Source organism: the organism of the source record quoted next, unplaced genomic scaffold (assembly GCF_019419815.1).
Source record: "Pyrus x bretschneideri cultivar Hongxiangsu unplaced genomic scaffold, Pyrus_bretschneideri_v1 Contig34, whole genome shotgun sequence".
NCBI classification, from domain to species: Eukaryota; Viridiplantae; Streptophyta; class Magnoliopsida; order Rosales; family Rosaceae; genus Pyrus; species Pyrus x bretschneideri.
In genome coordinates this window covers 211,205-278,424 of record NW_025999657.1, presented here as the reverse complement: position 1 = coordinate 278,424, position 67,220 = coordinate 211,205, and the positions used below count along the sequence as shown (strand labels likewise).

The 67,220-nt window shown below is 35.8% G+C and overlaps 4 protein-coding genes and 3 long non-coding RNA genes across 9 annotated transcripts; 4 read left to right on the top strand and 3 right to left on the bottom strand.

The window, feature by feature from the left end:
- The first annotated feature begins 17,872 nt into the window (after positions 1–17,872).
- Positions 17,873–20,486, top strand: LOC125480577 (transcription factor MYC2-like). Its single transcript, XM_048591537.1, has one exon. The coding sequence runs from the start codon at positions 18,019–18,021 to the stop codon at positions 20,074–20,076; it is 2,058 nt and encodes a 685-aa protein (XP_048447494.1). The 5' UTR covers positions 17,873–18,018; the 3' UTR covers positions 20,077–20,486.
- A 6,322-nt stretch (positions 20,487–26,808) lies between these two features.
- LOC103939062 lies at positions 26,809–27,171 on the top strand. The gene has a single exon (XM_048591508.1). It carries the CDS (start codon positions 26,809–26,811, stop codon positions 27,169–27,171), a length of 363 nt encoding a protein of 120 aa, XP_048447465.1.
- Positions 27,172–28,791: 1,620 nt separating this feature from the next.
- On the bottom strand, positions 28,792–31,446 carry LOC125480572. 2 transcript variants are annotated; one of them, XR_007260910.1, is made up of 3 exons: positions 31,170–31,446; positions 30,731–30,918; positions 28,792–29,140 (listed from the first exon to the last, which is right to left on the bottom strand). It is a non-coding gene; the product is annotated as an uncharacterized LOC125480572 (long non-coding RNA). The 2 variants fall into 2 exon arrangements; XR_007260911.1 differs by having other exon boundaries at positions 28,792–29,107; positions 31,170–31,445.
- A 3,169-nt stretch (positions 31,447–34,615) lies between these two features.
- LOC125480571 lies at positions 34,616–37,794 on the bottom strand. Of its 2 annotated transcripts, XR_007260909.1 has the most exons (5): positions 37,503–37,794; positions 37,096–37,272; positions 36,704–36,766; positions 35,539–35,676; positions 34,616–35,433 (listed from the first exon to the last, which is right to left on the bottom strand). It is a non-coding gene; the product is annotated as an uncharacterized LOC125480571 (long non-coding RNA). The 2 variants fall into 2 exon arrangements; XR_007260908.1 differs by lacking the exon at positions 36,704–36,766 and having other exon boundaries at positions 37,503–37,787.
- A 12,531-nt stretch (positions 37,795–50,325) lies between these two features.
- On the top strand, positions 50,326–52,143 carry LOC125480553 (zinc finger MYM-type protein 1-like). The gene is made up of 3 exons (XM_048591507.1): positions 50,326–51,130; positions 51,319–51,608; positions 52,051–52,143. The coding sequence occupies exons 1-3, from the start codon at positions 50,326–50,328 to the stop codon at positions 52,141–52,143; spliced, it is 1,188 nt and encodes a 395-aa protein (XP_048447464.1).
- Positions 52,144–55,752: 3,609 nt separating this feature from the next.
- On the top strand, positions 55,753–57,222 carry LOC125480594. Its single transcript, XR_007260940.1, has 3 exons — positions 55,753–55,988; positions 56,260–56,391; positions 56,593–57,222. It is a non-coding gene; the product is annotated as an uncharacterized LOC125480594 (long non-coding RNA).
- A 2,550-nt stretch (positions 57,223–59,772) lies between these two features.
- LOC125480541 (abscisic acid receptor PYR1-like) lies at positions 59,773–60,877 on the bottom strand. The gene has a single exon (XM_048591483.1). It carries the CDS (start codon positions 60,704–60,706, stop codon positions 60,086–60,088), a length of 621 nt encoding a protein of 206 aa, XP_048447440.1. The 5' UTR covers positions 60,707–60,877; the 3' UTR covers positions 59,773–60,085.
- Positions 60,878–67,220: the final 6,343 nt, after the last annotated feature.

Genomic DNA, 67,220 nt, shown 5'->3' with positions numbered 1-67,220 from the left:
AGGACACCTTAGAAATAGGAAAATTACCACGTGTCAGCTCAGGGTGGTCCAAAGTGGAAAATATCTTTACTTGGAAAATTACCAAAATGCCCTTACGTTTCAAATTCCGTAAAATCTTCGTTTTAGCTCCAAATTTGATTCCGCTTAGGCCCATGTGTTTGTAATGTTGAGTACTACAAGGATACGCCAAGGAAGAGAGTTTTATGTGACACAATATGTCGGTCAACAAAAGTCAACGTTTTTACCTCGAAAGGCTTTTTCATAAATTCACGTTTTAAAATTATGAAAACCCGAAATATTTGTGGATGGGTCGTTACAATCTACCCCCTTTAAGAAAATTTTATCCCCAAAATTTGAAATAACTTGTTATATGTAAAATACTCGAAATATGCGTGTATGTATATGTGTGTGTGTGTGTGTGTGTGTGTGTGTATGTATACACAAGGAAGAAATCAAGTTAGAACAGCTGCATAAAAGAGAATGCTATTCCACCATGATCGGATTGCAATGATTCCTCTTTCATGCCTCCAAGTTCATACCTTTTTCCTTCCACGATATAATAATATAGTATAATACTCGTATAAAAATATAAAATATAAAGTTGAAAATACATATATAATTATATAATGACATAAGGTCAAAAATATATATACGTATAATAAGACGACGACAAAAATAGATATATAATAACGTGGAATTCAAATACTTGTATTGAGCTTAAATCGAAAGTGAAAATAACACACCCAAAATTTGTAATGGCAAAAAAATACGTATATAAATCAAATAATGTAATTTAAAATATTTGTACTGAAAATTAAAACAAAAAATGAAAATGGGTCTCGCTCAACATTTGTAACGTCATGTACTCCGAATAGGCGTGTGTGTCTTGAGTCGAGTCCTAACCATAACTAAGTAACGACTACTGCTGTAGATGGGCCGACCTGCCCACTTGTTTAGCGAACCCAAGAAATAAGCCATGGATATTACAGTTGCAGCCTCCAATGCCGATAACTCATTGTTGTCACGGAAAGCAAGTGAGAAGTTCCCGAGTCCCGAGGGTGCCAAAATACCATTTTGCCTCTTAATTGGGAATGTGCCTAGATTGTCTGATTTACGCCTTGATCGCACTACTGCACTACCACAAAGTGCACCAATTAGAGCTACTAGAAGTGCTTTGACATCCACATACACACGAACAATAAAGTCCTGGAGTGAAATAGTTGAAAGATGAGTAAAGACAGACACTTGTCGTAAAACACTTCTTTCGTGACTAATCACAATCGTTGCTCTCCTAGTTGAGGGGCACGAGATTCAAAGTCTATAATAGATGAGCTATCACTCTGACCATTTCCTTCGAATAATGGTTGCCGCTTCAAACCATTTACAGAAACTGGCCATACAAACACCAAGCTTGGAACCTACAGTTCTATCTTTACCAATTCCTTACTAAAAGACGAGTCAATCCTCAAAATCACTTGGAACTCTTCCTGGTTAGTCTAGTAAACTTGTGAAAAGGTTATGTTACTAATGTTCCTGTTAGAATCGATATGAAATTGGCCACACATTTCAGCCGAGTCAATTCATAGTGAATTCCTTATTAATTTAGCGAGAAACCATGTCGAGAAGGCTAAAAGAACACTCAAGAGTTTAAAGGTAAAAAACGTGTCCATTAAATCTAGAGTACAAAATATCTGGATTGAATATACAATTCTACTGCTTGAATGCATGTACATACCTAACTTGATTAGGTAGTAACTACTTGAAATGGTCAAACTTGAAAATTGGCTAACTCAGTTTCCTGATGATCGAGAGTCATGTCGCAAAAGTATTCGAAAGTTCCGCATAACGTGGAAATATAACTGATTGAATAGTGTTCGGGTATCGACGTGTCTTTCTACTGAGGTCGTCAATAACTACAATTGCACAATCGGGGTGGTTCGTGATGGTGCAATCATAGATATTGATATACTCTATCAATCACCGCCACCAGAGACTTAGCTCGTTTCGAGTAAAGATATAACTAAGAAGTTTACAAGGTTGAACGATAGTCTAATGAAGACTGACGAACAGAAATTTAGATTTTTCCACGACCCAAAATTTACAAATTTTTTTTACTATGGTAGCTCCAGGAATATTAAATCACTAGTGGTGACGATTCGCTTGATAGGGTGCTGATTGGGGGATTGAAGGATTGACAATCTCAACTAAAAACTTTGACGTCTAAGTGGTCCTCCTAGACAGTCTATCTACTTTAGAAATGATACAAAGAGTAGCAGGGTAACCCAAGATTGACTGAGATATCTTTTAATACCAGGAGGTGAAACTGAGATTACGAATAGAGTCGATGTGGACCAAAATGTCAAAAAGTCTGAAAGATTTAAGAATGAGGAATTCAGCTAAATGGTTTAAGGTATAGTCCTCATAGACTGATAGATAGCACGCTGAGTGAGTTGATCGACAAACATCGAATCATCACGGCTGCCTCCACGAAGGTGTGTTATTAGGTTTTCAAGCTAGGATGGCAGCCGTTGACTTTAGGTTGTAGATATGACGGTTCATTTCATGCTGTTCCAGCATCAAAATGCCTAAGCGTTACTCAATTATGTTGCATCAGTGCACGACAAATCCTTCAACAAACATCACCGTTAGATTCAAAATTTATTGGTGTCATTGAAGAGTGTAAGAACAATGGTAAGGTGAGACAACATCTCAAACAAAACTAACTTATTTCTTGGCCGAAGATGAAGGTTTAGATTATGGTAAAAGAATTGTTGGTAATTGTCGATAGGATTCGACGAACCAATGATATTTCGTAATTCATGACACTCGAGAGGATTTTTTATTTCCAATTGTCACAACGTTGGATTTGGTAAGAATATCTTCTGCTATGCTCATGTTTCCCAAGAAAGGTATAGAATCTAAGCAAAGTCGACTTTGGAAGAACTTGGTATAATGTTGGCTATTGATATTTACTAAGATGACCTTATGGTTGGAGTAAACAAGGACATTATCGGTAAACAATCATTGAGAAATTTCCTGAGGGTCCACATGAATTCCCTTAGGGAAAATAGTATGCCTAAGGAAACTGATTCGATCTACCCCACAAATACTTGCTAACTTTGGCTGTAATTGGTGCTTTCTTAATTTCCTCCAGCACAAACTTTAGATGTTTTGAGCAGTCTCCTAATAGGTATGCCTATGTCTGCCATTCCTAAGGAACGCAAGTTGCAGATGACCATCATCGCTTCCGATCTTCATCTAGTCCCAATTAGACTTAATCCTACTAAGATTTCCTTTATTTCACGTCACTTTTATGTAAATCGGACTCTGCCCACTATTCCTAAGGAATGCATGACTCAGAGAATTGGCTCATTATTGAAAGTCATCCATCAAACAATTACGTCTAACTTGAGGCACAATCCCGACACAAATTTCGTATGCTTATAATAGGATGTGACTATTTAGGCAGAACAACGATTACACAACCGTGCCAAAGGACATCAATAAACATATGTTGTAACATCCAAATGATATTAAGGCCGACACACTACTAGAGTAGGAGAAGATCCTAAGTATGCTCTCAACAACCATGCTTTGATACCAAACTAACACGCCCCGACCCCGATATCTCCAAATATCATGGTAGGCACGTGCTAGCTGACACCCGAGGGTGGCGAAGCTATTTTAAACATGCATACAAATAAAATATGTAATTAGAAAGAACTATGTCAAAACGGAAACTTATTCAGAGCATACAACTAATTAAGAATAATGTGAAAGGATTATTATGAAATAAAAGAGATTACAAAGAAAGTGGGTTTGATACCGAGAAGGGAGCTCAAAGCTACAGATACGTGAATGCCTTGATGCTAGGAACGTGTGCCTCGAATCTAAATCCTGAAGGGGGCACAAAACCAAAAAGGTGAGTGGACCAAAGTTTATAATACTAATACCAATAATAAGAAAACCATTTTATTTATGAACATACTAACCCCCTGTTTTGAAAACGTATATGTGTGTGTGTGTGTGTGTATATTACTACATAGTAGATTTTCTGAAAACTCTAGCATGACATGAAAATCATTCGTAAAACATGTACGTGTAAAACAATACTCAATAATGGTAATATCGCCGCCTGAAGACAAATCTGTAGATCTCATCAATGATGTACTCAACTAGGGGTATCACAGTGGCCTAAAGGCATAACCATCACCAAAGGTAACGTTGTATGACATTGGGTTACGCCAGTGAAGAAATCATGGTCCATCACCCGAAAGTGAAGTTGTACAATTCTAGGTTACACCAGAGAAGAGATATATATATATATATATATATAATATGTATATTTATATGTATATGTAGTGCGTTCATCAAAGGTGAAGCCGTATGACTTTGGGTTACGCTAGAGAAGAAATATAGGGTTATCACCCAAAGGTGAAGTTGTATGATCTGGGTTACGCTAGAGAAAAGAGAGGGGTATATATATATTGTTGGTCCATCACCTGAAGGTGAAGTTGTACGACTCTGGGTTACGCCAGAGAAGTAACATATACATATAACATCACACACCGACACTGGTTTTGCCAGTGAAGCTAGGGGTATGGTATAAATATCCTCAACTGTGTCCTATGCCCATAGACGTCTACATACCCATGTTGTGTGGATGTGTTGTATGATAACCCACTAGATAAGCACCGAAAACACATCTCAAAATATTATATTAAATCACCGGAGCTCAAAAGCGCAAAGCCTCATCTTATAAATCTATGATAAATCATATTCGTAAATCCAGAAAATAAATCATATTCGTAATCCATAGAATTTCATATACGAAAATCCAATGATTCATAACTTTTAGTAAAACATAAATTTGATAAATCATAAATATTTCGTAAAAGCAATTTAAATAAATCATGAATAATGCATAAAATGTAAAATCATTAAATCATGCTTTTTCGTGAAAGCAATCCTAATATTTTATAAAAACATGCAATTTAAGAAGGGGTCCACTCACAAATATTTCATTGCCCGGGAGCCGCTCAAACTAGCGAGGATGGTGTCACTTCCCACCGATGCACCATTAGTTTCCTCGATCGTGGCTGGATTTTGCCGAAAAAAGGCTTAAAAGTGGCCGGATTCCTCGCCGAAAAATTGGGATATCTGTCCTTGTAGTTTATGCATCCTGAGCTCACCAAAACGAGCATGCTGACTTAGGAATTGAACTAAACTTCAAAAGGAAAAGAGAAGGTGAACCCCAAAGCTTACCTAGCCTGTGAACAATGGAGGTTTCGTTGGAAAAGCTCTATGTTCGTCACAGGGGTCAAGAGTTCTTGAGTTGATTTTCCTACGTGTTATTGTCCTCGATTCAGGGCCTAACTATGATGTAATGGTGGTGATTTGGTAGCGTGAAGACTCGATGAATATGGCGAGTAAGGGTGGCCGGTGATGGTTCAGGGAGAGAATGATGGAGCTAGAGGGAGAGAGTACTAGAGAGAGTGAAGGGGGAGAGAGAAGCTTGCGGGAAGAAGAAGAAAAATCCGAGAAAAAAAAAGAGGGAAAAAAGAGAGAGAGAGAGAGAGAGAGATAGAGAGAGAGTTCTAGAGAGAGAAAATCACAGGAGAGAAAGAGGACATCCCGAAAATGGGAAAATTGCCATGTGTTAGCTCATGGTGGTCCAAAGTGGAAAATATTTCTACTTGGAAAATTACCAAAATGCCCTTATGTTTCATATTCTGTAAAATCTTCGTTTTAGGTCCAAATTCGATTTCACTTGCGCCCACGCGTTCATAATGATGAGTACTACAAGGATACATGAAGGAAGAGAGTCTTACGCTACACGACATGACGGTTAACAAAAGTCAACGTTTTTGCCTCGAATGGCATTTTCGTAAATTCACGTTTTAAAATTATAAAAACTCAAAATATTTGGGGATAGGTCGTTACATTCAGATATATGAAACATGTGGTAGAAAGACATCTTTAGATTGCAGATACGGATTGAGACGGACAAGTGAAAGATGTGCAGATAAACAAATTTTGATGGCAGATGCAGATTCAAATAGGCAGATAGTGTTGGAACCAAGTATGCGCGCTACTGTGGATAGTGGAGGCACATATTTAAGTAACCTGCAAAAACAAGAAACAACTGTGAGTAAGCCCAAGACTGGAGGGGGTGTGCCAGTTAAGGGCCCACCGACGATCAAGTTAATAAACAATTTTAGACTCAAGTAGTTGGTAAGAGAATAAGTATGCAATGAATGTGTTACCTGAGATGAACCATATGTAAGTGTATTTATACTAATTGGGAGAAAGAGCTTTTTATGATAGAATCCTTGTACTAAATTGGAAGAATATATCTAAGACTAGATATTGTGTACTCTTAGGAGTGTAATTACTTGTGGTGCACACCAATTACTATATTGTAGGAATTCCAAGACTTGTTAGGAATCTGATTGTGTCTCTATCCAGATCAGATCTCATGTCTTGCAGAATAAGCATAATCATCTAGCGAAGTTGCTTCAGACTTCACCTATTGCCTTGAAACAAGGTGATGGTGGCCTACTGTTCCGTCTGATGCAGCTCCGTTCAGAGCCACTGAGTCCATGATCGAACTTCTGAGGTAACGTTATTTCGATCAGCTTTACTTCAACCCTGAAAAATCATGGTCCCATAGATAGCATTGGTGGTAGATAAATAAATTCATATGGAAAATATATAAACTCATATTCTTGATAAAAATAAATAATAATAAATAAATAAAATTAAAAAAAAACAATAGTCGAAGTCGTTGAAACAGTCAGCAATGGCGAATGTCGAATGAGTCATTAGACTCATTACAATCAGTGCTTCTTTAGATTAGATTCAGTAGCTACAACTTGAGTTTTGGAAAAAGGTCAATATGTTCTCTGGCTTCTTGAGTTTCCAGGGACTATGGGTTTTCTAATGCCCTTTTTAATTACAGTAAGCACATTAATTTAGGGGTGGAAAAAATGCTCGAAAATCCCGAACTGAATTGAAAAAATTTCGATCCCAAACCAAAAATGTCCTAAATTGAGATTCCCAAAATTTTCGGGATGCTATCCTGAACCGATCTCAAAATTTTGGTACGAGATTCGGGATTGTCTTCTCAATATTTTAGGAATTCCATACCGAACCGAAAATATATATTATTAATTATTATTATTATGATTATGATATATATATATATTTTAATTATAGTTAGAGTTAATTTCAACCATTTGATTGTTTCAAACTGATATGTGCCGTCCATTCATTGTTAGGGTTCTCCAGCCTTCTCTCTCCATCGTTTGTTCATAACTTTCATTTCAATTGAAGCTAACCTCTCTCCCTCAGCCACCGAAACTTCTCCTCTCTGTCTCAAATTTGAAGCTCAACTTCGGTCAGTCACTAGCCCACCACCACACTATACTATTACTACCGTCTCCGACTGTGGAGCCTTCCTTCACCACATAGAGTCACCGCTCTCTCTCTCTCTCTCTGTCTTAGGATTCTCTCTATCAGACACTCAAAGTTTGAGAGTCTTCTTCATCCAGTGCACTGTGCATCGATTCTCCCCCAAATCAGGTAATTTTTGATTTAGGGTTTGAAATTTAATTTAGGGTTCGAATTCTAGATTGGGGTCTGTAAAATTTGTTCATGTTTTGGATTGGATGTTCATGAAATTTAATTTCTATATTTATGTTTACCATTAGGTTAGGGTTTATGAAATTTAATCTCGATTTGTCCCGAAATTCCAAAAATATTTTGGAATTCCCGAAATTTGGGATTCCTGAACATTTGATTTGGGATTGGTCTGCAAATTTTCGTCTCAAAAATTTCGATTTGGGATTCGGGATACTAGTTTTGGTTCGACATCCCATACCGAACCAGCCCTACATTAATCTCGAGCAATAGGTTTGTCAAGTTTTTTACTTTGTGATGACCATCTTGTCATTTTCTCTGGATGTCAATAAAGTATTTTGTATAAATAATTAAATCTATATGACTAAAGAAAGGAGAAAAAATGATTTCTTGGCAAAAGAACCAAAAAAGTGACGAGGGCCAAGGCAGAAAATCAAATGGCAAGAAACAAAAAATGCAATAATACTTGAAAAAATTCTATGACAAGAAAGACAAAGAATTTATAACTAACATTAATACAAATTCCATTGTATTTTGATAAACAAGATATCGTAAATTACTATAAACCATGGCGAAGAGACTCTAACTTCCTTGTTTTACTTGCTTAACTCATGCTTAGCATATAAATTAGGTCGTTTACAATTATACAACTAATTTTCGTGAATAGGTATTGTTATTAACATCACAATAAAAATATGAGAAATGGTAAAGGGTTTTTCTAAAAAATGGGCCTCTTTATGAAGCGGCAGTTCAAGATTCAAATCTTGGATGGCCACAGTGTAAAATGTCAATGTTTTAGATTGTGCAAAAAAAATTTAGTTTATTCACTGAAGCAATTCGTCGAACACTTGATAAGTGATATTGAGAGAATTTTGTCGAGTGTTGTTCACGCAATCTGTTGCGATATACTTAGCAGCTATTACATCAAACACTTAGTAGATGCAAAGGGACTTGTACAAAACATTCAAATGATTTTCGGAAGACCTTCACATGTTTATTTTATGAACTCGAGGGTGGTCCCACCTAGGTTCCAAGTTTCATCGGTCTATGTTTTCATGAACTTTCTATCACCTCACAACTTACGTTAACTTTCGTGTCAATAATATAAATATTATGTTAAAAATATAAAATACCAAAAAATCTATAAAGAGCCGCATTCGAGAAAGTTCATTTACCATTTCTTTCAAAATATGGAACCAAGATGAAGGTGGTAGGTTCATGATTCATGGGGTTTGGCGAAAAAAATATCATGAAACACAAAAAAACAAACGGTAAAATACAAAATAAAATAAAACAAAAAGGTGAAGAGGGTTTTTCACATGGGAAGGAGGAATAATACACGTGCCCAACGAAATAAATCAAATCAACAAAGAAACGTGCTTTTACGACACGCATCAAGCAAAACGTGTTTTTAATAATTTAATAATATCGTAATTTATTGAAGACATTGTGTATAATTATTGTATTGATGATCTGGTTCTGGTGGGGGAATTTTGAAAACTTGAGCATGAAGACGAAAGTGGCGACTCAATCAAGGGCCAGGATTCAATCTCGTGACGCAAACGCGTTCCCACTCATTTGTTTTTGTATTATATTCTGTCATTCAGTCTTTATCTGCTCTGCTATTCATCTTAATTAAGTGGAAACTTGAGCTTCAGACGGATCGGCGATTTTTTGGATGGTGGGCCACGATTTTTTGGATTTTCGCTGCTGCTGATGGAGAAAATTTTCAATTTTCTTAAAATTTAGGACTATAGAAAATTATATTTTTTCAAGTGTTGCTCTAACAGTGATATATATCGGTACATTGAAAAATCTCTCTTACTTATGAACATATTTTGGATTTTCACTGCTGCTGATGAAAAAATTTTCTAGTGTTCTTAGAACACGAGATAATAGAAAACTATATTTTTTCAAGTGTCGTTTGAGTAGTGATATATGGTATATACTACTCGTTATGTTGGCACGTTAAAGACTCATTTGGATGTATTTTTAAAATAACTGAAAACGTTTTTGATGAAAATGTTTTTAGAACAAATCGTTAGGAAAAGTGCAAGTAAATCGTGGAAAAACACTTAAAGTGCTTTTGGAATCCAAAAATACTTTCTTTAAAAACGTTTTCAGTCATTTTAAAAGTATATCTAAACAAGAACTAAAAAATCTCTCTTCTTGACCGCGATCTAGCATATCCGAAGCAGATGATTACGATGGATTTACTGAACATGATCTTCGATTACGTGTGGACCGGATTAAACACCTGAAAAATGAGAGGCATGATTATCGTATTTTCACTTTTGCATTTGTGATTTGGCAATTTAGCCCATGTCACATGCAACATGATTCTCGTTTTTTCACTTTTCATTTAAAATTTGGCAATTGACTACAATGCCGATATATATTTAATATTTAAAGTAATTACACATTTAAATTTATTTTCTTTATTACTTTTTTATCCACATTAGAAAAAGTGGGTCTCTTAAGTCACTACGTCCATATAATGGAACAATTCAATAAATTTTCTAATAATTGTATGATATTGGTACGAAATCTGAGTTGAAATTGAAAAGAAAAAAAACGTTGTATAAATTTACAATTGTATCCAAACTTAAGAGTGCAACATATATTTTATCCTAACAAGATTGGAGTGCATTATCAAAAAATTCCAACTAATTGTTCGTTTAGTTTTTGGGAAGTTATTTTAGTTTGAGTTGGTAGACCTCGAAACTTGAGAGTTTGGTGGCTTGAACTCGATCCTCGAGTGAAGTCAAGAGTTGAGAGGCCATGTCTAAGAAAAAAAATAATCATTAACTCCAGTTATGTGGAGCACTTTGGTGCCTATTTATAAGAATAATGGCATCATACAAAATTGCATGAACTACATAGGTAAGTTATTGATCACACAATGAAACTTTGGGACAGGGTAATTGAGCATAGAATGAGGCAAGAGACATGAGTCTTAGAGAATCACTCGGGAACATGTTAGGACGCTCGACAATGGAGGCAATCCATCTTTTATGAAGATTGATGAAATGATATAAAGATATGACAAAGGATTTGCACATGGTTTGTATAAATTGGAAAAAAACATATGATAGGGTCTCGAAAGAAATTCTTTAGAGGATTCAACAGAAGAAAAGAGTACGACTAGCATATATCCAAGCAATAAGGGATATTATGATGGAGTAATGATTGCAGTAAGAACTCATGAAAGACAAACAGAAAGCTTTTCCATAACTATAGGGTTACACCAAGGCTCAACTTGAAGTCCTTACTTCTTTTTGCATTGGTAATAGACGAGTAACGGCACATATTCAAGATGATATTTCTTGGTGTATGCTTTTCACAAATGATACGGTGCTAATATATGAAACGTAGAAGTGAGTAAATGTGAAGCTTAACCTTTGGCGGGAAGTGTTGGAAGCTAATGATCTTCGCCTAAGTAGGTCAAAGACATAGTGTATTGCTTGCAAGTTCATGGGGATGGGGCGAAAATGAGATATTGTAACGTCCCGAAATTTCTAATTTGGAAGCTAATTACTAAGGTTGGCTCGAAATTTATCATGGTTAATCAATATACTATTAGCCATCATAAATTAAATTCGATCATATTATGGCTGCATCTAACCTCCTCGTTAGATTGCCTACGTATCCTACGAAGGGATCAAGCCATTCGTAGTTCAAAATTCCAATTTCTAACTCATTTTTGAAAATCATTCAAGTGACTAACAATCACTAACTAGGTTCAAACAAGTGAATCACACCAAATACATTTCAAATATGGATTTAGAATATCAAAATTAGTTTTAAAAGGCAGCATCGGCCCTCTGGTCTCGCGCTGCCGCATGTGGCGGTTTCCGACAATCGGAAACCTAGTTGTCTGATGAACTTCAAAAATTACCAAAATTTACAGGGTTGTAGAGATCAATGAGAGGAACAACTTTCATACATGGGCTGAAGTCCAATTCAATCGGGAAACACCTCAAATTGGCCTTGAACTGCCGGAAACCCTAGAAAAAGGTGTTCTCAATCTGACTCCAAAACCATTTCGATGTCCCAACCAATGCTTGGGCTTTGTTCCTGGGCTCAAGCATGGTGGAGTTCGATGGGATTTCATTCAAAAATGGCGGATCGTTGTCAATGAACCCCGACGTCACCAAGGGTTTCATAGTGAAGAGGGGCCAAAATTTGTAAGTTTTTGGGTGTAATTGATGGAGGGATCAATAGGGTTTGAAGAGAGGAGTAATTTGACACCGGCCTCGTCGTCAACGGTGGCCAGAATCGGAGAATTCGATCGAGTCAGGTCGACGGGTCATGGGGATCCGATTCCCTCTTCCCTCATTTTTCCTCTTTGCTCTTCTTTCTAATTGGTCCTTCTCTTCTCCTCTCTCTCCCGATTGGCTGCAACCCCTTCCTTGCTCCAGATTTTCTGGAGCCTTCTAGGTTATGGTCAAATTACCATTTTACCCCAAACTTTGCTCGTTCATAATTTATTCGTTATAATTCCGTTTCACGAACGGTTTGCGCCTACGCGTTTGTGGGATTGAGCTCTATCCAAATATGCCAAGAAATCTGATAAAATATATGAGGATATAAATACGTCCTCATATAATTACATTACCCAACTAGGGCATTTTCGTCATTTCCACTTATCAAAAAAAATTCCACATAATCACATATTTTAAAATTTTCAGGGTATTACATTCGACCCCCATTAAAATAAATCTTGTCCTCGAGATTTCTACCCTCGAATAACGAAAAAGTAATTAGAGCTAATTCCACCATTCCAATTATAGTGAATAAAATCATAACCTCAGTCTACGATTTTATTCAAGCACCTAGAAATAAATACTTCCACGAACTAATAATTTATACTCAGGTCTCCTACCACGCTCATTGGTAGAATAAATATCGAAAATTCTAGCCATACACATTGGCAAAAATAATTCCAATCATCAAGCCACAATCCTCAGGCCTAAACAAACACTAGATTATCAACCACATCTACCATTGGTTAGATAAATACTAGCATCATAATCACAATCATTGGTAAACTACTTACCATCATTACCTTATTCATCATTGGCAAAACAATTATCATAAATTCCTAGCCGTAACCATCGTCGGCCAAAAAATATCAAAATTTCAAGCCATATCTACTATTGGTGAAACCACTTACCATAGACTATCCCGTAGGAGTAGCCTGACCGTATAACACCCTCTAAAGGTTTAGGAGATCGAAACCCATGGGAACCTCACACTCCCTTTCACTCTTAGGTCATCTAAATCATCCATGGAACCTACATCCACAATTCATAGGAACTTGTACTCACAACCACATAGATGAGTAATCCACAATACATATATGTATCTCACATATTCATAGAAATTATGAAATATTGTAGCCACAATGCAAATCATAATTTGCACCAACGGAATTCCATAATCACCATGGAAATTACACCACAATCACAATTCAAATCATATATATATATATATATATCTCACATACATATATCACATGAGTGCCACTTGTTCACAAAGATTATGAAATTATGCAACCACAATGCATATCATAATTCACAAAAATGCCTCATGATGCATAAACTGATGACATATTGCAATATCACTGTAATCATATTTCACATCATCAAAACATGAGAGTATATACGTTCACTCTCCTGCCAGTGCGAGATTCATAATACATGTATATTTCTTATTAATGCCACATTAATCATAGGAATTATGAATAATGCAATATCAATGCAAATCATAATTCATATAGTACTTTGTTCACGAAGGTTATGAAATAATGCATTCACATTGCATAACATATTTCACAACAATAAGAATTAATCAAGAACGTTCCACACACATCAGTGATTCGCAACATATTTGCATTTCACATAAATGCCTCATTACTCATAGGAAACATGACATAATGCAATCTCAATGCTAATCATAATTCACACCAACATGAACTCAAGAATATTGCATATTGTAGAGCAGGATCATTTGCTTTGATACCAATTTGTAACGTCCCGAAATTTCTAATTCGGAAGCTAATTACTAAGGTTGGCCCGAAATTTATCATGGTTAATCAAAATACTATTAGCCACCATAAATTAAATTCAATCATATTATGGCTGCATCTAACCTTCTCGTTAGGCTACCTACGTACCCTATGAAGTGATCAAGCCATTCGTAGCTCAAAATTCCAATTTCTAACTCATTTTCGAAAATCATTCAAGCGACTAACAATCACTAACTAGGTTCAAACAAGTGAATCACACCAAAAAATTTCAAATATGGATTCAGAATATCGAAATTAGTTTAAAAAAGCAGCATCAACCCTCTGGCCTCATGCCGCCGTATGTGGCGGTTACTGGCAATCGAAAATCCATTTTTCCGATGAACTCCAAAAATTACCAAAATTTACAGGGTTGTAGATTTTAATGAGAGGAACAACTTTCATACATGGGCCAAAGTCCAATTTGGCCGGGAAACACCTCAATTCGGCCTGAAAACCCTAGAAAAGGGCGTTCTCGATTCAACTCCAAAACCATTCTGACATCCCAACCAATGCTTGGGCTTTGTTCCTGGGCTCAAGGGGAGTCTTATGGTGGTGGAGTTCGATGGGATTTCATTAAAAAATGGCGGATCGTCGTCAATGAACCTCGGCGGCACCAAGGGTTTCATAGTGAAGATGGGCCAAAATTCGTAAGTTTTTAGGTGTAATTGATGGAGGGATCAATAGGGTTCAAAGAGAGAAGTAATTTGACACCAGCCCCGTCGTCAACGGTGGCTGGAATCAGAGAATCTGGCCGAGTCGGGTCAGCTGGTCATGGAGATCCGGTTCTCTCTCTTCCCTCATTTTTCCTCCTTGATCTTCTTTCTAATTGGTCCTTCTCTTTTCCTCTCTTTCCCGGTTAGCTGCAACCCCTTCATCTTCCTTCCCTTATAGCCATACACGTGGCATCATCTTCTTGCTCCAGATTTTCTAGAGCCTTCTAGGTTATGGTCAAATTACCATTTTACCCCAAACTTTGCTCGTTCATAACTTATTCGTTATAATTCCATTTCACGAACGGTTTGCGCCTACACGTTCGTGGGATTGGGCTCTATCCAAATATGCCAAGAAATCTGATAAAATATGTGAGGATATAAATACGTCCTCATATAATTACATTACCCAACTAGGGCAGTTTCATCATTTCCACTCATAGAAAAAAATTCCACATAATCACATATTTTAAAATTTTCAAGGTATTATAGATATGCGTGAGAATTAGGGATTAGGGAGTACCAATGTGTGAACAATTTCGTTATCTTGGATTATCTTGCAAAATAATAGAGAATTAAATGGAGATCTCAACCATAGAATCCAAGCTGAATGGATGAAGTGGAAGAGTGTATTGGTTGTGTTATGCGATCATCATATGTCACTAAAGCTTTAGAAATTTTTTATAAGACGGTAATAAGGCCAACGATGCTTTGTGCAACGGAGATGAGATTGCTTTGCACAACTTCAAATCTCTCTCGTCATACATTATAGAAAAATGATAAACATGCACACTTTGTGGCCTCTTATACATCCTTGTTTAATCTTGTTTGTTCTTTTCATATGGTTTATTTAATTCAATGATTATAAATCAAGAGGAGTGCGAGAAACTAGAAAACATGTGTGTGACTTCTTAAATTAAAATTTATTATTATTAGGGCAGCTGAAGGGTTCAAAAATATTACTTTAATTTAGAAGAGGGGAAGGTTTTGAACCCCGAACGCATGGATAGAAGTCCACTATTAAAATATTGGATCACATGTCACCTCTGTAAATTATAATAGCTTAGAATATCGAATTAGTCAAAACAAAGAAACATACAAATTGAGCTTACAAAGTTTACCACCTGGCAAGCAACATTCTACTTTTACTTGGAAGGGGGTCCTCTCCGGATCCCTTCCATCAAGTCCTCCTCATCAACTAATCCGGGTTCTTGAAATTTGATCCAACGTCTATAAATAGGAGTTCACTTTAAAAGTTATAATAACTTTAGTCGTTAGATCAAATTTCAAGAGTCCTAATTGTTTGATGGGAAGGACTTGATGGAAAGGATCCGGAGAGAATCCCTTTCCTTTTTACTTGAGGATGCCATATTGGTGCCAAGCAAAATTCCAATACTAAGCTGGTTAATCACTAGAAAATATTGTTTGAATTTTCTAAAAGTTAATCATAATTATATTTAAATAAATACGATTATCACAAGGGTAATTACGTTATTTACCTACTAAATATATGGGGTTTATTTTTATCAACAAGGCAAGTCCTCAAATGCTGATTAATTCTAAGTAATAAACAACTATATAATTAACTACTTAATAATATGGTTTAGTAATATTCTTTGTCACTTATAAATGAAACCTTTTTATACTCAAATATCATAATTGGTGAGTTCATTACCGATTCATTTTTCACTCCTTATTGTATATATTGTTGTATTAAAAAACACAACTACATAATTGGACAACAAAAACAATAACCAAGCTTTATCTCACTAAGTAGAGTCCTATACAAATCCTAGAACGCTATTGCGGTAGGTTTTGTGCCAAATCTTCTGTTAGCTCCAAGACTTTATATCTTCCTCTACCTTTTTTGGCCCGAGCTTCTGTCTTATAGTCGCATATTATAATCGGAGCATCTATAGGTCTTCGGTTCACGTGTCTAAATCATCTTAACCTAGTTTCTCTCATCTTGTCTTCAATTGTGGCCACTTATATTTTACCTTGGATATCTTCGTTCTTGATCCTATTCTTTCTCGTGTGACCACATATCCAATGAAAAAGGACGGACACATTACTTTGACCAACTAGCTGTTAACGCTCAAATATAATAAGGTCAACACAAAACTAGTACGGTCAACTTTGCTGGGTGTGAGAGTGTTTGATATTTGAAGACAAAGAGATTTAAGTGGTTCACCATGAAGAAGTGGGCTACGTCCACTTAAAATGTATGCTATATACATGTTGGGGTACAAGCAGTCGGAAAGTGGTCAAGCAGAGTGATGACCTTCATTGTTCAGTGGTTTTGAGACTAGAGTATAGATCAGCCGAGCGCCTTGATCGTAGTGCTCGATAACTCAAGGGGCAGCGCTTAATAACTCAAGGCGTAACGCTCGACGCTGGGGCCCTTCAAGTTCAACGTCATGAGCCTTGTAACTCAGCCCATTTATTCTTGATCTAGTGATGTTTCTTGTCACAATAATGTTGAAAGAATGTCCCATTTTATAGTTTATCCTCTTCAACGGATATGCCACCTTACCGACAAATTATTTATTAAGTTCAGCTTTGGAACCAAATTGAATTCGATAATTGCATGTTTGGTAAATCACGATATGTATTTGTAATGTTCTTTTTTTTCAATAAATGAAATATCGTACTCTTTAAAAAACAATCTCATTGATAAATTGCAGCATTATTTCCCCAAATAAGAAGTCAACTAAGTATTCTATTTGTAAACATTGTACGTCTGAATTCATCATCTCATGTTTTGAAATCTCTGGATTTTCCATTTGTAACTAAATATGCAACCCCACTTTTACTGATTTGTATTTAGATGCTAATTTTACCAACATTAAGATTGTAATCAATATTTCTAACCCACATTAACACTCAAACAAAGATCTAAACCTTTATTAGTTACCAGAAAACTATATTATCCCATCCCCACAAAATAAAAAATGTTGGACTTATTACGCACAAGTAATTATCCATTCTTGTGTTTTCCTCAACTGTTGAAATTCATGTCTTAATTTTTAATAATATCATTGTATTCTAGGCCAAATTTAAGATTCGAATTGCAGTTTGAGTAGTTAAAATGATTATTTTTGCTCCCCACTTTCGAATGAAGAGATTTGTTTGGGAACACGGGTGCAATGAGTGTTATAATACAAGTAGTTGAGTTTTTTTATCAAAAATTATACCATTTATATTATGACACTTGTACACTAAAGCCATATTCTTCACCCACTAAAAAATTTATTTATTTATTATACAGATGGTAAAATTTATGTGTTTCTACCCTCGTTCACGGTCAACAGTCAAAGAGTTCATGCTGTGCCATACGTGTACGCGGGCTTTTGGAAGCTGCCGATTAATCGGTAAAAGTCACTTCCTAGAAATTTCGAGTCGGCCGCTCACTCTCCTCTTTTTACTTCTCACTTTCCTCCCCAACTGAAACTCAACTCAAATGCACTCCAAATAAATCCCCTTTCCCCATTTGCATACCTCCCCCAACCCAAGTCTCTCTCTCTCCTCCTTCTCTCTCTACTTTCTCTCTCTACAACTCCCAACCAATCCTTTAACCCTTCAAACGGTGCGCATCACATGACGGACTACCGGATACCGCCGACGATGAATCTATGGACGGACGACAACGCGTCCTTAATGGAGGCGTTTATGAGCTCATCCGATATGGCGTCGTTTTGGGCGCCGCCGCCGGCCCAGCCCACACCTCAACCCGCTCACGCTCCGCTCCAGCCGCAATCATCGGCGTCCACCTCAGACTACCCCAGGGCCCCTGTCTCCGCCCAATTCCAGCCGTCCGCCACCCCCTTCAACCAGGAGACCCTCATGCAGCGCCTCCAGGCCCTGATCGAAGGCGCGCGCGAGAGCTGGACCTACGCCATCTTCTGGCAGTCTTCCTACGACTACTCCGGCGCCAGCGCCGGCGCCGTTCTTGGATGGGGCGAAGGATTTTATAAAGACGAGCGGGACAAGGTTAAGGCCAAGGCGAAAACGACGACGTCCGCCGCCGAACAAGAGTACCGCAAGAAAGTCCTCCGAGACCTGAATTCCTTGATTTCCGGCGCCGACACGTCAGCAGACGACGCCGTCGTTGATCAGGAAGTGACCGATACTGAGTGGTTCTTTCTGGTGTCCATGACTCAGTCGTTCGCCAACGGCAGCGGGCTCCCGGGTCAGGCCTTCTTTCACTCCACCCCGGTCTGGGTTGCTGGACCGGACCGGCTGGCGGCCTCGGCGTGCGAGAGGGCGCGTCAGGGTCAGGTGTTTGGGCTGCAGACTATGGTTTGCGTTCCGACGGCGAATGGGGTTGTGGAGTTGGGCTCGACCGAGCTCATCTACCAGACCTCCGATCTGATGAACAGGGTCAGGGTTTTGTTCAATTTCAACAATTTGGAGGTCGGTTCTTGGCCCATGGCTGCCGCCGCCGATCAGGGCGAGAACGACCCTTCGCTCTGGCTCAACGACCCGTCGACCACCACCGTGGAAGTGAAGGACCCGGTGAATGCTTCGGCACCCACCAGCACCAGCAACCAGCCCATTTCAAAGCCGATTCAGTTCGACAACCACCCGAGCTCCAGTAGCTTATCTGAGAACCCAAGCCCGGTTCAAGTACCACAATTACAGCAGCAAGTACAACAACAGCAGACGCAGAGCTTCTTCCCCAGGGAGCTCAATTTCTCCGACTACAACGGATATGACCGGAGCAGCGTGAAGAATTCGAATTCCAATTCGCATTCGTTGAAGCCCGAATCGGGCGAGATTTTGAATTTCGGGGAGAGCAAGAGGAGCTCTTACAGCGCCAACGGGAAATTGTTCTCGGGGCATTCCCAAATCGCCGCCGCTGAGGATAACAACAGCAAAAAGAAGAGGTCCCCGCCGTCGCTGGGTAGCAACGAGGAGGGGATATTGTCCTTTAGTTCGGGAGTGGTTTTGCCGTCCAGCGGTGTGGCGAAATCCAGCGGTGCTGCCGATTCAGACCATTCGGACCTCGAAGCGTCGGTGGTTCGGGAGGCGGATAGTAGCCGAGTTGTTGACCCCGAAAAACGACCCAGAAAACGGGGACGGAAACCGGCGAATGGGAGAGAAGAGCCACTGAATCACGTGGAAGCAGAGCGGCAAAGAAGAGAGAAGCTTAACCAGAGATTCTACGCGCTCCGAGCAGTAGTCCCAAACGTTTCGAAAATGGACAAAGCGTCGCTGCTCGGAGACGCCATATCCTACATCAACGAGCTCAAGTTGAAGCTGCAGATGGTAGAGACGGATAAAGAGGAGTTGCAGAAGCAATTGGAGTCGATGAACAAGGACTTGCCCAGCAAAGATTCGAGGTCTTCGGGTTCGACCATGTCAGAGCACGAAATGAAAGGGTCTAGCAGTCAATTGCTAGACATGGACATTGACGTGAAGATAATCGGAAGGGACGCCATGATTCGAATTCAGTGTTGCAAGAAGAACCACCCGGCCGCGAGGCTAATGGCGGCTCTCAAGGAGCTCGACTTGGAAGTACACCACGCCAGCGTTTCTGTAGTCAACGATTTGATGATCCAACAAGCCACCGTGAAAGTGGGTAGCCGGATTTACACGCAGGAACAGCTCCGGTTAGCTCTACATTCCAAAGTTGGCGATGCCCGCCAGATTTGACAGTCCATCCGGTGACATTATCCAATCCAACCCAATCCGATCCGATCCAATTGGTGGTTTAGAGCGATGGGACATTTTAAGGCTCCCAGAAATGCAGAGAGCTCTGCTCTGTAGCCTGTAATATAGTTATTCTACGACGTTGTACGTCCCTCGGGTGGCTTTTGCTTCATCGGAATTGGTTCTACTAGTATAGAATTGAGGAGTTTAAGGTTGTTTGGATTTGAGGAGCCGAAACCACTCCAACAATTTTTCTGTCTTTTTTTTTTCTTCTTCTTTTCGGGATGTGTATATGTAAATTGGAAGCTCTCAAGCATGTATTATTTGGGAATGTAGCAAGCATTGTGTTTCAGAACCGAGACTCTGCCTCGGGAGTTTTTTGCTTAATCTAATAAGTTGAATTTTCTGCACAAGTTAAGTTGCTACATTTTCAAGTTGTTTTCGTTTTTCTTTCGTTGTTCGAGCGGTTTTCTAATCGAATTTAAATTACCACGAAGGGAGTATGAGACTAGCCAATTTGTCTTTTTTTTTTATAACAAGATTATCTATATTAAAGGAATTGAACTTAAAACTTCTCATTTACAAAAACGTAGAAAAAGAAAAAAAATAGTTTAAATATCATAACTCCACTTTAATTAACATTAAGGTCTTTTGTAAAACTTCATACCTCACGGATTGAACAGCATGGATGTTGGTGGAAGTGGGCCTTCGGCTCTCTCTAAAAACTCTACCAGAACAATATGGATGTTGTTGAAAGTGTGATTTCAACCGTTTCTGTGATAATTCTACAATACTACTTGACCGTATAGTACTAAGTAACGTAGCCAATTTGTTTTTGGCATGTCGTTTTAGTTCAATGAATTGAGCATGTTATATTTGGATGTGAAATGGCTTGTTTTACTCGGAAGATTCACCGATAAGCATGTGAGTCTACTTTTGATGCGGAAAATGCACCGACACTTGCGGACGAAAAAAGGGTCCGCCATGGGGTGAAATTCCTTGCCTTATTTGGTAATTACAATTCAGTGAAGTGCAAATGCAGCAGCAGTTGCCTCACTGGAAATGGCAGTGAACATCGACAAAACACCAAAAAAGGTTCTTTAATAACATGATGTATTTACATGTGGGAGAATGAATCGGTAACAAAATTTAAATCTAAGCATTATTATTTATTAGTAAAGAGGAATATCACTGTAATACTAAGTGACCTAAAAAATTTGATTTTCTTAGTTTGTCCTTTTTTTTTTCCCTCTTTATTTGTTTTGAATACAAAGGTTGTGTATCTGGAGTCATTAATAAATAAATGAGACACTAGTAGGAAATCTACTAATGGTGGTGCAGAGGCGGAGATGATGATAGATGATGGTGGTGGTAGCGGCAATGCGTTGATAATGATGGAAGCGGTGATGAATATTGTGGGTGGCAGTCGTGATGATGAGTGGCGGTGGTGACGCCGGTGATGATGGTGAGTGGAGTTGGAGGCGGTGATGGTGATAATGATGTGGTGGTGTCGGCAACGGTGAATGGGAGTGGTATTGATGTGTTGAATTTTTTTTTGTTTGGTTTTAAACTCTCACTCTTAGAAATTTGAAAATAACAACTATTTACTTGGAATTTAAATGTGGGATCAAAGGTCTCGAATTCCAAGTTTTTGCCACACAAAAATTCTAAATTTATATGTTTATGAATCCAAACAAAGAAATTGATGCATGTTAATTTGCATAAAAAGGGCTTGCATAACATTTATCTTTATGTTTAGCAAGTGCTGTTCAAACACCTATTTTTACCTTCCACACACTTCATATTAATTTTTGTCTTCTCAAGTATGTATTATTTGGGAATGTAGCGAGCATTGTGTTTCAGAATGGAGACTCTGCCTCGAGAGTTTTTTGCTTTATCTAATAAATTGAATTTTCTACACGAGTTAAGTTGCTACTTGTTCAAGTTGTTTTCGTTTTTCTTTGGTTGTTCGAGCGATTTTCTAATCTAAAATTAGACGGAGGGAGTCTGAGACTAGTCAATTTGTCTTTTCTTTTTTTAACAAACGATTATCTATATAAAAGAAATCGAACTTAAAACTTCTCACTTACAATCACAAGTAAAGAGGAATATCTGTTAAATCCTACATTGGCCGTAAAAAAAGAAAAGTAATAGTTTAAATATCATAACTCTACTCTAATTAACACTGAAGACAATATAAATATTGTTGGAAATGAACTTCCGTCTCTCTAATAATTCTACAATATCACTAGACTGTAGAGTGCTAAGTGACGTAGCCAATTTGTTTCTGGCATGTCGTCTTAGTTCAATGAATTGAGCATGTTCTATTTGGATGCGAAATGGTTTGTTTTACTAGGAAGATTCACAGTTAAGCATGTGAGTCTACTTTTGATGCGGAAAATGCACCCACACTTATGGACGAAAAAGGGTCTGTCGTGGGGTGAAATTCATTGCCTTATCTGGTAATTACTATTCTGAAAAGTGTAAATGCAGCAGCAGTTGCATCACTGGAAAAAGCAGTGAACATCAACAGAACACCAAAAAAAGTTTCTTTAATAACATGATGTATTTACATGTGGGAGGATGAATCGGTAACAAAATTCAAATCTAAGCACTGTTACTTACTAATAATGAGGATTATCATTATACCGTAATATTAAGTGGCGTAAAATTTTGGTTTTATAAGTTTGTCCTTTTTTTTTTTTTTTTTTTTTCTCTTTATTTGTTTGACTTGGTATACTAATGTAAACATTTCTTTTACACCATGCTTGAATGAGGAAAATTAAGATTACTAAGGAATTTCAAAATGGTGGAACTTTATCTTTTTCAATTTGAATACAAAAGTTGTTATGTATCTAGAGTCATTAATAATAAACGAGACAGTAGTAGGAAATCTGCTAATGGTGTTGTAGAGGCGGAGATGATGATGGGTGAATCGGTGATGGTGGTGGTAGCAGCAATCCGTTGATAATGATGGAAGCGGCATCGATGATTACAGTGGATGGCAGTCGTGATGATGAGTGGCGGTGGTGGCGCCAGTGATTATGGTGTGTAGAGTTGGGAGTGGTGGCGCTGGTGATGATGGTGAGTGGAGTTGGCGGCAGTGATGGTGATAATGATGTGGTGGTGTCGGCAACGGTGAACGGGAGTGGCATTGGTGTGCTGAATTTTTTTGTTTGTTTTAAACTCTCACTCTTAGAAATTTGAAAATAACAACTATTTACCTGAAATTTTAGCGTGGGATCAGAGGTCCCAAATTCTAAGTTTTTTGCACACAAAAATTCTAAATTTCTAAGTTTATCAATCCAAACAAAGAAATTGATGTATGTTAATTTGCATAAAAGGGGCTTGCAAAACATTTATGTTTCAGTTTAGGTGATGCTATTCACACTCATTTTTACCTTCCACACACTTCCTATTAATTTTTGTCCTCTAATCCTCTCCAATTCATTCAATCAGGCGATGGATAGTGTCACCATTTTGTGGTACAAATGTTCTAGTTTCCGAGTATTGGCAGGACCCTTCCAGGGCTGTTCCCGCCTGGTTTTCCTTTGCTTTTGAATCTTGATGGGCAGTGCGGGTGCAAAAAGGGCCCAGAAAGTAACCCTTGCTGCCTTCCATCCCTCAATTTCAAGCATTTATCTTTATCTATATCAACCAACGTTCAATCTTTTTCTTGTAATAAAAACAGCAAACATGGTTTTGTAGACTCGCAAAACTCACCATTTTGTGTGGTGCCTTTAGCATCATGTAAAACATCAGTCGGGCGGCTTTGGAGTTTGTACCACCTTCCCGATAAGTGGCAGAGAAAATAAATTCATTAAGAGACAAGGAAAAGTATGATGGTTATCGTATTACAAAAGTGTCCTAAAGCAAATAATAAAATGATGTTTTACGAACAATTTCATATGTTAAACTTATTGAGTCTGATCAAGAACAAAGATTATTGTTTACAAATGTCTCACTATTAAGTATACACTTAAATAATAAGTTCAAGAAATATGTAATACAAGGAATGTAACCTAAAAAGGTTAAATTCATGAGAACTTTCTTGGGAGAGGAATTGGTCTTGAGTCACCGACACCAATGCAAGTATGTAGGTACTCAATAGAGAGTGGGTTAACTAAATGTGATCAAAGAGTTCTCTTGCACATCTTACATGAGAACTCCTAGTTGGTATAGTGCAAGTAGTCTTTTGGCTTGAAACACCACAGTTATAGTATGTTTTTTATTCATTTAACAATGCAACAAAGATCATGCTTCGTTGAGAACATTGACCTATCCACAGAGACATGCAAGTGTGCAATAATGGATCTCTAACCTTCAACCATAGAAGGAGAAGACTCTGTAATATGATTCAGGAGTCATTTGTCAAAGCACATGAATGTGATTTAGGAAATATGTTCTAAATCACATTTACAAGAATCACGTGGATAAGAGAATCATATTGGATGGCAGGCAAGAATAATTATCAACAAAACTATTTAATCAAGAGTATTGATTTAGAGAAAAACTATGTTGCACTGCAATTCCAACTAAATAGGTTATCTGCCTCTTCTAGTTAGCTAGGGTAGCTATGACACGCAACTAAGTCTTAATCATAACTTGTAGAAGCTTTGAGGATTAACTATCATTAATCACCCTTATTTGAAAAAAAATAAAATAAAAGAAGGATTTAACTAATAATCAATTAGTAAGAGTTCTAATAACCAACTGCCTTACTAATTAGAACCTTATGGATCGTATACCGCAAGTAAGGTAGAGATTGAAGAAACTTCACAGAAATAATTTCTTGTTTAATATTAGGATTGATTAGTAAGTTAATTAATCAAACAAATAAGTTCAAATTGGATTTTTAAAAAGTTTTGGGTTTCATGACCCAATGGGCTAGTAGTTTTCACTCAATTGCAAGGACTATACAGGAGTTGTAGCCTTCATTAGGGCTTTGTTTTGGTGAAATAGAAGCACCAGTCTAGCTTCCCTCTACGGGGCCATTCACTTAGGGAGGATTTTGCTAGCACCAGATCCTTCCCAAGTCGCCCGTCTACTCTTCACATGTTTTTTGGTGACTTAGAGGTCCCATTCTTTTCGAACTGTGAGATCCAATTCAAATCAAGCAAAGGAAGTAAGGATTGAAGGCCCTCACATACTCACATACTCGTAGATTTGATATCAACAATAAAGAATAAATAGATGTGTTTTTAATATTTTAAGCTCAACCATGGTCACTGCCCTTCTCATTAGAAATTTGAATCCCTTTAGGCCTCGAAATGCACCAGCCCAAATGTGTCAAGAATTTCTCAAAGTTTTTCCATTCATCAAACCATCGAGTTAGTTTATTGGGCCTTGACCAATTGCGTTTGGCCCAAGTCCCATGCAAAATTGGGACATCAGATGATATATCTCCCATTATTTTTCAAATTTTTTGTCTCTCATCTCCAACCCTCTATGGTCTTAATTATTTGGAGTTCGCAAATATTTGGCAATTTGGTAAAACATTATTGCTACTCTCCCTTTTTTTTTTTTTTTTTTTTTTTTTTTTTTTTTTTCTGTTGTTTGAATTGGGTTGTGGTTATATACAGAGAAAATCTTAGTATTTTGCAAGGTTTTAAAAAACACTAGGCGCTAGTCAGGCAGCGAGCTGGGGCCTAGCGCCTAGTTGGCTAGGCAAGGTTTAAGCGGGCACCTAGGCGGATTTAATTAAATCTATTATATTTCGTGTAAATAAGTGTCTATTTATACTTAAAATATATATAATTTCATCATAAACTACAAAATAGAATAACATATATGTTATGAGCTATTGGAACATAATGAAAACATGGGAAACAAGCATATAATATGTGTTCATTTAAGTATTCAACAAGTCTCTTACAATTTATTGGAAAAATAAAATGCAAAATGAAAGTTATCTATTTTCTGTCTAAGTGAGTCGTAACCTAGGTGGGCCTTGGCATGCTAGGCGGGTGTCTCAGTAGGTCTAGGCACCATTTCTTAATTTTCAAACGCCTAGGCATTAATTGGGACGGTGACCAGCCGCCTAGCGTCGAGCGCCTATGCGAGGATTTTTAGAACAGTGGTATTTTGCACCTCATTTTTCGTGTCAATAACAGATAAAACTATTGACCAAAAGAATAAAATATAAGCAAATAAACCTAATTAACTTCTACCATACCATTGTATGTAGTCCAATATCCTAGTGTACAGGGTGTTAAGTTTTTACTCATTGCGTTCCATGTCTGAAACTTCTCTCTAAATTATTGTGAATTGTAATAGTTTTGAACTATCACCCTTCCTTTTAATAATAGTATGTAAAAAGGAAAAAAAGAAAAGAAAAGAAAAAAAAAACTACGCTATATCATGCATGAAAATCAGACCAATTGGATAAGGTTGGCATTGGCAATTTGTTGGCCCGAATTAGAACTGGTTAAGCTGTGTTTCCGGCTGGCAATACCCTAATCCCAATACCAAAGTAACAAAAATAACATTTGGTTGTTATTTTTCCAACCACAATGAGTTTGCCTCCAGAAAAACTAACTCCCAAAAAACATTGTATATCTTAATCTCTTTGTCTCTCGTCTCCCTAATCCATCACTAACATGTTGTGATGGTAGAACCCTTCGTATCTCCATCCCCACCCATTCTGCCTCATATGCAAGCTTAGCCTGAAGGCTGTAGGGTTTCACATATATATATATATATATACATATATACATATATATACACTGTAAAACCATGAGCCTTAATTGCCTATCATGCCAGGTCAGGCAGAGAACAACCTCCTCCGGCGACAGGGATCATGCGAGCAAGGAGAAAGCTTATCGGAAACTCTGTTGCGTAAACATCAATATCGACAGAAGCTGGTCCGGGAACTTAACTTCACCACCTTACGATCAGATTGAAAACTCATCTATCTTCGTGCTGGAGAAGAAGAAGGGGAAGAAGGGGCCCGGTCATCGCCGGCTTATGACTACAGGCGGAGTTGCATATGAAGGGAGCACTGAACCGCGCCTGGTCAGGAGCTCCGGAATGAGAAGGGATTGGAGCTTTGAGAATTTGTCGCTCCTCAGAAATGAGAAGAAAGGGAGAAACTCATAAATTATAATTCGCATTAGTTAAATTTTTAATGTTTTCTTTGTGTTATTTGTTTATTTATTTTCCGAGTTGTGTTTTTATCTTCTAATTCCTCATTCAAATGTACATGTTGGTTATTCCTATATATTCTAATTAAAAAGGAGAAAAGCAAAGTGAGGATCAATTTCTTTCGGGGTAGGGTTCCTAGTATTCAAACATTTCTGTGTGTGTTTGAGACATTGCCCCAAGTGGTCAGAAATGTAAGAAAATGAGCTAGGATTTTGGAAATAGGGTTCTATCCGTACGGACGTAACAAAGAAATAAAAAGAATAACATAATGACAGCACTAGTTAATGAATACGATTCTCTCATCTGTATTTCCTGCTTGTTTTATTCACTGTTGATTTATTAAACCATATGACAAGAAACAAGATGGGGAGTGTAAGGCGATCCAATCGAATCCATATGAATTCACAGTAAGTTATCTAACTTATTCTTATAGACGGTTTACACGTCTTATCATCCCTGCCAATCCAATCATATTCTTAAAGCCCAATCTCATCCAGCTCACCAATCGGACCAATAAAATTTTGTAACCCGTCGCTGTAACCACTAAACCATTATCACCTTTTAAGTTGTTCTAAACTTACAAAATATTTTGGAAAGCTACTACTACTGCATAACACCATTTCTCCGAATCAATGCTGCTTCTGTCAATTGAACCCGTTGCTAGAACCATTTGATTCGAGAGGAATCATGGACGAATGTTGATTTAGATTCGATACAGGATCGACAACAATTCAAATAGATCTTTTCTTTTAGGATTGAAAGCAGACACTCTAGCGACTCCGCCAGCGAACCATCAACATGCACATATGCACAGACGATTCACATGAAACAAATTTAGATGCAATTCAAGATACATGACGTTTTGAAGAAGCGAACATTCATTCAATCCTCACAGATGAAACATTTGGGGGAATTCTGTACGTACTTCATGACCAGTAACCATACATTACGATGAGTTTGACAAGTTTCCTGGTTTTCTAACTAAAAAGGTAACAAGGTTCAAGACTCTTTCTCCGTCATTGCTAGCTTCCGCATATGCAACTCAGTAATCAACTAACTTAGACTCTACGCTTCCTGTTTCCTCGTCCCTTTTATGCCAGTAATCAACTTACCTGAAGATTCAGACATGAAACCCGCTAAGTAACATACCATACAATTGGAATGGTTAGGACTCCTCTGCCATCTGCTTTAGATTTTCTTTTTTCTTGCATCGGCTTTCCAATCTCTTCGACCAAAGTTAGATACATGCATTTCGCGGTTACTCTGGTTCACAGTTATCTCAGACAGGGATTCAAATTCTAATTGTGGCTCTGCCTTAGGTCCAGACAAGAACACACTTTGACCCTCACTGGTTGACGTAAGAGTAGGGGCAGCATAACCGTTACGGGTAATTTCAGGGGCCTTAAAAACATGAGCCCTCCTTGCATCCTTTTTCCAATCTCGTTTACAGTACACACGGGGTGTGTAAATGAACTCATTTCGTTGCACTTCTACTTCTGCTGCAGTTGGTTGCTTTATGATGCTAGACTTCTTCAAATCTGCTTCAAGACGCTTACGGGCTCTATATCTACGTTGTCGTTCTCTGTTCTTCATGCGACGAGTCTGAACATCATTACGATTTCTGGTGCGCTCTCTTTGATCAATAGGCTTCATTATAAAACTATCTTCTGTTTGCACAACATTCATATCTTTGCCTGTCTCACATTCAGACCAAGTCTGGTAATAAAGCATGAACAAACAAAATAGAGGAATGAAAACAACACACACAAACAATGTTTCCCTACTTCACAGTAAACTTACCACTAAAGTTTGCTTGCAGCTAAAAGTTGACAACTCACTTCAATTACGAAACCCCTTGTAATGTTGGATGGGGGAACATGACTTGCTCCATCTATAATCCCAACAATGCATCGGTTTAAGTGGTCTGACAAAAATTTGACAAAAAAAGGTCTAGCAGAAAGAATAATATGGAAAATGAACAATTAATGCACATGCTTAACAATCCAATAGAGAAAGTATGATTAGGTATTCATTTGATCTAAAGTACCAGCCAAGGATACTCTACCAGCCAAGCATACTCTTCCCTTAGACATCACATTTGTGAGACATACATACGCGGTTTTGTATGATTGAGGATCACACAAGTTTCAATTTACATCAAGGGCAAAAAATAAAATCCAAAAAAAAGGCATCTCAAAATTTGCTTTAGACCCTCAAAGAAAAATGCATTTAACAACATGTGTGGTTTCCTATTGTCAAGGACCATGCACGTTGTTAAATCCCCTGTTGTTAAAAGGTATTATCATTCAGCAATGTGCATCACGTTCTGTCTAATAGAGGAGTTTACATGCACTTGTTGTATACCTTTTGGCAAATTCTATGCCATGCTGCCGCGAGTTATCTTTTGTAAAAAAATATCCAAACCAATAATTCTCCCATATTGAAAGACATGGTTCATACACAATTCCAACTTGATAGTAATACCAAGTATTTTTAATCATCGGGTACATTAAGTAATTATAAATTTATAATAATATTAATGCAAAATCCATGAAACAAATTTTAGTTGGTATCTACTGCAAAAAAGAAAATCTTTCTCCCCTACATTGACAGTAAATAACTACACATTGATGCTGACACCAGCAGCATCTGCAATCTTTGGCCAAAGATCATAATACAGCTTCCCAATTGGATCAACAAAAGCAAACAAGATATCTAGAGCCATATCTAGTAAAAAAAAGGATAAATGTTAACAAAAAGCAATATCAAAACCACTTCTCTAGTACATGATTTTGTACTTGCAAACAGTTAGACAAATGACCACAGGTGAGGGGTTTTCTAATAACGTGATGTCCTTCAGTATCCGATTTCTACAAGTTGGTGTCCTTCGCTATCAATTAGTTAGGATCCAAATAAACTGTTTTCTAATAAAGACCAACAAAGTACCACATCAAATTGAATACTTTAACTTGGTGCGATGTAGTTTTACTAAAGCAAATAGAAAAACCAGTAAAATGAACACTTGAGCAGTAAAATGAACTGCTTTTACTACAGAAAGTTTACAGAGCTACTTGGCCACACAAGATACTCCATCTATCTTGTGTTGGAAACCTACAAGAAAATTGTATTTGCAATCAATAACAAAATTCAAAACTTGGTAGTTGCATTTAGTTATCTCATAAAAGCAAATAATCTCGAAAATCGCAAGACTATTAGGTGTTCAACATGAGTTTAAAAAGACCTACAAAGCATACTAGATCAATAACAACGTCCATTTTCAGTATTATGCTAGCCCTCCACAATTATATAACATTACTATACTAAGTTACTATCAACTCCTTGTGTCGGCAAAAACTAATCAACTGAATCGCTAACGATCATCCAAACATTGACATCACATGTCTTTCTCGTAATCAGTTTCCATAAAATCAAACCCTAAAAGTATAGAACTAAACAAAACATCTTATTGTAAAGGCAGACAACATCAAACCCTAATCAGTTCGGGAGTTATTACCTGAGCTATTTTGGCGAGCTTCAGAGAAACAAATCGACTACAGCCTCCTCAATTCGGGCTTCCAACAACCGCTCAGAATAACGAGAAACAGGCAGGAGACAACCAAGGAGGCAGACGAGATGGAAGCAGACAGAGATACAGAGAGAGGAACATATCCCTAATGAAATTCAACTAGCCAAATGGAGTTTCTGAATTCAAATAAACAAACAGGAAGTGAAATTCAAATAACAAATCAAAGCTCTGATAAAAAATAAATAAATAAATAAATAAAAAGCTCAGTAACCAAATTAAAACACACAGAGAAACTTCACAAAATTTAGCAACTGAATTAGGGATTTCCACTGAGATTGGGTAACAATGTGAAGAACCATATGAAAATATGGAGATTTAAACTATAATTTAAAAGCAAAATTCAAATTTGAAACAGTAAATTACTCACCTGAGAGTCGGGAACATCGCTCATGGGGAGAAAGCCCGAAATGAAAACCCTAACCCTATAAAATTACAGCTCGAAAGAACCAGAGGAAAGAATTGGAAACCCTAACCCTTAGCACGATTGTTGTTGAGGGCGAGGCTATAGCGGTTAGAACGAGAGGAGACAAAGACAGTCTGAGAATGGCGAGGAGGGGAGGGCCGACGAGATAAATATTGTAACGTGTCTACCAGCGAGTGTTACGGTTGCATAGGTTCGATTTCCATTACTGTTAAATATTGTACTTCTAATGTTATAATCTCGGGTCTTGTTTACAAGTATTTTTAAAATGATTGAAAATGAGTTTGATGAAATATTTTAAGGTTTTTTTTTTTAAGAAAAAACTTTAACTGATTTTCTATGATTTACTTGCATTTTAATTAAGGAATTGGTTTGAAAAACATTACCATCAAAAGCAACTTCAGTTATTTTAAAAACACTTCCAAACAATCCTTAATTGATATCAAATTGTTTGGAAATGTTTTGAAAATAACTAAAAACATTTCAAATCATTAAAAGTGCTTTTGACAGCGTTTGACAGAAAAATTTAAAAGTACTTCTAGGTTGAAAAAAACACTTGAAATATTTTCTAGAAGAAGCACCTGAAGTACTTTCTAGAAGAAACATTGGAAGTGTTTTCTAGAAGAAGCACCTGATGCACTTCTTCAAGTACTTTTCTATAGGATTTGCATTTTATCTTAAAAATTATGATGTACTCCAAATAGAAGGAATGAGGATACTCTCCGAATTGTCTTTGTACCCGAAGATCATTTAATCATGTATGTTTATCGTATATCATGTGATCAGAAATTATTTAAAATTATTTTATTTAAAATTGAACACAAACACTATCCGATGAAAACTGATCACACAATATACGATGAATGAACACGATTAAAAAAATCTTTAAAATCAACATAAAAAGAATCTGAATAGGATTCTTATTCAAATAGAAGTGCTTTGACATGAAATCGCTTCTGATAAAAAAATGCTTTTAAAAAAAGCATTTCAAAACGGGTATGCCTACACATGTTTTTCAAGAAGCATTTGCAAGCGGGTTATGCTACCCACGTTTTATCATTTCTCATCTACCGGAAAAAAAATAATAATAAAAAAAATTTGAAAACTTTGAGTTTTAATCAAAAGAACAAAAAAGTGTTGCAAGTAAATAATATTATGAGTGATTTTTTAGAATGAAAATGTTCTTAATGATAAAAGGAAACAGTACCAACATTAAGACTCCCATTAAAAAATGGAGAATGCTAAATCTCTCTCGTTTTCCTTTTCATTTTGGGATGCTATCTACACATCTCATTTTACTTCTTACACACTTCTTGTTAATTTCTATCCGTTGATTTTCTTCAATTCATCCGATTCCACAGCTGAAAATTAGAAGGACGTATGAAAAGTAAAACGGGATGTGTGAATATCACACCCCTTCATTTTTTTGTCTTCCCAACTTATCAATTGACATGTAAAATTTTTGGGTTAATCTCAATTTACTACTTTAAAATTTCTTGATTTTCAACATTTCATACATCAAGTTTTTTTCGTTCCAAAGTGGTATCTAAAGTCATAATTGTGAGATAAAATCATAATTCCGTTAAGTTGTTTGTTAAAATAGGTGTTAATCTGTGATATGATGACCACATGAACCGTAACTAGGCGCCACGTAGAAATTAAAAAATTGAATAAAATTTAAAAATTATAAAAAAAAAAATTAAAAATTGAAGTCGTCGTCCCGAGCCTGGCAGTCCTCCCATCTTTCCTATCCTTTCTTCTTCTTCTGTTGTTCATGTTTTTCAAATATTAAACTGCAAAAAAATTGTAGAAAATCAACACACCAATTAATCCAGGAACCTACATCCCATAAATCAAACCATGTTTGATATAAACTCAAATTCGTCATAAAAAAAATCGTGGCCAAATTTGTCGACCAGTCGTCGCCTCCATGTCTCGGCCATCTTCGAAATCAACAATCGGTACCTCAATCGGGCTCCGGCGAAGTTTTCTCCCTCCTCACCCATCAAAACCAACCCTCCCCTGTGTCACAACACTTCCAGCCTCAGCCGCCACCAAATCTTCTCTCTCTCTCTCTCCTATCTCCCTCACACAATCTCAGCCCCTCACTCTAAAACTCAAACCACCATAATGGCAGCGTCCCTCACAATCTCAAGGCTCCTCAGAGCCCCCAAATCCCTTGTTTTCTCCACCATCACAACCGCTGTCGCACCCAAAACAGCTCTCTTATCACCCAAATCCTTCTCCTCCAAAATCTCCCACACTCCCCTCACCCAAAACCCCTCCTCCGCTTCTCCATCGCCCCCTTCAAATCCATCTCTGCCACCATCGCCGTCTGCGACAAGCGACCCTCTCCTACCTCGATGCGAGCTTCGTGATCGGCTACGAGGTGTTGCTGCTGTCCGATGGGAATGGAGATTTCACAAGGGCGATCGACGACTTCACGACGGGGCTGTTGTAGGGTTTCGAAGGAAATCTGGGATTGGGTTTTTTTTGGGCATGGATTCTGCTAAAATATTTTTTAGCTTTTAGGTTTTTAAATTTTAAACTTCTAAATTTTTAAAAAATTTTAATTTCTACGTAGCGTCCAGTCACTATCCACATAATCGCCACGTCACAAGTTAACACCCGTTTTAACAAACAACTTAACAGACGTATGAAATTGTCCCAAAATTATGACTTTAGGTACAAAAAAAAGTTGATATACAAAATGTTGAAAACCAAAAAACTTCAGGGTAGTAAACTAAGATTAACCCAAAATTTTTTTACACATTAAACTCAAAAAATTACAAATTACAAATTACAAAAATTCTGTCTAAATTACAAATTACAAAAACTGTCTTTCTATGTGATAAAATATGACAAGTCCATACCGACAAGAATTTTTTTCATTGCAACCAAAATATTTTGGAAAGTGACTACTACTGATTAACACCATTTCTCCAAATCAATGCTTCTTCCAACGATTGAACCGCTGGAACCACATTTGATTCGAGAGAAATCAAGGCCGAATGTTGATATACATTCGATACAGGATCTACAATAATTCATTCAAACAAATCTTTCTTTTAGGATTGAAAACAGACAATCTAGTGACTGAGGCAGCTAACTGCCAATGCCAATATGCACAACGGATAGCAATACAACAACAAAACCTTATCCCAGGGATCGGCACACAACAGATAGCAACTTAAAAGAAAATTGTCACCACCAGCGACAGAAGCTACCACAACAAAATGCGTTATTGTTACTGAAAGAGCATGTCAATTCACATTTCTTGAAACTTGTTAAGCATACAACGAAGATCAAAGGCATGCCCGTCGTTATGACGTGGTAGCACTGCATAAAAGAAGCGACATTCGTCCAAACCAAGAAAGAAAAACACGCAGACATTGAAATCCCATCAATCCTCACAGATGAAACATCTGGTCAAATTCTCTATATGATTCATTAACAGTTATCATACATTATAATGAGTTTGACCACTTACCTGGTTTTCTAACTCAATAGGTAACAAGGTTCGAGATTGTTTCTGTCATTCCTAGGCTTCCGAATATTTAACCCAATAATCAACTTAGACTCTGCGCTTCCTGTTTCCTCGTCCCTTATACACCAGTAAGAGCATAACTTGAAAATTCAGACATGAAACCCATAAAGTACCATACCATACAAATGGAATAGTTAGGACTCCTCGGCCATCTGCCTTAGATTTTCTTCTTTCTTGCATCAGCTTTCCAATCTCTTCGACCAAAGTTAGATACATGCATTTCGCAGTTATTCTGGTTCACAATCATCTCAGACCGGGATTCACTATCTAATTGTAGCTCTGCCATGGGTCCAGACAAAAACACGCTTTGACCCTCACTGATTGACGTAAGAGTAGGGATGGCATAACCATTATGGGTAAATTCAGGGGCCTTAAAAGCATGAGCACTCCTTGCATCCTTTTTCCAATCTCGTTTACAGTACACACGGGGTGTGTAAATGAACTCATTTCGTTGCACTTCTACTTCTGGTGTAGTTGGTTGCTTTATGATGCTAGATTTCTTCAAATCTGCTTCAAGACGCTTACGGGCCCTATACCTACGCTGTCGTTCTCTGTTCTTCATGCGACTTGTCTGAATATCATTACGGTTTCTGGTGCGCTCTCTTTGATCAATAGGCTTCATTATAAAACTATCTTCTGTTTGCGCAACGTTCATATCTTTGCCTGTCTCACATTCTGACCAAGTTTAGTATAAAGCATGAACCAAAAAAACAGAGGAATGAAAACAACACTCACAAACAATGTTTCCCTACTTTACAGTAAACTTACCACTAAAGTTTGCTTGCAGCTAAAAGTTGACAACTCACTTCAATTACAAAACCCCTTGAAATGTTGGATGGGGGAACATGACTTGCTCGATCTATAATCCCAACAATGCATTGCTTTAAGTGGTCTGACAAAACAGGTCTAGCAGAAAAAAAAAATGGAAAAATAACCAATTAATGCACATGCTTAACAAAACAATAGACATCACATTTGCGAAACATACATACGCTGTTTTGTATGATTGAGGATCATGCAGGTTTCAATTTACATCAAAGGCAAACAAATCAATTCCGAACAAAGGGCATCTCAAAATTTGCTTTAGACCCTCAAGAAAAATGCATTTAACATGTGTGGTTTCCTATGATCGAGGATCATGCACGTTGTTAAATCCCCAGTTGTTAAAAGGTATTATCTTTCAACAATGTGCATCATGTGCTGTCTATGAGAAGTGTTTACACGAACTTGTTGTATAACTTTTGGCAAATTTCTATGTCATGCTGCCACTAGTTATCTTTTGTAAAAAAAATCAAAACCAATAATTCTCCCATATTGAAAGACATGTTTCATACACAATTCAACTTGACAGGTAACACCAAATATTTTTAATTGTTGGGTACATTATGTAATTATAAATTTATTAAAATATAATAAATTAATGCAAAATCCATGAAACCCAAATTTTAGTTCGTATCTGCTGTTAAAAAAAATAAAAAATAAAAAAAATCTTTCTGCCCGACATTGAGATTGACTAACTACACATAGATGATGACACCAGCAACATCTGCAATCTGCAATCTTTGGCCAAAGATCATAATACAGCTTCCCAATTGGATCAACAAAAGCAAACAAGATATCTAGAGCCATATCTAGTAAAAAAAAAAAAGAATAAATATTAACAAAAAGCAGTATCAAAACCACTGCTCTAGTACATGATTTTGTACATGCAAACAGTTAGACAAAAGACCACAGGCGAAGGGTTCCTTCAGTATCTGATTTCTACAAGTTGATGTCCTTCACTATCAATTAGTTAGGATCCAAATAAATTGTTTTCTGATAAAACAAACAAATTACCACATCAAATTGAATACTTTGACTTGGTGCGATATAGTTTTACTAAAGCAAATAGAAAAACCAATAAAGATAAACTAGGAAAATTAACTGCTTTTACCACAGAAAGTTTACAGAGCTACTTGGCCACACAAGAATACTCCATCAATCTTGTGCGGGAAACCTACGAGAAAATTGTATTGAAAATCAATAACAAAGCATACCAGATCAATAACAACTTCCATTTTCAGTGTTTTGCTAGCCCTCCAACATTTTATATAAAATCACTGTATTACTATCCACTCCTTGTGTCAGCAAAAACTAATCAACTGAATCACTAACGATCATCCAAACATTGACATCACATGTCATTCTAATAACAGAATATGACATTATGTGTTTTCTGTTCCATGTTCTGATCAAACCCTATAAGTATAGAACAAAAATGTACAACAAAACACCTTATAGTAAAGGCACACAATATCAAACCCTAATCAGTTCGGGAGCTATTACCTGAGCTGTTTTGGCGAGCTTCAGAGAAACAAATCGACTACAGCCTCCTCGATTCGGGCTTCCAACGGCCGCTCAGAATGGCTAGAAACAGGCATGAGAGAACCAAGGAGAGAGACAAGATGGAAACAGAGAGAGGAACAAATCCCTAATGAAATTCAACTAGCCAAAATGGAGTTTCTGAATACAAATAAAGAAACAGAAAGTGAAATTCAAACAACAAATCAAAGCTCTGATAACAAAACTCAGTAACCAAATTAAAACACACAGAGAAACTTCACCAAAATTTAGCAATTGAATTATGGATTTCCAATGAGATTCGGTAACAATGTGAAGAACGATATAAAAATATAGAGATTTACATTATAATTTAAAAGCAAAATTCAAATTCGAAACAGTGAATTACTCACCTAAGAGTCGGGAAAATCGCTCACGGAGAGAAAGCCCGAAACGAAAACCCTAACCCTATAAAATTACAGAATTGGAAAGAGGCTTGTTGGAAGAATCGGAGTAAAGAACTGGAAACCCTAACCCTTAGCACGATTGTTGTTGTGGGCGACGCTATAGAAGAAGAGAAGGAGATAAAGACAGTCCGAGAAACGCTAAGAGGGAGGGCCGACGAGATGAAGGGGTTTATACAACCCTAATTTTCTCTCTGACAAGTTAATTTACCAAACAATCACTACTACACATTTCACCAGCACAATATAAAAGTGCTTCCGCTAGCTTTTAGCAGAAAATTTCAAAAGCGCTTCTGACAGAAAAATTTAAAAGTGCTTCTAGGTTGAAAGAATTATTTGAAGTGCTTTCTATAATAAACATATAATGGGTTAGGTTGTTGTGTTGTGAAAAAAAAAATGTGGTTTTCAGAAGTAAGGTAGAGCTACTTCTGCTTTCTGTTGTTTTGGACCCATGATTTTGACAAAAACCACTTCTTCTTTTTTTCATGTACCAAACACAATTTTAGTTTTAGCTTTTCTAAAAACTGCTTTCAAAATAGTTTCAGTAATGCCAAACCAACCCTCTTTCATGAAACACTTCAAGTGTTTTCTTCTGAAGCATTTGCATTTTATCTTTCGATGTACTCTAAATAAAAGTACTTTGACATGAAAGCGCTTTTGATAAAAAAATAAAATTTAAGGAAGCATTTCCTAACAGGTATGCCTACACACATGTTTTATCCTTCCACCTACTAAAAATGGAGAATGCTAATCATCTCTTTTTTTATAAGGAGGATTCTCTACCCTCCTAATCTCTTTACCCTTCCATACCCTCTTATTTGAACTAGGGGTGGTTCGGTATGGGATACCATACCGAAACTAGTATCCCGAATCTCAAATCGAAATTTTTCGGGACGGGAATTTGAAGACCAATCCCAAACCAAATTTTCGGGAATCCCAAATTGAAATATGAAATTATGAATTGTTCTTCAAATATATAATTCAAGAACACATTTATGAACTAGGAATTTCATTTCATTCACACTACCATTTAATTGAACATTGGCATGCTTGACTCTTTTTATCATAGTCAAAATTCAAATTAATTAAACTCTTTTTGCAATCTGTTGAGAGACAAAAGAATCAAGCCTTCTGAAATCATCAGCCATGGCAGCAGCAATAATAAAATTCACATGAATATCAAACAGAACATGAAAAATATGCAAGGTGTAGGGCATTCTAGGTTGCTGAGCATGAATTAGAAACTACTAGCATCAATTATAAAAGAATAATATATATATATGTATGTATAAATATATATAATAATTAATATTATATATTTTCGGTTTGGTATGGGATTCCCGAAATATCGAGAAGCCAATCCCGAATCCCATACCGAAATTTTGGGATTGGTTCGGGATAGCATCCCGAAAATTTCGGGAATTTCGGTTTGGGAAATTTTTTATTTGGGATCGGGATTTTCGGGAATTTTTTCCACCCCTAATTTGAACGGTCACGGTTAAGCCACGTTAATATCTTATATTGATTTTTTTATAGAAATAATAAAACAAAAAATAATGTGTAAGAATAAGGGATGGAAAGGAATGGGAATAAGACCCTCTCTTTTTCCTTTCCATTTTTGTCTCATCAATTGACACGTAAAATTGTTTTACACATTAAACTAAAATTTTTGAAATTACAAATTTTATTTTTCTAATTAACACTATTTGCTTATCCTAATAAAATGGTTGCAATAGAAGTCATATTGCAGTTCTATGGAATGAAAGAGTAGCATCTTTTTCTCTTTTTGAAATATGAAAGAGATGCAATATGTCAGCCTTGTTTATCAGATGAATTTCTAAATTTGCACTAGCATTTGTTCGTTAGATATCTCGCAAATATTATGGTGAGAGTCATGGTTAGACAATGAATTCAACATCGATTGGTGATAATAGGATGTGAGTAAGGGATGGACAATGGTTATGACGGACGGGTAATCGCGGTTATTTACTCATAATCGTTTAATATTTTACCTGTATAACCGTTTACCCGTAGGGTAATTGCATAAACTGGTATACTCATACTCATAACCGTTTATAAACAATTAACCATACATATAACTGCGTACCTATTTAACCGTAACTGCATATACTTGTTTACCTGTTTTTTAACCATTCATAATTTTCATTTTTTGACAATTAAACATTACAACGAATCGATGAGATTTTTCTTAGTGGCCCAGCGCCTAAACATCAAACATTAATTTATAACCGTATTAGAATTTGGAAATTAATTAACAACACCATCCATGCACATGATCATGAAACATTGATTTATAACCGTGATTAGCAAGACGAAGAAAACACTATTCAGACACCACTAAACTTGAGACTGTCACTGAAATTAATAGACCAAGAGGCCCAGCATGCTGCATCCCTTCCAACCAACATATGTTTAGCATGCAATGCATGATAAATAAACTCAGAACTCAGAATTAGTAAGATATTTCCGACCTAAAAATGTATTAATTTAGGGTTTTTTTTTATTTTACATATATTAAAATAAACTGTTAAATGGGTACCCGTTTATAACTGCGGGTAATACCTATAACTGTCTATTTAAATTTCACGAGTAAACGGTTATACCCATAACTGTTTATTCATCTAAACGGTTACCAATAACCATAACCGTGAATTCTAAATAGACGGGTAACCGTGGTTACCCATACCCATGGGTATTTTGCCTATCCCTAAGTGTGACCCTAGTTAAATTATGTAAGTGATGGCAAGACTTGTATAAATTAATGAATTTGACTTCAAATATGAACAACGAAAAGAAGTGTAGTTCTTAGTCAAATTCATAATATAGCATTAACTCGGTTACCCATACCTATGGGTATTTTGCCTATCCCTAAATGCGACCCTAGTTAAATTATGCGAGTGATGGCAAGACTTGTATAAATTAATGAATTTGACTTCAAATATGAACAACGAAAAGAAGTGTAGTTCTTAGTCAAATTCATAATATAGCATTAACTCGGTTACCCATACCTATGGGTATTTTGCCTATCCCTAAATGCGACCCTAGTTAAATTATGCGAGTGATGGCAAGACTTGTATAAATTAATGAATTTGACTTCAAATATGAACAACGAAAAGAAGTGTTGTTCTTAGTCAAATTCATAATATAGCATTAACTTATTTCTGATGAGTTACTTTCGTTTAATAATATAACACCGCCCGGAGCTTCTCGTCTAATGCCATGGAGGACGGCCAATTCGTGACAGAGGTGTTTTAGTCATGGAGAATGCGAGTTGGATTTGAGGCCCGATTTGGTGGGAAAGCAGTGCCCCCATGCGGGCTTGACCCCCAATGACAAGCGCCAAGGCAGGGTTTTGATAGTTTTCTTGAACTAAGAGGGTTGGTTCGATGACGTTTATTCTCTCCTCTCGAGAAGACGAAGATGAAAGAGAGAGAGAATTGAAAAGGAAGGTGCGAGAAGAGGAGAGAATATATATATATATATATATATATTTTTTTTTTTTTAAGAAATAATATTATCTATATAAAAAAGAGGATGTGAGCTTACTTTTATATATATATATATATATATATATATATATATATATATATTTGAATATACACTTATCTTTCTCCTACCATTGAAATCTAATGGTGATTAACCAAGCTTTTCCGTGCACCACAGAGAATAGGAGAACAAGACTGTTCAATCAACATTAAATCAAAGAAAAACTAATTAAAATGACATGAAAACTTTGAATTTTAACGAAAATGACAAAATAAAGAGTAAAGTGGATAGTATCAGGATTGACTTTTTAGTGTAAAAATATGGTTTTTCTTTAAAATGAACAGTACCAAGAACTTTTTGTTAAAATTCCTTAAAATCAATTATTTGGTCAACGAAATAAAATTATTTATTATTGTGACTTTTAGACATTACTTATCATATAATAGAATACTAAAAGCATGTAAAAACATGATATGGTTAGCATTATTAATGTTTAATCAACACATAAAATAGGACGTAAACATGTTCACAAATTAGTCTGTCGATATTTTTCATATCCTACGATATTGTACTATACAAAACATACACTTAATATATTCCATTCGTATACTATATTGTATCATACCATCACCTAACTTGTCAATTCATCCAGCATTTCAAATGCGTTCCAATCTCATTTCTCCTCAACTCAACCTCAAATGACATGTAGACGTTGACTTTGCTCTTAAACCGACAGTATTAGTAGCGAGTTCAATGTGAAATGCTCTAACATTATCTCAATGGTACGCAGTGGCGGTGTTTGGAGGGGAGCGAAGTGTTTGGCCGCGTAAGGCGCCAAAATTTAAGGGGCCCTAAAAAAAAGTTGGTATCTAACATATATAGCAGCACTATATCTGAATGTTTTTATACTACATTTCTATACTATCTTAGATGGCATCTAATGTGGATAGCCACATCATTTGAAAAATTTGCAAAACCCAAGAAAATGAAGGAGAAAAACTTCTTGTATACCACAATCATCATTTAATTAACTAGTTTTTCTTAATTATTAGTTTATTAAATATTGAACTAAATTTAAAAATCTGATTAATTCAAATGATGTGGCTGTCCAAATCAAATGCTACCTAAGGTGGTATGAAAATGTGGTACAAAAACATGGTATGAATATCATTACTCTTAAGAAATTAAGGGTAAGAGTACTCATATTCATACCATATTTTTATATGTGGACAGCCACATCATTTGAAAAATTTGCAAGACCTAATGAAATGCATGAGAAAGACTCTTTCTATGCCACGATCATTATTTAATTAATTAGTTTTTCTTAATTATTAGTTTATTAAATAATGAACTAAATTAAAAAATTTGATTAATTCAAGTGAAGTGGTTGTCCATATCAAATATCACCTAAAATGATATGAAAATGTGGTACAAAAACATAATATAAATAATATTACTCTAGTTAAAAAACAAAAAAAATAAAATAAAATGAAACTCAAGTGGGACCTATGATTACCACTATTCAACCTTCTCATTTTTTCAGAAAACAAAAAACAAAACAAATCTTTCCCACTTTTCTGATTTTTCTAACAACTTAATAATACTATTTAATTGATGATCAATAAAGAATGCACGAAAAATCATCTTTAAGTTTGACTTTTTAAGGTTAAATTCATTGTTGATTATTTAGTAATGATTATTTTTGTAGTCTCTTTTACTTATTATGTAATGATATTTGGAAACTGATCATTAGCGTGGGTTTTAAAGTTTGTTTCAATTTTAGTAATTGATTTCTAGTATCAATATATTGTAAAAACAAATTTGAAAGACTATCTTAGGAAGGTCCCTTTTATAAATTTCGCATAAGGTCTCCAAAATTTGAAAGACGATCCTGATGATATGTATACACCCACCATCTACCTACTAAGCTATACCAAATTTATGCAGGCTTTTTAGCCAAAATGGTCCGGAGATTGGCATAACTCATCACACAAGCAGGAGACCTCAGTAGGCTCCCTGACTCTTAAAGGCAGCTAATTTATTATTGTTTATATGCCAAGAGCTCATTCATTCACTGAAAAAGCAGAAGAATAATACCCTTATTTCCATGCCTCGCCACTTATTGTGGCTGTGTCGGCTGTTAGTGAAGTCGAAAAAACTTTAGACCAGTTTGAAATATAAACCAACTTTTTTTTCCATTTGTTCGTATGTTGGTAACATCCAAAATTGTGGATTTCAAGTCGTTATTGCTGTGGTTTACACAAGTACAGTGCATCTTATGGTTCTAGTAGCCGAAAATATATAAACCATACTATCCTAGTTCCCTCTAGAAGGCCCTGTCTATCAATAGTTAGCAATGGTAAAGATTAGTTAGATTCATAGAGGTGGTCTCTGAGTGCAAACTAAATCCTACACAAATATTCAGCATAAATATAAAGAGTGCGCACATATTGTAGGATTTAACGAGGCAAAACCCACCACTGGGAAAATCCTCTGGCTACCAAGCCAGGAAACACTAAGAAAGAAAGAATACATAAAGACTTATAAAAACTCATCAACTAGACACCCATACTAGCTGGCATCTTTGTCTTCACGCTTTGCTACTCGACCTTTCTTCAGCCTTCGAGTTGAAGTGGCATGACACTAACATGGTCATCAATCACCTTTCCCTTGAACTTTGAGAGATACTAACTCGATCATGTGTAATGTATATTTGATGAAGTGTTTGTTGAAAAACAATCAATTACGAAAATCACAAGGCACATTTTCATAATTGACATTCAATTAAAAACTCAAATGAAAGCAGCATGAAAAATAATATTTTCTCTTAAAAAACACATGTTGAAAATACAAGATAGCAGCAATATAAAAATTATTTTTCTTGCCCAAAACACAACGGTGCTACCTTTCAATTCTTTTGTCATAGAAACCGATATTCATGCGTACATTCTCCAATTTTATTTTGAAAGCATGCAATCAGATAAATCCCACCAACAAAAGATGTGTTTTAATAATAAATGTAGAAAGAATAACTCATCTTAAAGAGATAAAACACATGATGAGAAAGAGTCTTATTCCAAATACAATAACATGGGATATCTGATGAATGTAGTTGGATGCGTGCTTGCAAACGTGCTTGAATAAGTATCTTGTTTACGTAGCATCCTTGCGATCAAAAGTGTGTGAGACATCCTTAGACTTAAACAATTACAATTGAAAATATGTCACAAATCTAAGCTATTACAGACACAGGCATTTTGTTAAGAATTGCCAATTTTGCACTAACAACTAGTAAATGCCATCAACTGCCAACATGCAAATCTCCACAATGGCTTTGTGAAATTGTGACCTTGAGTTGGAATCTCATTCCCACTTTTTCTTTGAATGCCCTTTTACTCATGGTCTATGCTAGCATGTGTTGGTGAGGTGTGGGGTTCCTTGGTTTCATCATCCGTGGTCTTCTTTTGTAGACTATGTGGCAGCTCATTGGCGAGGCAAATCCTTTCCCATGGTGGCTAGAAAACTCTCTCTTGCAGTCAACGTCTATTGCATATGGTGTGAAAATGAATAACCTCACCTTTAAAAATTGCAAGAAAGCTTCTACTGCTCCCTTTCAGTCGATCACTAATATAATCTGGTGTCGACAGTGTTCTTTGCATGTCAAGCCCTTCACCATTAACGTGATGGTTCTCCATAACTAGAATGTTGATGCTTCTTAGGCTCTATGCTATCTTGTCACCTTCCTTTACGTGGTGTAGTCTTTGTTTTGGGTTTTTACCTTTTATTTATTGGTGCCTTTCAATTTTCTCACTGCCAGAGGCAAATCTATTAAGGGATTAGGGTGGTCCCGGGACCACCCGGAAGCTTGGATAAATGGTTGTGAAGACCTTTAAAGACCACCCAAGTCTGGGCAGTGGTGAAGAAGAATAGCAGTCATGGCTACTTCATGTTGTGCAAAACAAAATGAGGAAGAAGAAAGCCAATTTTTTTTAAATGACTTGGCCAAAACGACATCGTTTTGAGCCAAGTCATTAAAAAAATTTTACAAACTCACATCAAAGAGCACTCACCATCTTTTATAGAAAAGTCAAACTGTCACTAAGGGTGGACAAACAGGTCCTGGACCCAAAGAGTAGGGGCGGGTACCTATTGTTTGGGGTGGGTACAAGGCGGGTCCAAAATTTCTAAACACAAAATGGGGTGGGGCGGTTCGGGTATACAAAATTAACAGGGCAGGGCATATCTTAAAATGAGAGGGAACGAGCCTCTGGCTCGGTCCGTTTGTAACATACCAAGAGCATATTTAAGCTTCGACATCCACCGTTTCTCTCAATCCCTCCCTTATTTCTACAACTCTTTCCAGTCAAAAAAGGCTCAACTTTACTCCAAGCAAATTTAGTTGCTTCAGTCACTAATAGCTTGAGCTTTTGCCTCAATGATATAACGGTCCATCTTATACCTAGGTGCTTATTATTCCATTTCCAGATTTCTTTTTTGTATGTCTTTCTTCCCCTAAATACCACAGCCTTTGCACCCACGGCCCTCAAATTCCTCTTGGACCCGAGCCCCAAAGGTAAATTTTAGTCTCATCCTTCTTCGATTTTGTTTCTATGTTTAGATTAAGGAAAATTTGAAGGACAATGTCTCTTGCATGTTGTTGTTTATGTAGGGATCCTGCAATCAAAGGGTACAAACCTATATCCCTTTTGTTGATTTTGAAAAGGAACAGGAGACAAAATGGAACCCATTGATTTTGAGTCTAATATTGTAATGGTATAAACCTAGATCCCCTTGTTGATTTTGGATAAATGGTGCCATGATTTTATATGTATGGATCCACGGGTCCAGAAATTTGTTGTCTCAAAAAATTTGTTGAATCAAGTGATGGCTGAATCATTTTGGTCCCCAAAAACTTTGGTCTCACTGAAAAATGCTTCAAAAATGTTGGATTTTTTCTGGGAAGCCTGGTCTTTGATCCTATGCATAACCCATATCATAAATTTTTTAGAAGATCAGAAGGGTTACAGTTGCAAATTAAATTAGCTGGGAGTTAAATAATTTACTTGAATTTATAGAGAGATAGTTGAAGATGAATCCCAGGTTATGGAAATATGTGGTTTGTTGATGGCTGAGATGTGGCAAGCAGACGGTTGCGATGTCTTTACACATCGGTCTTTGCGATGGAAAACTGGGGTCGTGGGCTGGTGGCAGTATGCCTAAAACCGAAAAAAGAAAAAAAAAATTGTAGTTGGACTCGTGGACCCATTTCGGGCCGGGTTAGGTCCGACTCCCAAATTCAAAATACCTCTACTCGGCCCAGCCCATCCCGTTACATTTTAAAGCGAGTAGGGCCAGGTTCCTCCAAATTTGGGCTTGGCCCGTGCCTAGCCCTAACTGTCACGCCCCAATCCTGACATATGTCTCGGATCGACATGTGACATTATCAAGTATCCGTATATATAACATACCCTGCCTCCGGGATATGGACAAGGCACAACTCAAGCTTTGAATTGCGTAGTGATTTTCATGTACTTTATGGATGCATCCAACATCCTTTTTAGACTGCCCACATACCCTAAATACGGATCAAGCCATTCGTAGTTCACTATTTGTTAAATTCTAATTTTTTCATAAAATACTTCTACCAGAAAACATTAAGTACCACACTACACATTAACCATAAGCCAAGCAACAGTTATTATCTTGCCATTCACACATACATATGCTTTCCAACACCATTCCACAATCACATCAATCAATAACACATACAACACCCAAAATGTAGGGCTAGAGCAACGCATTTCGGCCGAAAGCCTACATCTTTGAAAAATGGGATTTCAAACCACTCAACGAAATCCAACAACATCGAGTTTCGAACCATTCAACGAAACCAAAATACCAAGCGGGATTCTGGACCACTCAATGAAATATAAACCAAGATATGATTTTGAAGAAGAAGGGATTATGGACCTCTCAACGGAATCGCAAAGTACAATGGATATTGAACCACTCAATGAAATCCAAGGCATGATACGATTTTGGATCACTCAATGGAATCACAAAGCACGAGGGATTCTGGACCACTCAGCGGAATCCAGACGGAGTAGGGAACCGAACCACTCAACGGAACCCCAGCGGAACCCAGTTCCAAATCACTTAACAAAATCGAGCGGAAGTCTAAGAAACATAACAACGGCTCAAAGAAACAAAACATGAATCAAGCTACTCAATTTATAAAGGCTCAATGAAACAAGAAATGAAACAAAGCACAAGTTACACAATTTGGGATGGTCAATGAAATGAGAAATGAAACAGTGAAATGAAATATGAAACAAGCTTCGAAGCAACAAACCCCATAGCAATGTGTTAACGGTCCACTACTAGCCCTCACATTTCATCACATCATACCAATCATGCAAATCAAACCACATTTCAAATATGCACGTCAAATCACATTTCATAAATGTTTTCAATACACAATTAACTCACATTTAATAAAATCAAGTGATATCCACAAAAGACATTAACTATGAAACCAGGATAATAACCATATCACATTTATTAATGTCACTCACTAACCACTGTAGGCCCACTAGACTTCACTTAATCTCTAGTAGTACTAATTTTAGTATTTAAATCGATTCAAGACATGTTGATCAAAAGTCAACTCTCAGTCAATGGTGGTATCCACAACCCTACGTGATTCGATCCGGAATATTTGTCCACGGAATTTTGATCTGTAACTTCCTAAGAGTGTCATTTATCTTCTATCACAATATCCTAAAATTTCGGAATGATCCAACGGTCGGATCTCCGCCAATTGCTAGAATTCGGTGGTGGTCAACAATTAGTTTTACAACTTAAAAATTCAATTCACAAGATCCGTACATCGGATTTCCGATCTGTCAATTTTTAATGTCCTCAAATATTACATCCTATAACACACTAAAGTTTGGTGACGATCCAACGTTCGAATCGTCGTTTGCTACAAAAGTTAAGTGGCGGACCCTAGTGAAACTAGGTTTAAACAATCAAATCACATCAAACGGATATCAAATTTGAAATTGGAGAACTTAAAAGGCATCGTTGGCCTACTAGCTACGTGCCGTTGCATACGGCGGCCATCCTCTCTGACTCCTGGAAAATTCACCTAACTCCAAAAATTACCAAATTTTATATGAATGTAGAGCACAACAAGAGGAAGAACTTTCATACATGGGCTAAAGTCCAATTCAGCCTGAAAACACTTGAAATCACCCTTGATTTGCCAAAAACCCAAAAATGGGTATTCTCGATTTGTCCTTAAAACGAGCTCCAACGCCTCCATCACTGCTTGGGCCTTGTTCTTGAGGTTTAGTGGAGTCTATTAGTGTTGGTGGCTAATGGAGTTAGCTTCAGGTTTGGTGGATCGCCGCCAAGCATCCGTTGCACCCACTGTTTAGATTTCACAAATTCAAGATCAAATTTCATCAATTTTGGGGTGGAATTGGTAGAGGGAGGGTTTTGGAGTGTTTCTCAAGTGATGAATGGCTTCAACTCACCAAAAACCGCTATGAAAGGCGTCAGAAACCATGGAAGCCATTGAGTCGGGTTACGGGTCAAAAAGGGGGTCCAGATTCCCTCATTTTCTCCTCTCTCCTTTCCCTTCCTTGCTCTCTCTTTTGATTGGTCCGCTCCCCCCTTCTATCCCTCCTTTCTCTCATTTTCTTCCCATCACAGCCACACACCTGGCACCATAAATCATTGCTCTAGCAAATCTGGAGCCTTTTAGATGATGGTCAAATGACCATTTTGCCCTCAACTTCGTTTGTTTATAACTCCAAATTACATTCCGTTTACGCTCATGCGTCCATATCGAGCTGTACTATTCGAATATGTAAAGAAATATGAAAAATCATGAAAGTATCAAATACATCCGTGAAGAATTCTGTTTAATACAATAGGGGCAATTTCATCCTTTTATTTATTGAAAAAAATATACGCCGCAAATATGAAAACGTCGAAACTATGAATATGAATAGGAAATACAAGATACGTAATTTTAAATAGTGAAATATGGGGACGGGATTTCACACAAACCATTTAATATTTAATAAAAGCCCAATGGTTTTTCATTAGTCAGATTACTTTCAATCAAATTCACTTTACCAATTATAATTTATATAATACCTAATTGTGTGCCGCTCTTGTTCCTTACATACCCAAGCCAGCTGAAGGCCATCCAACATCAACTTTATAATTTCTGTAAGTTTTCTAATTTAGTGTTAGTTCGTACTTATTTTTAGTATTGTTTGATACATATTTATTGTTAATTTGTTAGGAATTTTTAGTTTTAGTTTTAGTGTTTTATTTATTTTTATTTCTATTATTATTTTTTTAATCTAAAGAGCACTAATTAAAAACAAAGGGGCTGAATAGTGAATACATATAAGGGTCTTTGATAATGGTCTTTAGTAAGGGTCTTTGATAAAAAGCCGAACAATCACACAGTAATGGGTTTTAAACTAAGTTCAGCCTTATTTATTGTTAATTTCTTAGGATTTTTTCATATCTATTTTAGTGTTAGTTTGTGCATATTTATTGTTGATTCGTTAGGATTTTTTTATATTACTTGGATTGTGTTATAATGTTTTTTTTTCTTTTTTTGTTGAAGATTGTGTTACATTGTTAGTTCATACATATTTTTTAGCTACATCAATTGATATAGATTTTTTTTATTAATTGATGTGTAGAAATTAGAAGTATGGAACGATATTACAAGCGAAAATCATCTTCGATTAGTTCGGACAATCATATTCCAAATAGTTCATCTCCAAACTTGGATGGTTCCAATCCTATTTTAAATAGTTTCCCTCAAATTCCAAATAGTTCTGATCCAATTGCAGGTAATTCCACTTCACAACAAAATGAGTTAAAAGTTAATTTGGATAATATTGAGAAAGGCCCTGGAAAGAGAATTCCAATGAAGGATTATCCTCCAAATATTAGAGATGAGGTCTGAAGAGCATATATATTGATGGAGCCTTTTAGAACCAATGATCATAGTTTTCCATTCAGTTTGCATTTGAATGAAAAGCGACGGTTCGTTGATATTTGGTTGAAAGAATTTCATTGGTTGGAATATAGTATATCTAAAGATACTGCATTTTGCTTTTATTGCTATATATTCAATGTCAAATTTGAACAATCAGGCAATGATGTCTTTACTGAGGTAGGCTTTCAAAATTGGAAGCACGCAACAACATGTTTTGAAAAACATGTAGGAATGGTTGGTAGCTTTCACAATAAAGCTATTGAAGCCACTGGTAATCTAATGAATCAAAAGACACATATTGAAACAAATGTGGTCAAACAGTCAGAAGAAGCTCGTATGGCTTATCGCACTTGCTTGAATGCATCAATTGATTGCACTAAGTTTTTGTTGCGACAAGGTCTTTCATTTCGTGATCATGATGAAAGTGACACTTCAAACAACAGAGGTAACTATTTGGAGCTTTTGCAATTCCTTAAGGATCATGATGAGAAAATAAAGGTTGTTATGTTAGATAAAGCTTTGGGAAATCTCAAGCTAATAGCTCCTTCAATTCAAAAAGATCTTGTTCATTCATGTTCTATTGAAACCATTAAAACTATCATAAGTGATATGAAGAATGCTAGGTTCTTTTCTCTATTGGTTGATGAAGCACATGATGTTTGTATAAAGGAGCAAATGGCGGTGGTTTTGTGTTATGTGGACAAAAATGAGAAAGTCATTGAAAGGTTTGTAGGAGTTCAATATGTTCCCGACACCACTTCAAACACACTAAAGGAGTTTATTGATGCGTTCTTTAATTTCAATGAGTTGAGCTTCTCCAATTTACGAGGACAAGGTTACGATGGTGCTAGTAATATGAAAAGTGAGTTCAATGGCCCCAAGACAAAGATTTTGAATGAACAACTTTGTGCATTCTATATTCATTGTTTTGCTCATCAACTCCAATTAACTCTTGTTGCCATAGCAAAGGATAATGTTGATGTTAACACATTTTTCCTATTGGCTAATAATGTGGTAAATAATATTAGAGCTTCATGTAAATGTCTTGATGCACTTAGAGAGATGCAAAAAAAAAGAACTTATGAAAGCTCTTGAAAATGATTCTCTTATGACAGGACAACGCTTAAATCAAAAAACTAGTCTTCAACGTGCCAGAGCTACAAGATGAAATTCATATTATAGTACTTTGATTAGTATGATTTCTATGTTCTCATCCGTGGTCAGTGCTTGAAATGATTGTTGATGATAACACCAATGATAGTGTGGCTAAAGCAAATAGGTTATTGAGAGACATACAAACTTTTGAGTTTGTGTTTCTCCTATTTTTTATGAAATCTATATTGGGAATCACAAATGATTTATCACAAGCATTACAAAAGAATGACCAAGAGATTGTGAATGCAATGGCTTTAGTCAACACATGTAAAGAACAACTACTCTACATAAGGAATGATGAGGGGTTTGATCTTTTGGTTGACAAAGTATCATCATTTTCTGTCGAACATCATATTGAGGTTATTAACATGGATGAGACATATGTAGCTCAATGGAGTTCACGCCATAATACCCACAAAAAGACCAACGGTCATCGTTACAAAGTGGAGCTCTTTTTTGTTGTCATTGATTCCCAACTCACAGAGTTAAATGATCGCTTCAATGAGACAAGTACCGAATTGCTCATATGTTTGGCTAGTTTGAGTCCAAATGATTATTTTGTAGCTTTTGACAAAGAAAAAAGCTATTTCGCCTTGCTCAATTGTACCCTCAAGATTTTACGAAGCAAGACCTATTAGTACTTGAAGATCAACTCGATATTTATATTCATTTATGCGTTCGAGAAGTGACTTTTCTCAGTTGCAAAGCATTAGTGATCTTGCTAAGAAAATGGTGGGAAAAGGGTTGCATCGAGTATTTCAATATGTGTATTTACTTATTGAATTGGCTTTGGTTTTACAGGTTGCAACTACTTCAGTGGAGAGAGCATTTTCTGCCATGAATATCATTAAGAGTCCACTCCGTAACAGAATGGGGGGATCAATGGTTAAATGATAGCTTAGTTATTTACATTGAGAAAAATGCTTTTTTTATTTATTATATTGACAATTAAAACTATCATGACACATTTCAAAGTATGAAATCCCATCGTGGACAAATGTAGTATTTCGAGCTTGTTTAGCCTAAAGATTATGAATGAAAAGTTGTAGTTTGCCATTTATTTGTTCAATGTTATTTTCATCTTTTTTTTTTTTGGGAGCTTCTATATTGGAACCCTATGTTAAAATCTTGAATCCACCACTGCTTGCTGCCTATTTTCTTTTTTTTTTGTTCTCGGTTCTCTTTGAGCTTTGCCCCGTTAATATTATTCTTTATTTAACAAAAATAAAATAAAATCGCTAGCTCATGGAATAGTTTTCCCATTCAATACACACAAATGTTGACACTCTCGAAATGTAATTCATCTAAGATGATTTTTCAAAATTTTTTTTTTAAAAAAAAAAGTGTTTTTAAGAGGGTTTGATAAATGATAAAGGAAAACTAATGAAAAGGACTTCAAATCTTTACATTTTAATAAAAAAACCATCCACTAACTTTATTTAATAATAAGGACAAAAGACTAATAACAAAAAAAAAAAAAAAAAAAAACTTAACAAACCCAACTTGCGTTGGGGCGTTATCCCCCCGCCCCACCCACTTCAAACACTCCACTTTTTTCTCGCACCTTTTTGTCCCATCGTCACCTACATTAATATATATATATATATATATATATATATATATATATTTTGGCTTAGAATAAGAAAAATACTTTGAATTGAATTACATTCTTTTGTTTTATTTTTGTGGTGTTGTTTTCTAATAGTAGTCATGATGACAAGAAACTTTTCATTGTGTCCAGAACACGAGGGTGGTACACTCTATACAAGTTGTGAGATTTTTATGGTAAAAAATTAATGACATAAAAAAAAAAAAAATTCCACCACTTATCAAATAACACGTGGTATACCATTTGTGTCGCGGGCACAAGAAAAAATTTCTCAAGATGACACCCAAGCTTAACAAATTGGATGGAGAGCTACATTTATTATTGTAGGTGTATGAAAAAAAGTGAGGAAATTTTAATTTGGCAATTGAAAATTGCTTTTTAAATATAATTACTAAGAACATAACCTTCTCAAGGTTTTGATCTAAGAGTCACTTCTTGGTTCATTGTTTTCGGCGCAATGGGTGCTTTTACAGGACCAAAAATGGTCTAAGTTTCAAATCTTATGAAACTGAACCAAGAATTACACACTATTTATAAAACTTCACCAATAAGTAGATACTGTTTATGAAACTATACCAATAAGTAGACACTATTTATGAAACTGGACTAATAAGTAGACACTATTATGAAACGAAAACAAGAATTATGCATTATTTCCAAAACTAAACCAATAGGTGGAAATTATTTATGAAACTGGACTATACACTATTTATGAAACTGGAGTAAGAACTAGACAACATTTATGAAACATGACCAAGAACTAGGCATTATTTATGAAAGTTGATCAATAACTAGACACTATTTATGAAACCGGACAAAGAAGGAGACACTATTAATGAAACTGTACTAATTACTATATATTATTTATGAAATTGGACCCAATAACTAGGCATTATTTATAAAACATGATCAAGAACTAGACACTATTTATGAAAGTGGACAAAAAACTAGGCACTATTTATGAAATTGGACCAATAAATAATATGGTACTGTTCAGTTTCATAAATAGTGCAGTTTCATAAATAGTGTTCAGTTTCATAAACAGTGTAAGGTCCCACGCGTGTGCGTTAGGTTTTTTTTATTTTTTTTATTTTTAAATTCATTTTTCATTAAAAATTAAGTTTTTTTTTTTTTTTGTCATTTTTATTAAAATTTAAGGGTTTTTCATTAAAAGTTAATTCTTTTTCATTAAATAAAGTTATAGCATGGTTTTTTTATTAAAATAAACTTAGCCCAAACTCTTTTCATGAAAGTTTCCAAATGATAATAGCTCCCATTAAGTGCAACACAAGATTTAAGTGTGCTTTCGTTACATATCAATTCATTTTATGTTAGTTTGCAATTAATCTGTATCAATGATCATGTCATATTGGAGGTTGAATGTGATTTTATATGTGACTGATCGTGTGCAATTCTCTCCAGATCAAATCATGTGATTTCTTATGTTGAGATTAATCACAAGACATTATTTGCTCATATTTGATATCATACCCGAATCTCCATCATACATGCACTTGTGGGGCGGAGCTAGTACTCGTAATTCGGGGCAGGTACATGGTGGGTCTAAAATTTCAAAACACAAAACAAGGCAGGACGATGTAGGTCCAAAAATATAAGCAAACGGGCCCACAATCCGGTCGATTTCTAGTTTGGGATAATTGGATAGATTTGATGATTAATCAAATCCTATACTCTCTACCGTTGGATTGGAAGTTTTTCCTCGAAGACTTAGACAGACTGAGTCATTCAGTCTCCCCTTCTCCCTTCATTCACAACTTGAGTTGGAGTTAAGTCTTTGACAGCAGCGGCAACCATCTATCTACTACCACTATCTCCAACTCTTGACTCCTGACTTCGTCTTCATTTCCCTCTTTTTGGCGAATTGCGAGACCACCATTGCCATCATCTCTTCCATTAAATGAGCACTCTTCACTATGCTTTGAAAAAGAAAAAGAAAAAAAAAACATTTTTTTAGAAGCATGCATGGCAGACACTACTTCTGCTTTTTTTATGCTTTTCTATTGTCATTGACATTAGTTTTTAAAAAGAAAACACTTTTTTTTCTTACCAACACATTTAATATTCTAGATTTTTTAATAAGGTCATCTTCAACCGACCTGGCTAAAGGGTTATAGGGCTAAAAATAGCCCGTTTTGACACTAAAATTGTCTCCAACCGAGGGTTAGGCCCTGCTTGTGGACCCCACCAAGCCAAAAATCTCAAAACAGGCCAGAGGGCTGGTCAAGATCAGCCAACCCTCCTAGTCATCATCATCATCTTGTTCCCCTTCAGCTTCGCATACCCTTTCTTTCGTTGGCCCTTCCGATTCCTCGGCTCTCTGAATTAGGGTCTATGAGCTACCCCAATTCTCGATTTCATTTCCCATGGCTTCGATACTTGTCTCCTCCAAATCGTAGAGTAAAAGCATATTCATCGCAAAATTCATATTTTCTAGGTAAAATTCTACTTCCTTTTCTTTCAAATTAGCCAGGAAATTCATTAATTTCGATTAAATTCTCATTTCTAGCTGTAAAATTTTCATTTTTGTATTATAATTACTTAAGTAAAGAAGCAAATCAGCAGTTAACGAATGATTTAACAGCAACCTTAACGGATGTATGAAACTGTCCCAAAATTATGACTTCAGGCACCACTTTAGGATGAAAAAAAACTTCACGTACCAAATGTTGAAAATCAAGAAACTTCAAGGTAGTAAACTGAGATTAACCTTTTTTTTTTTACCAACACATTTAATATTCTAGATTTTTTAAAGGCCATCTCCAACCGACCTGGCTAAAGAGCTATAGGGCTAAAAATAGCCCGTTTTGACACAAAAACCGTCTCTAACTGAAAGCTAGGCCAAAGGGCTTATAGACCCCATCCAACCAAAAATCTCAAAACAGGCCAAAGGGCTGGCCAAGATCAGCCAGCTTTCCTAGTCATCGTCATCATCTTGTTCCTCCTCAGCCTTTCACACCCTTTCTTTCGTCGCCCCTTCCGATTCCTCGACTCTCTAAATTAGGGTTTCTGAGCGGCCCCAATTCTCGATTTCGTTTCCCATGGCTTTGATACTTGTCTCCTCCAAATCGTAGAGTAAAAGCATATTCATTGCAAAATTCGTATTTTCTAGGTAAAATTCTACTTCCTTTTCTTTCAAATTAGCCAGAAAATTCATGAATTTCGATTGAATTCTCATTTCTAGCTGTAAAATTTTCATTTTTGTATTATAATTACTTACGTAAAGAAGCAAACCTACTGCAATTATTAGAAGCATAAACTAAAATATGAAAAGGGATTTTTAAATTTTCTCTGTATTTTCTTGTATTATGATTTGAATTAGATTTACAGAGATGGAATATTGTTAGGCACATATGTGATTTTCAGCTGGGAATGTTTTGCAGGAAGGATGAAGAGTCTTAAGGATTGGATTTCTCCTCAGTTAGTTTCCATGCCCCTGGTTTTGCCTCGGCCATTGTCGGGCAGTGACAATTTCTTTAGAGAGGAATCCTCCAATGAAGAGTTTGATGACCAAGGTAATACCGCCCTTCCGATACTTCATCCATTGTACTTAATGAGTGATTCCTAAGATTGACTGTAAGATGTGCACTTCTTTAGTTTAAGAATTTTGTTTAGTGTAAAAGATACTAAATCCTTAGTTGATGCCAAAAAGTGGAAACCAATATCAATGTACGGGTTGTACATTGTTTGACTACGTGATGTTTTCTAATTTTCAGGTGCTGCTCACTCCAACACATTGGTAACACCACGCATCCATCCTGCCGCATCAAACCTCATTTAATAGTGATCAGGAAAATCAGTCAGGTCCTTCCCTGCAGCATGTTGTAGTTGAAAATTCTGATCACTCTCATAATCGCTCTGGTAAGAAAAAGATGGATCCTTTGGTAAGAATTGACGATCTTCAAGTTGGCTTGGTCTGTCGCAAAACAATGTTCTGGTGGCTAAGGTTCTTTATCGTATTCACCTGGCTACTTTGATACGAGCAGAAGAATCAGATTTACAAAGAGTTAATCTCAGGAGTGACAGAGCTAGAGCAGTGGCAGCAGAACAATCCTTGGATAAAGTCTTTACCTTGTAGGTAGAATTATGCATTGCTAGTTATCAGTTGTGAGTCTTTTATGTTATTCCTTGGGTTATGAAAAGAAATGAAGAAATATTATGAAAGGAAAATTACAATCCTTGGATACTTTTATCATGCATAGTTATGATCAGTTGTAATAGGAGAATTTTAGAAGCAAACTGATACATTAGGTTAGTTATGACCAAAAGAAGAGAAGGTTGGAGATGGTTTTTAAATTGAGGTTGCTGTAGTTTTTAAATTAAAATAATAAATTATGTTTGGCCTACGATCCTCTTGGTTAAAGATGGTTTTTTGTCACATGGCTATGTTTGGTCTATGGCCTTTTAGCCCCTCAGTTGGAGATAGTAAGAAATATGGCCTGGTAATGTCCATTAAAATATTAATTTCTTGAAGGGCTTTAGGGTTAAAACGAGTTTTCTGACTCTTCTTCGGTTGGAGATGGCATAAGCTGCTTTTTTTAAACGCACATAACTCCAAATCATCTCTTAGTTGTGAATCATGCTGAACCTAAAAGAACCAATTTAGAACAATATAATGTAACTAATTTGGTCTTTATTTTGAGATAAAACCAATTAATCCGAACCATGCCCACCCCCATCATGCATTGAACATGATAGCTAGCTACAACCCATGTAGTGTATGTAGTGTGAGTATATATTAAACAAAAATAGAACAAAGTGGATGGTGCATTGTGAATTGTGATGAGAAGTTGGAGGACAAAAAGCCCCATTTGTCTCAATTATGTTCTTATAAAGTCAAAAGCGTGGATACCATTTTCTTTATTGCATTTATAGGGCAGGATTAAGCTAGCAGCTTGGATTGTGACCCCTTTTGCTTAATTTAATATAAGTAGCAGATGAGCATACACTTCGTGTGTTTAAATAATTTTATTTATTAAAAAGTGATTAATTTTTAAAATCTTAATAAAGAGTATAAGATAATGATGATGAGAACGTTTCTCTTACTAAAGACATATTTTTTCTTAATGTTACATTATTACTGTTTTATCCTTTTTATGTAAATATTATGTATCAAAAGTGAGAATAAAATATAAAAAAAATAGAAATATAATTGTCATTTTGTCAAAAGATACATCATTACTGTTTTGTTCTTATATAAATATTGTGTATCAAAAGTAAAGGTAAAATAGGAAAAATAGGGTTAAAAGGTTGACAAAGAAGACTGTAAATATTGTGTATTAAAAGTGTGAGTAAAAGAGGAAAACTAAGAATATGATTGTCATTTTCTCAAAATATACATAATTACTGTTTTATTCTCCTTATATAAATATTGTGAATAAAAGTAAGACTAAAATACCACTTAGTACTACAGCCTAATAGTATTTCTTTTCACTTGTAAATAAGAAGTCTTAAATTTGAATCTCGTGGATGACGAATTCGATACCAAATTAAGCTGTCCATTGTGTGGTTTAGCCGAACTTCCCTCCCTTAGTGTAAAAATATCGATGTATTAAAAAAGTGAGAGTAAGATAGAAAAAATAAGATTAAAAAGTTGACAATGAAGATTTTCTTAATAATAGTATAAATTAACTTGCATTCTACAAAACATATAACATCCTAACCAAAATCACACTTGAGTAGAGTTACACAACCCAAATCACGAGAGATTTTTCAAAATATCGGTATTCAAACTATACTTTACATATCCTAATATAAGTAAAGAAATGGTACTTCCGTTTGTTATAAAAAAATTTAGGTAAACACATAGAACTTAACTTTACACTCAACTTACACTCTCAAGTGAATTTCTTTTTGCTTCAATGCATAATTATTGTCAAGTACGATATGAAATTAACAATAAATCTAAAATTCATCAATAAAAGCACACATAATAATCAAACTATACCATCGCGCATTATCCCACGTTCATTCCGGCCAAAATTCAAAGGCGATCTCATAAAGAAAAACAAATTATTATGATGATTATAAAACCTTGAATCCTCCATCTAAAGTATAAACCAATTATGTGTTTTTGTATTCACATAATTTGTGCCCAAGAAAAAAAAAAAAAGCTTCGTAAAGAAGCCTCTTTGGTAACTAAGGGCTTGTTTGGTATTATTATGCTTTGAAAAAAGGTTACTTCTGCTGTGCTGTGAGAATAAGCAGCAGTGAAATAAAGCAGCAGAGTGTTTGGTAAATTTTTTTGTAAAAATATTTTTCAAAAAAAGAAAAAAACAATATTATAATGTTTGGTAAACTTTTATGAAAAACAGATGTGAAAAAAAAACCGATTTTTCAAAGCTAGCTTTTAGAGCTTCTTAGTTTTAGCTTTTTTTCACCCAAAACTTTGAAAAAAAACTGAAGCTAAATGTTTACCAAACACAAAAATAACTCCCAACTTTTTTTGATACAAATTTTTTTCTGAATCACCTCAATACCAAACCAACCCTAACTAAAATGCTTGTGGGGTTCCTCCACCTCCAAAACTCGGTTATATGAATCTGTGAAGAAGACGAATAGTAAGACAGAAAAAAGGCGGAATGGAAAATTGAGCGTTGCCATTAAATTGGTCAATGTAAAACACTTATTGTAGGGATAAATTTATTTTTTGTGTAATTCTCAATAATATCCAGATATTTCTCGACTAAGATTTCACTTCTTTATGCAATCGTTCATTTTACCCCAGTAATTATTAACGTAGCGATCATTTCAGATAGTATATTTGAGTTTACAAAAATATTTACCGTTAACAAAAAAATAATTGGGTTATAAAGGGTAAGTTGATTGTAGAAAAATGTTATACGAGTTAATTAAATTTTTTTTTATTTGTTTATGACGATAAATGAAATACCCGCTTGAAAACCGGCCATGAAAAAAATTCTAATGGCAAATTAAATATTTACATTGGGTTTGAACTTTATGTACACACGCATTGACTGAAATGCCCTTAACCTGTGCTCACAATTCCAACTTAACCAAGCATGGCATCCCGGTCAATCCATTAAAACCAAGGATACGTTGGGGATTAAGAGAGGCAAATTTTTACAAAGTATTTAAAAAATAAAATAGAAAGTCCAGAAGAAAGCACAAATTAAAAATAAAAATAAAAACTTTTCCATTCCATTTTTTTTGTTAATCCGTGTGAAATTTTCTCACATCACCTGAGATTTAGCGCCCACCGTCACCCGCCATCCCTTCCGTCACCGACGCCAGCTTCTGGAGGTTCAACTTGACAACAGTATCAGCGAAGAGACGCGTGTCCTCCTCGGAATTCCCCTCGGGTACATCGACGACGTACGATTCCAAAACAACGGTCGAGATCCTCCCATCACGGTCAAACCCATTCACGGTAGTGACAGACCGGTAATTCCTGAGGCGGTGCTCGCCCCCGATGATACTGAAACCGGTGACCTGGCGGTCTTCGTCGAGTAAGTCGAGGCGCTCGGTGCTGGTGGCAGCCGGTAGCCCTGAGATAACATTGACGTCCCTGGTGCACCCGACGGTCATTTCAAACCCTTCCTTGACTCTACAGCTCCGGATGAAGTGCTTGTAGGCCTGGGGCTGGTCAAAGCGCCGCACCACCGACCACACGGTGTTGGGCGGCGCGTGCACGCGTTGCGCGAGTAGGGAAGAGCATTTTCCGGGGCCCACGTGATACTTGTGGAACTCGTTTACGAAACTCTTCAACTCGTCGAACTCGTACTGAGTCAAGCCGGAAGGGAGGGTGAGGTGGTGCTGGGTTTCCTCCGCCGCGTCTTGCTCGGCCATTGAGCCCTCGCCTTTCTCCATTCACTCCAGAGAAGATACAGACAGAGGCAGGGGATGTAGTTTTTTTCCCTCGATGGGGATTTTGTAAGATGATAGGGGCAATAAGGTAAATATAGGGGTTTTTATTAGACTGGTGGGGTGAATTTGGGAATAAAAAAATAGTTTTTTAAGGGTATAGAAAAGGTGTCAACTTGATGATGCAGACAGATGGGTTCTTCTTGGTTGATTGACGGTTCTACCTGGCTGAGCTTCAAGCCAAGCTGATTGCACTCCCATTTGGCATTTTATTTGTTTTGATTACTCCTAAGTCCTAAACTCCCAGTAATATTTACTTTAACGAAAAATTACATTTTTACATTAAAAGATCAATTCTGTTACTATTTACTTTACCCTTTATTTTGTCCTTATCATTACTATTTACTTTACCTTTTATTTCGTTTTTATCATTAAAACTCAAAATTTTCAAGTCATTTTTATTAGTTTTCTTTGTTATCTGTTTTCGCGCTTCTCTTTTATTTTTCACGCTCCTTAATTGTTAGTCATCAAATTGATGAATTGAATAATATCAAAGTAAAAATTAACAAGGGTATTAGATGAAAAATGATATGCGAATAATACTACCCTATGATTTATTGGTATGATCGGTTCGACAATAATGTTATGTCTCACTCAGTTAATGGTAAAATTTTTATATAAGATCTAACTGTTGTAAAAACAAACAGGATTTAATTATTGATCTTACATAAAATAAAAGAAATATATAAAATCATATACAAGCAAAGATTGTTTTTGTCAGAACATATATATACATAGATTAGCTACAATACAATACATTAATTTAATACAATTATGGTTTGACGGTCATATATAATTTATACGAATATAATATATATAAGAGAATTTTAACGAAAAATCATATTTTTACATTAAAAAGTCAATCCTGATACTATTCACTTTACCCTTTATTTTGTCATTATCGTTAAAACTCAAAGTTTTCAAATTTTTTTCATTAGTTTTTCTTATATTTAATATCATCACCGTCTCACAATTTATTATAGCTGTCACATCCCGGCTTGGGCCCCCACCACATCTCGGGCTTGACTCCACCATAACACGATATTGTTCGCTTTGGGCCCCGACCATAACCTCACGATTTTGTTTTGGGGAATTCACACGAGAACTTCCCAGGGAGGGCACCCATTCTGGGATTGCCCTCGCGCAAACTTGCTTTACTTTGGAGTTCCAATGGAACCCAAAGTTAGTAAGCTCCTAAAAGGCCTCATGCTAGGTAGAGATGAGAATATACATATAACGTTTACAGGATCCTCATCCTTGGACGATGTGGGATGTTACAATCTACCCATTTAGGGGCCCAACGTCCTCGTCGACACACTTCTGGCCAAGGATTGGCTCAGATACCAAATTTGTCACATCTCGGCCCAGGCCTTCACCACATCCCGAGCTCGACACCACCGTAGCACGATATTGTCCACTTTGGGCCCCAACCACGCCCTCACGGTTTTGTTTTTGGGAACTCATACAAGAACTTCCCAGTGGGTCACCCCTCCTAGGATCCCTCTCACGCGAACTTGCTTAACTTCGAAGTTCTAATGGAACCCGAAGCTAGTGAGCTCCTAAAAAGCCTCGTGCTAGGTAGAGATGAGAATATACATATAACGTTTACAGGATCCTCACCCCTGGGCGATGTGGGATGTTACAATCCACCCCCTTAGGGGCTCGACGTCCTCGTCGGCATACTTTAGGCCAGAGATTGGCTCAGATACCAAATTGTCACATCTCGGCCCGGCCCCCCACCACATCCAGGGCTCAACTCCACCGTAGCATGATATTGTTCGCTTGGGGCTCCGACCACGCCCTCACGGTTTTGTTTCTAGGAACTCACACGAGAACTTCCCAGTGGCTCATCCATCCTAGGATTGCTCTCGCGCGAACTCGCTTAACTTCGGAGTTCTAATAGAACCCGAAGCCAGTGAGCTCCCAAAAAGTCTCGTGCTAGACAGAGATGGAAATATACATATAAGGCTTACATGATCCTCACTCTTGAACGATGTGGGATGTTACAATAGCTAGATCCATATAAACATACAAATACAAGAGATTCAAATGTGGTGTACCAAATAGAATAGAAGACAATTAATGCCAAAAGTTATGACATATAAAATAGGTGACAAAACGTTTTAAGATTATATAATACTGCGGAAGGGTCATGCTATTAATTTTTTTCTTTTAAGCATTTGAACATCTAGAAGATATTAATTGAACCTTAGTAGTGTTTCCCTTTCAAAAGTAGTAGAATATGCAAGTATAATGAACCCTATTATTGTTGCCATTGTATAATTTAGTTCTATATAATTTAAAGGCTTGGGAAGTTAAAGCAAGCATGCACAAATTTAACTTTCTGACGAAAAAAAAAAAAAAAAACCATGGGAGTTGCTGGCATTCAAGTTGGATCAGTCGATTAAAACGTTTGCAGATCAAATGGCAGATATTTCACTAAGTTGTTTTAGGTCGAGTTTTTTTATAATGCACTTGATAAATAGGCCATTGGTGATATTTATGCACCCATTTGAAAGGGAGTGCTAAAGTGGGCCTAACTTAATTTGGACTTATTGTGATTAGGGTTTCTTGCAATCTTATAACTTAACCTTGTATAGTTTACATCGTAATCCTATATATAAGCTTCCATTTGAATAACAGTAATACAATTTCAGAAATTCACACAAACTTTAATATCTATATATTTCTGTTTCTTGTTCAAGTCTATTGAACTTAGAGCAGCTAACATGGGGTTATTAGCTGCTTATAACTCATGTAAATTTAATAGTATATTTATATATTTACACATAATTGCGGCAAATTGAAAGAATGAGTCAAAAACATTGAATAACAGGTTGCTGATTCTTTTGTGCAACCTTTATCGATTTTTGTAAATTTTCATCTTTCTCTTCTTTATCTTTTTCTCCTATCTCTTTTACTCGACCTTACGATGTGCAACAAGTATTTGATAGAAAGACTCATTTAATAGTCCATGACAAAAATTAACAAAACACGGCATAACTTAATATGTACACACCAAAAGTTCGATGAAATAATAGATTGAAGATTTTTTTCTTGGGAACTTTAACGAAAAACTATATTTTTACACTAAAAAGTCAATCTTGGTACTATTCACTTTACCTTTTATTTTATCTTTGTTGTTAAAACTTAAAATTTTCAAGACTTTTTTATTAGTTTTCTATTTTTTTCTTACCAAAATTGTGATCCATTGTTCTTTTAGATCTAGGTCCAAAAACATAGATGGTTTTTAAGAGTGAGTCCAATTATCTAATTACATGTTTTTATTTCTTTTATACTCATTTTATATTTTTTTAAAATATTAAAAATCAATTAAAATCTTCTAATATTATGCATTTTCAACTCCAAAAAATCTAATTAATATCTTACAACAAAAAAAAACTAATATACTAACATAAATTATCTACAAAACATTGTACCTTAACTCAAGTAACAAATATATGAATATATATTATACCGGTAAGCGAGATATGAAACCTAACTAAAAGGTAGAAAAAAACATAATATACCTACAAGCAAGACACATGAATTTGTGACACATTGATTATAAAAAAGAATCTGTCATATAGATACATAAAAATAATTAACATGTGATGTAGGTTGATTATAAAAATTAAAAATAAAATCTATAAATAGGGTTTAAAGCAGAAGGAAGAACAAGAACTAACAAAAAATAAAAATAAAAAGAAATAATTAAAGAGATAATTAGGAAGAAATTTGATTTTTATAATAAATTTTATTATTGAATAGATAATTATTGATAATAAAATAATTAAATTTAAGGAATTAAAATTATTTTAATAAATTAGACTATTCTTACTATTGGCTAAAAAAATTGAACTTATATCAAGTTTTTCTTAAAAAGTTATGGCTGCGCCGATTGAACTTGACATGGGATTCCTTAGTTCGGAGAATTTAATATTATTTGGGTGGTGTTGGAGCTTGCGTGGTTCCCTCGTTGGGAAAGTAAACGTCCATCTCATTCCACAGCTAATCCAGCAAAGAAAACCCATCCCTTTTGTAGTGTTTATCGTCCCCTCTCACAAATTCTATTTAAAATTAAAATCGATTTGGAAAACCCGTTGCAACTGATGAAAGGGTCAAATTATTTGATAAGACATTTTAGTGTGACTGTAACAAGGAATAATACATTATATTTTATTATATAAATAATAAGATATATAAATTAAAAAATTAAAAAATTAATAAATTAAAAAATAAATTTTTTTATAATTTATATAAAAACATATAATATACATCCATATTCTAACCAGATTAATAAATTTCTCACATTCATATATTCGCCAAAACAAGACATGAAGAATCCATCCTCTAACCTCCCACTAGCCACGTTTCCCCACGATTTCTTGCTCCCTTCCTTTTTATTTGATTAATCTAATCTTCCCGCTTTTGGATTTTGTGGTTCTTGTTTTAGGATCAGGATATTCATCGGATTCATTTTGTGGGGATTCTGGGAATCAAGTAATTATGTTCGTTCATCGTACATTGTACGGTTAGTTTTCGTTAGGTAATATTTATATTCAATTTTAAAATTTAAATAATTTCTGATCGCACAATATACGATAAATAGACATGATTACTTGATCCTAAGATCCCCACAAAAGGATCCGATGAGGATCCTGATCCCTTGTTTTATTCCTCTTTGTAGAACTAATATGTAAAAGAGCTAGCTAGCTATCAAGGCTCCTATTTGACTGGTGCAATTCGTTTAGGTCCATTTTTTAAGCAGGGGTCTCCAAAATTTTAGAATCTTGTGCAAAATTATAAAAAGGCTATTTTTTAAGATTTAAAAAAAAAAGTACAATGATGTATTGATGCTAGAAAACTATAACTTAAATTAAAATAAACTTTATGATTCATTGATTGTAAATTTAATAATGTCATTGATAACAATTATAATGAGCTACAAATATAACTTTCACTAAATAATCAAAAGCAGTTCAATCTTAAACAACTAAACAAGAAAAAAGCTTCAAAAACTCTAACTTTAAAGTTTCCCTTGAATTTAACTCTAATTTTAAAGTTTGACTTAAATTTATAGCATTATTATATACTAAAATTGAAAGAAAGGAAAAATCGTTTACTAGAGTGTTGTTATTAGTACTCCAAATCTATCATTGTGCACTCTAATTTTTGATATTTAGAAAGAAAAAAAAAATTTACACTTATAAAGCGTGCACAATAAAATTTTAAAGTGCAAATAAAAATAATTTTTTTTAAAAAGTAGCATTATTACATAAAAATATTAGATGAGAAGTGCTAAGGAGACTCTCTTAAAGGTGTGAATCTCCTTTATAAAAAGAAAAAGGGCACTCTCCATGAGCTCTTGGTCACCTCATACCTCATGTTTTTAGCACAATCTCTGTGTTAACATTATAAAATACTATGCTAAAGAGAGTCACATTTTAACAGAATCTCCTTAGCATTTTTCATAGGAAAGTGTAATTGGTATTTCAAAAATCTCATTCTACACTCATTACAAATGTATTTTTTTTTCCAAATATAAAAAATTTAAAGTGTATAATGATATTTTTGAAATACCAATAATAATTCCCTTTTCATACTAGATGACAAAATTTTGTGGGGGCTCTGGCCCTTTATGATTGCACGTTCGCTCACCAAAGCTGCCTTTGTTTTTAAAAACTATTTTTGTCCTTGATTGCTGTTACATGTTGTCACCAGTTGAACTATAAATTAGTTCATTAAAGATAGGCTAAATTCCAAAAATAAAAAATAAAAAAAAAATAAAAAAGAAGAGAAAAGAACAAAAAAGAAAGATAGGCTAAATGGCTTTAGAGATGAGTCGAGCCATTTGAGGCTGATGATTATGCAATAGCTGTATTGACGATAATTGTTATTCGAATCTTTAACATGAATTTCCTATCTTCCTGCAGTTCGTGTCTCTAATATTTTGCCCAGAGAAATTGCAAGATTGTTTCCATTGAATTAAAATACCAAACAAAACCTAACTTCAAGATTTGAAAGCACGTGCAGCTCTGCAACTCTTATCATTAAGCAGAGACGGTTGTAGGCAAAGCGAACAAGTCATGCGCTTGGAGAAATAATTGGGGGCATCCGGCATTTGTGTCAGGTAGTGCTCTCGTTAGTGGAAAATTGACACTTAAGACATTTTTTTTCTTTTTAATTAATAAACTTTAACGAAAAGTTCATAATATTGTTTAATTTAACGAAAAATCATATTTTTACATTAAAAAATTAATTCTGATAATATTTACTTTACTTTTTATTTTGTCTTTATCATTAAAACTTAAAATTTTCAAGTTATTTTCATTAGTTTTCCTTTTTAATTAACTAAATTTAGGTGTCAAATTCTCATAAATAAGAAACACCACCTGACATAAATATCGGGAAGACCTAAAAATTTCCCTGTGCCTTGAGGCTCGCTATAGAGTAGACC

Excerpts from the sequence above, each read along its gene's own strand:
- LOC125480577 (XM_048591537.1), top strand. The coding sequence starts at position 18,019 with ATGACGGACTACCGGATACCGCCGACGATGAATCTATGGACGGACGAC.
- LOC103939062 (XM_048591508.1), top strand. The coding sequence starts at position 26,809 with ATGAGCCTTAATTGCCTATCATGCCAGGTCAGGCAGAGAACAACCTCC.
- LOC125480553 (XM_048591507.1), top strand. The coding sequence starts at position 50,326 with ATGGTTGGTAGCTTTCACAATAAAGCTATTGAAGCCACTGGTAATCTA. Across the intron at positions 51,131-51,318 it reads AAATAATATTAGAGCTTCAT|TGCTTGAAATGATTGTTGAT; the intron begins GTAAATGTCTTG and ends ATCCGTGGTCAG. Across the intron at positions 51,609-52,050 it reads CTGTCGAACATCATATTGAG|GTTGCAACTACTTCAGTGGA; the intron begins GTTATTAACATG and ends TTGGTTTTACAG.
- LOC125480541 (XM_048591483.1), bottom strand. The coding sequence starts at position 60,706 with ATGGAGAAAGGCGAGGGCTCAATGGCCGAGCAAGACGCGGCGGAGGAA.